Source organism: Gallinula chloropus, assembly GCF_964237585.1.
Source record: "Gallinula chloropus genome assembly, chromosome: Z".
NCBI classification, from domain to species: domain Eukaryota; kingdom Metazoa; phylum Chordata; class Aves; order Gruiformes; family Rallidae; genus Gallinula; species Gallinula chloropus.
In genome coordinates, this window is record NC_140089.1 from 26,198,306 (window position 1) to 26,270,394 (window position 72,089).

A 72,089-nucleotide genomic window follows, 5' to 3' on the forward strand; every position below is an offset into this window, starting at 1 on the left:
AGTATAAAAGCCAGATTCTACCCTGTGTGCTCAGTCTACCCTTGCAAGAAACACGCCAGAAGGATCGTTCAGCCCATGGGTTCTGCTGTTGGAAAAATACTTATACTTCAGCACCTTCTTCTCCAGAGGAGACGGCAGTAGAAGCATGAGAAGATAGCAGCATGGGAAGGCCTATTTTGTCTTTCCCACAGATCATTGGGTCCCTGGAAGTTCAAGGCTGCTCTTGGCTGATGTGGCCATTGGCCTACAGCTTTTCTTCTGTACCTGTTTCATGTATTTCATTTAATGTAATTAAGGCTGAATCAGAAATTGGCTCACAGGTAAGAATGCCATGCATTCCAGTTCTGGCATGCAACGTCTGTGGTGTTGCAGCACATCCTGGAAGCATGTTTGACACAGCCCTTGGCAGTCTGCAGACTACATACAGGCAGCTACAGCCTCTGTGTTATGTTGTATCGTATGCATAAGATAAAGCTCACCATGCAAATCCATAACATATTACAGCAACAGCTGTAACTAAATAATAAGCAAAAACTGGATTCTGCTTTCAATTACATTTGCACAGCACTTCCTCTCTTTCCCAGGATTTGTCAGGCTACAGCTGGAACAAAAATCTGACCGAGATCTGCACTGGGGGAGATTAGCAGGTCTGTGTTTTAGAGCAGACATAGATAATAATTCTGTTATTTCTTAGTTACAATCAAGCAACATCTACACCAAGTACTGGTTTACTATTTCAGCTGGCAAATGCATGACATTTGAAGTTTTTACAGCTTGCATGACCGAGTTTCCAAGTGAGAATTGTTTTTTCAAGATAAGCACAATAGAGGCATAAATGAGCAACTGTAAAAAGTTTCCAGAAATAAAATGTCAGTCTCTGAACACTACTTTAAATGCTTTGCACATATGCTCAAGATTGTCAGTAAAAACATACAGATGGACCAAATCTTTGTCCCACGAAGTAAAGTCCCTTATGCTAGTAAAATACATTGTTGCTCATCACTTTTATCAGGTTGACTTTATCATTTACCTGATAAAACCATACAGCAGAGAAATGTTCAAGGCATCTGGAACTCCCTTCTTTCTGCTAAGCCACTTAGCTTAGCTGCCGTTTTAGTAATTCTTCCTAGATAGGGTTTGGCAAGATGAAAGCAGTAGCAAGTGCTCCACGAAGAATAACAATAGCGAATGTACATCACTGTACTAGAAACTCTGCAAAGCCAAATAGGATGCTGTCTTTAAAATTTTGGCAAATATTGCAAAACTCAGTCCACTCAAATAAAGATCACGAGATGGAAATAATACTATGGAAATTAAAATGGTCAGCTTTTTAAAGACATAAGAGATAAAGCATGGTGTTTTGTGGTTTTGGGACTTGCTTTCTTTTAATGTTGCTTGGTAAATTGTGTAATTTTGAGGACATTGACTACTTTGGCAATTAGAACAGTGAATAAAGTAACAAGTTAATCAAGTGAAAATTTTTTACTTTGCTGTAGAACTTTGCAGCACGTTTGATTTCCATGATTTCCAATAAGAATTTTTTAATAGTTTGTTTGTTTTACCTGTTGCTGAATTACTTTACTGTTTGCATCTTTGCAGTATGTTTAATGTCCTTTAAAAAAACCTTTATATCATAGGAAACAGAAAGGTGTTTGTTAATCGCTATTTAATACAAATACTATCTAACACCCCTTTACTGGTCCAGTTCAGCATTACGTGCCCCTGATATTTCAAAGCACATAATTAAATCCAGCATGAATTCAGTACTTCCAGTGCATAGAAGTGTCAGAGTCAGAGCAGCTGAAGAATGATGCCTGTCATACATATGAATGCCCCATCACCCACAGGCAGATCTGCTGCATGTCTGTCAACCCCATGAGAGAAACTGCTGACAATAGGCCAAAAGTCACAGTTGTACGTTTGGACATCGTTTCTGGCTAGAAAAAAACCTACCCTGTACGCAGATGCCTAGCAACAGTACCCCGTATATGCTACTGCTCTCGTTAAGCTTATCATGGTCTCATTTGCAACCCCAAAGCAAAATAACATTGGGTTTCAGAGAATTCAAGCATTTTCAAGCAGCTACAGGCAATTAATTTGGCTGCATTAGATTTGTGCCTGGTAGGCACTCTTATTTTAAAGCTTTGGTAGAGCATTAAGTAGGTAAGAGATTTTCCTAACACCGAGCCATTATCAGATTTATTAATATTGAATGATAAACAGGTGGTCAATGGCCGGCCCACAGTGACACCTAGGCTGGCATAGTGCTGTTGCAGTGTAAAAATAATGGGGATCTTTTGGGTAAGAAAGGTCAGTATCATGTAATTATATACATCAGTAAATATCATGCCACGTTACACACCATGGTGAAGCAAATTCAAGTGTAAAGTACTTGTTTTTCAAGACAGTATATTTAGCAAGAGAGATTGTAGTGATACTCTTGAACTATGAAATGTAATGTGTAGGTGTTTTACTTACCATTTCCTCATATTTATGGAGTGAATGAATGCGTTACAAGAAGATCCCTTTTTGGAATGATCAAATGCTGGCACGTGAAAGATGCTGAACCAAGGGACAGGTACAGCATAACTCTGCGGATGTTAGGGTGTGATAGTGGCAAGCAATGAAGAAACACACAATATGATCTTGTGAGCATGAGTTTGGTATAGCTGCAAAAGGGGCAAATGTCTAAGTTGCAGCCAGATAGCTGGACACACGATCACCTAAAGATGTTTTTGTTCAAAAATGGCCCTTTCAGTCTTTGCTCTCAACCTACCCAATGTGTTTCAGGAAGTGAAGCTGCATTTCCTTGTTGTGCACAGACAGTAAATAACGACTCAGTGGTGGGAGCTAGTAGCTAGAGTTTGCTGCAGGCCAGTATTTTCTCACGGGTTCTGTAACAGTCTAACTAGACAAAGTCGCATTGGGAATATGCTAAATATGCTCCTCTACCAACCACCTTGACTGTCTTCTCTACAAACAGAGATGCTCACTTTTTGAATAGCTCTGGCAATGAGTCAGCCCCACAAGAGACAAGCAAAGTGCTGGCACTGCAGGTAGCTGCAACACCCATCTCTGGCTCTTCCCGTGGTGAGCCTGTTTGCCAGCAGGCATCAGCCCGGAATTGATTCTGGACACTTCTGAATTCCTATAGCACCCGTGCCAAGTGGAAGGTTGATGGCTGCCAACGTACACCGCAACGATTTTTCTCTCAGCGAAAAAAACCCAACAGAAACCTAAGTATTGGAGGCAGAGGGTTGTTTTTTTTTTTCTGCTGATACACTTATTAATTATGGCTACAATACAGGGTTTATATTTTGTACTGGTTTGTATGCACTTTTCTGCTGTCTTTAACTTACAATGAATTAAAAATTGTGGTGCTAAAAATATAAGAATAATTAAAAAATCCTTAGCTAATAGTGATTAAAAATCCAGGTGCCTCACAGACTTCTCTGCCTGGAATCTGCTTCATTTCACAGAGTTTATCCAAGGATGATGGATGCTAAGTGCTATATGGAGCTCCTAAGTGAAAGTGGTGCCTGGTGCCACAGACCTTTCATAATTTGGGTATTCATCACAGGAATGCATGCATGCTATTTATCTTGGCCAAATAGGAGTACACTGGCCATTGCCTTATCAGTAAGAGTAATTAGGTGCTGCTTAGTTCTGCAAAAATTAAGATTGGCCCCTCTGACTTCCTTTTTATCGCTCTTCTCTCCTGCCTTCTGACTGTTCTCGCCCCTTAGTTGTTTAGATTGGAAATAAGAGTTATGTTTTTCAGCCCTTGACAGAAAATACTAAATAGGAAGGAAGGGTTAGAGTTATGATGTTGCTTCCCACTTCCAGTAGTGGGAAAGCTACTTCAACTCTTGCCTCTGCCAGGGGTATTTAACCCACTGTCTTCCAGGAGAACATCTCAACATCCATTTATTATGGCTCAGGGAATATTTCCTTGTATTATGCATAGTGGGGACAGGAGAGGTAGAAGGATGCCTGCTTAGACTTCTGTTGCAGGGAGATTTAGACTAGTCAATGTCTGGATGTCAGCTGGACCTGCTCTACTCTCTGTTTACTTACTGAACTAAGGACAGTTCCAAAAAATACACACTGACAGTTTAGCATCCCCAAACATGCCATAGCATGCTGTTTGAGACACTTTCTGGGAGTGGGAAGACCAGAAAATCAAGCCTGTGTCTCCCATATCCTAACTCACCATCAGGCTGTGCTTCTTCTACTGTGAAGCCAATGCTGAAAATATGGGTCTCTGCTCATCAAAGTTTCAAGGTGACTGAAGTGCCGTATTTTGGCGAACAAACTCTGCTTACATGCACTGCACCCTGCTAAAGTCGAGCATCGCTGTTAATCTACACAGGCTCAGTTCCTCCACTGCCTGCAAGGAAACTTCCCTTCCAGAGGGGCCTCCTGCTGACAGGGAGATGGATAGAGCTGGGGCGCTTTATTTTGTTTTCCCCAAGATCCACCCAGCAGGATCTGCTGGCCTTGATCAGTACCAGACACATCACGCTTCCCCACAGAAGCTGTGAAGTGGACTTCTGCCCCTGACAGGAGCCCCTGCTCCTGGAGATGCCTGTAAAACAGTGGTGGCCCTTACTCATGTCAGTCAGAAATCAATCTGGCATTCTTCCACGTACATGTACAAATCCGTCTTTTCTGCGTGAGGAACACATTTTAACATTGCATCCCAGGAAAGGCCTTCAGAATTAAAAAGTCTCACATGAAGTGTGGTGACTTCTGAAGCGCTTTTACTCTTCTTTTATTCATGCCTTTCCCTTTCCCTCTCTTCCTTGCACCACACCTTCTGCACACCTGGCTGTTAAAACCAGACACGCTTAAGTGCAGATATGTTTAATGCTGTCTAGACAAGCACCTTATTAAGCTGGGCTGGGGCAGCAGTTGCCATAGTGATGAGCAAATAGCTGAGAAGGAGGTAGCGGGATATTCGTACTTGACTCTGCAGTGGCGATGTCTGCGTGATTTTACAGTATGAGAAATGGCAACTCTGTGTTAACCGTTAGCATGAGAGCTCTAAGTAGAAAGTGATGCCGCTGGTTAAGGAGTAGACCTTTCTATTTCACAACGAAGGTGAAAAATCTGAGTTTTGAAGTAACCGCTCAAAACTACTCCTGCATGCAAAGACAGCGACTAAGTTTGCAACTATTTCTGTTTCTGTTTGGTATAAAGCATAATCTTGTATCATATGCTGCTTTTACTTTAACATTTGAGGTTTATGCTGAAGTTTTAGTTTAGCAGGTGGTAGTTTTTCCACTGTGAGAGGGGCCCAGAAAGCCCTTTCCAGTTTTCTCACCAACTCTGACTGAAACGGCAGAACTGGAGAATCACTGGGGCAGGCTCCAAGGGAAACCACAAGACTAGTCTCACTGCAACAAAGATTCAAGTGAAAAAACTCTTTCTCCTTTCCACTATGTTGCATAATACAAAGACAAAACCACCTCTAATTTCTGATGGAAGAAACTAAGCCACAACAATCTGTTTGCAGGCTGCCGAGGGGAAAGGAAAGTGGCCTCAAAGCCACATACCATGCCAGCTTCTCGCTCCCTAGCTGCCCCTGCCGCGGCTGTGCCTGGGACATGGCAGCACTGCAGCCCCATCCACAGCTCCAAACCCCTCTTGCCCCATGCGTGGTGGCATGAGGCCCATTATAAACCCTTTTTGGTTGCAAAGGAAACCAAGCACGACATTTGCATGGCATGATTCCTATACAAATTGTTTTTATTTTCATATGAAATTCCTGAAATATGCTTCATTGAAGAGAAAAATATTACAACATAATTGTGCTTGGAGGTAATAAGGCAAGGAAGCAGCATTTCAGATGGTGCTATGGCATGCTTATGAGTTCCTTTTCTCTTTATCCCTTTTGCATAATTTTTATATCAGACTGTAGATATAGTTATGCTGTATATTTTAATGTATATGCTAATGTGCTCAACCCTGTGAGCTGTAAGACAAAGAGAAAAATATTTTCCTAGAAGAACAAGTTGAAACAAATTATCACATCTAGTGTTAGTCCCAAATTTTTCACCTTCAGAGTAGTACTCTTCTCTGTTTCAGACACTGGCAGATGTGGGCTCCAGATTTTAGGACCAAAGTACACACACACACACAAAAGCCCAACCAAACCCCAAAACCAAACCCCAAAAAACCCACAATGTAGACCAGTGTGTGCTTGACCCTTGCCCTCAGTAATTCTTTTTAACTTCAAAGGCAGGTGAATAAGTTGAACATTTATGGAAGTTTCACTTCAAAAGGGGATTCACAGGGGTTATAAATCACCTGAAAAGTTCAGGGAGCAGACTGAAAACTGAATAGATTGGGCTAGAATGCTGAGTTTTAATTATATTTACAAATATTTTAGAACTAAATTTTTAAAAGTTAGCAGAAGTCCTAGCAATTCTTACTAGTACACATGAATAAAATACAAAGGTTTTCCCAACCATAAATCTAGTTTTTGGTAATATTTGGTTGCTGATTGGGATGAAACACATGCTATTAGAAATGACTGTTTCCACCGATTTCTCACACTGACTTTTGGCCAAGTTCAAAAGTTTGCTATTTTTGGTGCACATTTGAAGAAGGCTTGCAGCTAGAGTGAGCTGAGTGGAAAGTACTACAACTGGTTATAGCAAAGGCAGTATTTTTGCCAGTACATGCTAAACCGGGTCCCTAAGGAGTACAACTTGTATCACTGAAAAAAAAGATTAATTTGCAAGAGGGTTACTGAATCTGTAAAATCCTTCTGTGTCTGCAGCACTGTTGATGAGGTCTGCACGCTTTCCTGGTTCCGTGCCAATGTGACATGGCTAAAACTAGCTGGTGTGGTCTGATCTGGATACGCACAGGGAGAGCTGAGGCTTGGTGCTCCTGAGGGGTTACGCTGCTACAGGGCCACGCAAACTTGGAAGTTAAGGACATCTTCCTCAGGAGTACGTTAAATAAATGATGGTCAGTGTTCCTAGTGAAGTGTAAACACCCATCTTAGTAACTTCATAATGCATGTGGGCATTTTGTCATTCTTGACAACATACCTACCTACGTGGCAAGAGTAAACACTGTAGTATATACCACTATTATCTTCAGTAAATGCCCCTGTTCAAGGATCAGCTCCAGTGCTACGAACAGTGAACACTGGGGGGCAGATTTCTGGACTGTATATTTACAGTATATATCATAGAATCATTCAGAACCTTATTTTCAAGGCCCCAGAGACTGTGATTTTTTGAAGCAGTCCAACAAGCTGGATTTGTGCAAAAAGAGAAGCAGTGTCTATGTAAAGGCCTTCAGTTTTGAACCATGCAAAGGATTTTCCAAAATCATAAACATTGCTAGGTCCTCTGCATGCCCCTGATTTCAGCATGTTGCTAAGTTTGAGCATTTTCTACACAGAAGTATTTTAGGTATACTTGGTTGGTAAAATACATTGATAGGTATTTTTCTTAGTGTAAGTGCATTTACCAGGGTACTTCTGGTACTTCTGGCTTACCTTTGCTAGAATCCATAGTCTTTTAAATGGACCTCCTCTGGTGTCTAAGTGTCAGCCTCTAATTTATCAGTAAGCTACCTAAATTGATTTGAATCTTTTCTCAGCAGAAGCAGAAATAGAAGTGATACATTTTGATTTTCTACGTAATTTCTACAATGTTCCTACAAAGTCTTTCTTCAAAAATACTGTGGATAAAGGAATCATTATTTTTCTCAGTTTACATTGTTCTCAGATAGGTTTTGCATCTGCTTGGATATCCTAGTTTGGAAATAAAAATTTTAGCTTGCAGTTCTGTAAGAGTAAAGAAGAGCTCTCTCAGGTACATAAAATGTAATGATTGCTAAAAGTCTCATCCCAAGTTATTGAAGTCAACAAGAATCTGGCCAGTTTAAGTGAGTTTTTGGATTAGGTCCAAGGTAGAAACGTAAATGATTCACTAACTGAAGAGGTCCAGTTTTTCTGGTTACCTTTCTGTGTACACCTAGGGAAGGTGCTGTAGTTCCAGTTCCATTCATACAGTACCAGCTGCTTCACCCCAACACCAATTCTACCTCCAGAAATGATATGCAATAAACTATTAAGTTTTTCTGGATCATTTCTTTTAGCATTGATTGGTTTTCAGAAGAGAGGAAAATAAACAGAAATCTACTTCAGGACAATACAAGTATAGCAAACACTTCCAAATACATAGGGTGTCTTCATGTAAATCATGTAAATCAGGCCTTGTAGGCTTCCTAAAAATCCATGTGCTTTGTTTTAATAGAATCTTTTCTATACCTTTTTATTTACTCTTCTGCAAAAAACTCTAGTCATTGAGGGATTTTTGTCCTCTACTCCAGAGCACAGCTGGAAATGTATTAATGTAGTCAACCTTCTGCTCATCACTACCTCTTGGCCATTTGAGTCCAATCTGTGAAGCTTACCTGTCCCTGTCCCTCTCTTTTTTGAGTTCTGGAAAGGACAGCCCAGAAAAGAGAGTAGTGAGAAGCCTGGTACATTGTGAAACCTTTTCTTTCAATTCTGGAAGAAAGTCAAAGTGGATGGCCATTTGCCATCCCAGAGAGTGCCCCAAGAAGACCACATCTGAGCAGCGCTTCTTTGCTGGAGTGACAACATTGTCCTTTGGTCCAAATGGCCTTCTGTCTCCCACTGTCTCTGTCCCTGCAACCTTCATCTTCAGTCTGGAGTTACTCTGAAGGTGAGCTGTCCCATTAGTAGCCACTCACACTTTGGAATGACAACAGTGAGCTTTTAAAAAAATGTACTTCATCTGTAGAAACAACTCTGAAAATCATCTTTTAGAGATGGCTACTGTTACATATTGTGGTCAAGAACGGTTCTAGTAACATATTTTTTTTAATTTTTTTTTTTTACGTAGGAAAGCTCCAAAAAGATCAGTTCTCTCTTCTGGCCTTAAAACTAGTTTCTGTCTCTTTTGCAGTTTGTTGTTGAACTCCACAGTCTTGGAACAACACAAAGAACTCAAAGCGTACAAGTTGACTGAAAATGCTTCAGAAGTTTACAGATCAAATAACCTTCAGGTATCATGAGTTAGTCTGAGCTCAGTAGTAAAATATATGGCATGCTCTAATATTGCTTGACAAAATATTTCTTCATTTATCAGCTGATAGAAGTGTGAGTTCTGCTTCTGTCACATCAGAATTACGTTTCTGCCACTGCTGGTTTCCTTGCCCACTGTAAAATATGTATGATGTCTTAGGGCTCAGCAAACAATCAAAGAAGAAGAAAGAGATGGATTTTTCCCAGCAGGAAGAAGAATAGAGACAATGGACATTAGTTGAAATCAGAGGTTCAGGCTGGATTTAAGGAAAAAACTTTTTCCCCATGAGGAAAAAGCAAAGCAGTAGCAGAGCTTGCCCAGAAAAGTTGAGTAGTGTATGTTCTTGGAGAGTTTTATGCCTCAGTGGGACAAGGCCCTGAGTGACCCTCTCTGACCTCAGACGCTGACTCTGCTTTGAGCAGGAGGATGATCTAGAGATCTCCTGAGGGCCCTTTTAGCCTGAATTATTTTGAAGCTATGCAATCCAAAATAAAAATAAGCACGGACATTGACAAAATTTCACAGCTATGAAATAATCTCCCACTACCAGCAGATTGTTTCTCTCTGTCAGGCTGGTAAAATGAGTGTTTAATTAGATGTGCCCCACACCATGTGCTGATGGACATATTACGAAGGTGCTATCTAGATATGAAGTGAAGCAGTTTGCATGGTACATCATTCTGTATGAGCACACACACAGTTTTCTAGGAGAAAAGACCAAACACAACTTGGTTATCACCTTACAGACAAAAAACATGTAAGTATGGAAAAGTTTTTGAAGGAATCAAAACTTATGGAAGTTCAGCTCTTGCAGAAATGCAGGCCTGTGAATTACAGCATGAAGGAGGGAATACAGGCCACTGACTCTAAGTAGAGAAATCCAGAAGTCCACTCCAGGCAAGAGGTGAGCTGTTGTCATAAACACTATCCGAAGCTTTCAGTTTTCAAAAAAACCCAATGAGCTTCAGGAATGCACCACAGTGACCATTTCTGGATATGGCCATCTCTTGGCTCATCAACACAGCGAAGCATTTAAAGTCACCATGGCTACCTTCAAATTCAAGATATAGTTATTATTCCAGTAAAATTCAGGGTCTGCAAACTTCTCTGAGATAAGAATAATGAGTCCTTCATTAGAGGGGCAGATACACACCACTCTGCCTATCAGGTTGCACGGCTTCCATTTAATACAGTGTAAATCTGAGTGGAGGAGCTCTTAGCTGTCATTCTCAGGCAGTTGGAAAGCAGAGTCCTCAACTTGTTTTGATGGAGATGAGTCTAAAGGCTTGACTAGAAGCCACACTGACTCCAGCTGGTGCTGAATCAAGTTAACAGGCAAAAGTAGTAATGAAAGCACTGGAGGCCAAACCACCCGGTACTTTTCCCCCAGCCATACATCTAAATCCAGATTAAATGAGAAATATGAGGGGTGCTTCTGTGACAAATCTGTCTGTAGTTAATCAGCACGAACTGTAATGTATTTTGGAAGAAAACATGTTCTTAGGAGGCGTTACCTTATATGGTTAGAACCTGCAGGAAGAAAAATCAGAAAAGCTAAGAGTTCAGCCAGTTTGTTGAAAAAAAGAGTATTATTTATGATATCTATATTATATAAAAACTATAATTTATAAAAATTATAATGTATTCTCAATTTTAATTTTGTTTCTATTATTTACTATTCGTCTTTTCATACTTTATTTTCTTAAATGCAGAATGTTTCAAATCAAAATACATGGGTTTTTTTTGCCAAGCAACATTGAAAAAATATTACCCAGATCCTCTGAGCGATCCTGGAAAGATCCTGACTCTCACGAAAATGTAACTATTCTGTTATGACTTTCAAGCTGATCCTAGAAAATAGACTTATTGCAACTCACATTTAACTTGGGATCTAAAGTAATTAAATGGTAACTTTTATATCATGATAGGTTGAATAACAGCTTGTGTCAGTACAGGCCAGGGGATGACCTGTTGGAGAAGAGCTCTGTGGAGAAGGACCTGGGGGTCCTGGTTGATGACAGGTTGGCCATGAGCCAGCAGTGTGCCCTGGTGGCTGAGAGAGCCAATGGGATCCTGGGGTGCATCAAAAGGAGTTTGGCCAGCAGGTCAAAGGAAGTGATCCTCCCCCTCTGCTCTGCCCTGGTCAGGCCCCACCTGGAGTATTGTGTCCAGTTCTGAGCTTCGTGGTACTAAAAAGTCAGGGATCTGTCTGTGAGATCATGTAGAGAGAAAGTCAGAAGGGCTAAAGCTGAACTGGAACTCAGACTGGCCAGTTCTGTAAAAGATAATAAAAAGTCCTTCTATAGGTACATAAACAGTAAGAGGAGGGTGAAGGAGAATCTCCAGCCCTTATTGGATGCTGAGGGAACATTAGTGACATGGGATCAGGACAAGGCTGAGGTCCTTAATTCCTTCTTTACCTTAGTCTATAATAGTAAAGATGGGTATTTCCTAAGTACTCATCCTCAGGATCTGGCTGACAGAGAGGGGAAGAATAGCAAAATCCCCATGGTTCAGGAGGAAATGATTAACGACCTACTTGGCCAGTTAGATACCCACAAGTCAATGGGGCCAGACGGGATTCACCCAAGGGTGCTCAGAGAACTGTCAGATGTGTTTGCCAAACCCCTTTCCATCATCCATCAGGAATCCTGGCAGACTGGGGAAGTTCCACTGGACTGGAGGCTGGCAGATGTTACCCCCGTATATAAGAAGGGCCAGAAGGAGGATCCGGGGAACTACAGGCCTGTCAGTCTGACCTCAGTCCCAGGGCAGATCATGGAGAGGGTCATCTTGGGAGCTGTCATGCAGCACATGCATGATGGCCAGGGGATCAGGCCTAGTCAACATGGGTTTACAAAAGATAGACCCTGTAAAACAAACCTGATCACCTTCTATGACAAGGTGACCTGCTTAACAGACAATAGGAAGGCTGTGGATGTGGCCTACCTGGACTTCAGTAAAGCCTTTGACACGGTTTCTCACAGCATTGTGACTGAGAAACTGGCTGTCACTGGCCTGGACAGGTGGACCCTCAGCTGGGTTAAAAACTGGCTGGATGGCCGGGCCCAAAGGGTGGTGGTGAATGGAACCAAATCCAGCTGGAGGCCGGTCACAAGCGGCGTCCCCCAGGGCTCAGTCCTGGGTCCAGTCTTGTTCAACATCTTTATCAATGACCTCAGTGAAGGGATTGAATGCTCCCTCAGCAAGTTTGCAGATGACACTAAACTAGGAGGAAGTGTTGATCTGCCTGAGGGCAGGGAGGCTCTTCAGAGAGATCTGAACAGACTGGACCGATGGGCTGAGAACAACGGGATGAAGTTTAACATGGCCAAGTGTAGAGTGCTGCACATGGGACATAACAACCCCATGCAGTGCTACAGGCCTGGGGGAGACTGGCTGGAGACCTGTCAGGAAGAGAAGGACCTGGGGGTGTTGGTTGACTGCAGGCTGAATATGAGCCAGCAGTGTGCCCAGGTGGGCAGGAAAGCCAATGTCATCTTGGCTTGTATCAAAAACAGTGTGGCCAGTAGATCTAGGGAGGTGATTGTGCCCCTGTACCCGGCACTGGTGAGGCCACACCTCGAGTACTGTGTGCAGTTCTGGGGTGCCCACCATAAAAAGGACATTGAAGTCCTTGTGAGAGTCCAGAGAAGGGCAACCAGGCTGGTGAAGGGGCTGGAGGGCAAATCCTATGAGGAACGGCTGAGGGAGCTGGGGCTGTTTAGCCTGGAGAAGAGGAGGCTGAGGGCAGACCTTATCACCACCTACAACTACCTGAAGGGAGGTTGTAGAGAGGTGGGCGTTGGTCTCTTCATCCAGGTGACAGGAGATAGAACAAGGGGAAATGGCATGAAGCTGTGCCAGGGCAGGTTTAGATTGGACATTAGAAAAAAAATTTTTACTGAAAGAGTTGTCAGGGCCTGGAACAGGCTGCCCAGGGAGGGGGTTGGGTCACTGTCCCTGGATGGGGCTTAAAAAAAAAGTGTTGATGAGGTACTTAGGGATATGGTTTAGCACATGATGGGAATGGTTGGACTTGATGATCTTCAAAGGTCTCTTGCAACCTTGTGATTCTGTGATTCTGTGTAATTCTGTGAGAGAGTCCAGTGGAGGGCCACAAAGATGATGAAGGGCCTGGAGCATCTCTCCTACAAGGAAAGGCTGAGTGAACTGGGGCTGTTCAGCCTTGAGAAAAGAAGACGGAGAGGGGATCTTATTAATGTTTATAAATGTCTTAAGTATGGGACACAGGGGGAATTGGCCAGCCCCTTTTCAGTGGTCTGTGGAGACAGGACAAGGGGATATGGCTGCAAGTTGGAGCACAGGAAGTTCCGCACCAACATGCGGAAGAACTTTTTCCCAGTGAGGGTGACAGAGCCCTGGGACAGGCTGCCCAGGCAGGTGGTGGAGTCTCCTTCTCTGTAGATATTCAAGACCCATCTGGATGCTTACCTGTGTGATCTGTCCTAAGGAACCTGCTTTGGCAGGGGGGTTGGACCCAATGATCTCTCAAGGTCCCTTCCAACACCCACAATTCTGTGATTCTGTGAAGTCTGAATGTTCAATCTGTGACTTAAAACACAGTAGTTTTCTTGATCATACAATAAATCTACATAATCTATCTTCTTTACCATTTTAAATTGCTGTTGCCTGGCATTACAAAGTCTGAACTTTGCCATTAGCCATTACCAGGGCAACGGAGTGTGATGATGTAAATTCAGGATTATGACTTCACCACAGGATCAAGCAGAGCAATCTGAATAGTGATGGCACTTATTAAATAACAAATACTAGTGGTAGAAGTGAGAGGAAAACCTTCAATAGTATGTAATCTCTGTTTAATTTAAGGTTTGGAAACAATACCTTTATTGTGATAATACAATGATACCCAGTGGGGTGAGAGAAGAGATACCTTTAATGATACCTAGTAGAGTGAGAGAAGGAACTGTCAGGTTCAATTATGAAAGACAACAGAAATACAAAAGGCACATGGTTACTTCTCCCTTCATACAGCTGATGGAGAGTCACAGCACTGTTCTGACTTTCTCAACTGGTCTGCATTGCTTTTCAGTCTCCTTACTGTGTCAGAAAATAAGAATTCCAGTTGCTTGCAATAATATTTCAAGGATTAAGTGATATAATATCAATTAGGAACTAAGATGATCCACCAAGACATTTTCTACTTCCAACAGGTGTTGGAAGAGTAGTAGATCTGTGTAACCCACATCTGTTGGTAGCTGAGCCCTCTGAGGTGAAGTCTCTTATATGAACCCACACAAATATTTAAAAAGAATCCCCTCCAGCTGCTTGGATGCCAGCATCTTCATTGAGACTGTCCTGACTATGGTTTGGGCAGAGCTGTGACTGTCATCAAAGTGGCTTAAACCTTTGCCTCTGTGTTAGACAGACAAAATATAATGGGGAATGCTGATGTGCACCACTGGAGACTCTGCTTTGCTGATGCATCCCCTGAATTACACACCATAGCAGCTCTTCTAGTTCTACATGCAAAATGTCTGATCTGTGTTAAGCAGTGAAAGGCCGAGAGCCACACTGCCTTGAAGTATTTGCTCATTTATTTGATTGCTAGCTGTAAGTTGGGGTTTCATCCAGGCCACAGAGATTTTGAATTCTCTCACTTTTTAATCAAAACATCATAAGTGCCAAGTCAAATGTCAAACAGAAGTTGTTGCATCAACTTTATTTGCTTTATCAGCCAAACTTGTGGTCTCAGTCAAACAACTATATCAAGTTACCATATGCAAGATAACAGTTTACCTCTCTGGCAGTGTAAATAGACCTTGAAGTGAGTGTCAGTCACATCTGCTTTACAAATGCATAAAGTGCTCAACTGTAAATCAGAATTGGGATCTTAAATCCTTTATCAGGCACAATGGTGTCGAGGTAAAACAGTTTTCAAAGACAGAAAAAAACCCCTTAGTTTTTGCTGAAGTGAAGAAGGATGGTATGTATTCATTGCATTTACAAATCAAGTCACTTTGTAGGTATATAATTTCAGACCATCCCATGGGGAAATGTCTCCACTGGTTTCTTTGCCTGCAAAAATTGCTTTCCAGTCTAAGCAGTTGTTCCCATGCTGGCCTCTTAGCAGAGGAGCTTGTCCTGCTCTACACAGTCCTTCAAGGAGAGGCTGGTGGCAGCTGTACCCATCGCTTCTGCAGTCCTCTGCTTCTTCAGGTCCCTGTGTGCTACCTGTGTCCCCTTTGGTGGCGGCGCAGGAACGAAGTGTGGGTCTTTGGGCATCACAAGAAAATCTACAACAATGAACTTACACTCTTAATTGCCAGCTTGCATCTCTATGGCTCTACATTTGGTTTTAAAAATATAAATTGTGATTAAAACTAACCATTCACAAAACAACAGAACTGAAGGGATGTACAGCTTCATGGAGTCCACAGCTGGACTGAAAATGCTGCAGTCAACCTCTTAGTGGAGATTACTAATTTTCATGAGAAGCCTGATGTTGACTACGCTACCTTTTAAAAACGCTCTTGTTTTTGCTTCGGACCCAAGATCCATTTCCCCAGGAAAGGATGGAAATTAATTTGACAAGATGTTTTTGAGATTTTAGGACTTTGAAAGGAAACGTGTTTTTCATTTCGGAGAAAGACTAACAGTTTTGAAGTTGTTTGTTTAAACGGCTTCTCGTTTTCAAATGTGTTTCTTATTAGTTCATCATAAAAATAACACACAGAATAACTCTGAATTTCTGGATCCCTTCACAACTGCTCCTGGAGAGGGTTCTGCTGTGAGACTATACTTCTTTGTAAATGATGCAAACCGTGTGATGTGATCATAGACAGTCCGCACAGACAGAACACTTGTCAGACATCCTCTGTATGAATGACCAAGTGGGGCCAAATGAGAACGTCTAACATGATTAACATCAAACATTTAACTTGAGTCTTTCTTAACACTTCTCAAATATTATTGAACTGTTCTGAGGCTCTTCTTTTGCATTTCCATCCTAAATGTTCTCATAAAGGTGGATGGAGTGTTTTATTTTTGTTGGGGTTTTTTTATTTCTTTGTGTGGTTTTGTGTGTTTGGGTGGGTTGTTTTTTTTTTTTTTTTAAAGGTGGAAATTCACCATAGCTGTGTAATATTTGATAGAAATAGTAAGCTTTGAGCACTCAGCAGACTTTAGAGCAGCAGAGTACACTTACTGAGTTAAAAAAAGCCAACACAAAACAGGACAATCATGAACAAAGCTCTTTTTAAGCACTGGCAGATACAAACCAAGAAAGCTTCCACTTGAAATGTATTATTAACTAACTGGTATCTAGGAACCATTGCCATCTGCAGAGGTGACTATGCTCTGGACTGGAACACGCAGCTGCCTAGGCGTACCTTCTCCTTCCACCTCCTGTACATGGTTTAAATACTTCAGTTGCAGCTGCTCAAGAGGAGGAATTGATAGTTTGGAGAAAGTAATCATGATCACCCTTGATAAAAGTATTATGCTGCTGAAAAATAAGAGAGTGGATTTAAAGATGCAGCCTATTGTATTCCTATGGCTGTAACGTAAGAATGAAATAAGTGTTTGCAGTCATTTTGTGTCAGATCAAAAGCCCATTTTAACACAGCACTGACAGTGGTAAAGCAGGTGTGTAGGGAAGACAACACATGTATAAAAAAGGCTGTATGATATTTTACATAGGATTTTTGGCAGATGCCAGGTGGAGTGCCTACTTCTCCAGGACCAGAATTGGATTTTCGTTGATCAGTGTGAAATATGGCATAACTGAACTCATCAAAATCTAGGAAGGATTTTGTCATTAGGAATTTGTTGTTGCGTGGTGTTGCTATTTTTTTAAAAAATCCATTATCTCTTTTCATGACATGCTGGGATTGCTGAATCCCAGGCTTCATCTAAGCACCAAAATAGACTGAGGTCTGAAAAAAAAGTGTGTGCATGCTCCAGCGCACACACACACAGACACCCAGACAGACACAGAGAGACAGACAGACACAGACAGACTGTTTTCAAGGAAGCAGCTCTGTTCACCAATTTAAAAGGGATCTTTTTTACTTTTTTTTCTGATTTACAATCTTTTACTGCCTGGTTCTTTGGTCACTGTTATGAGAAATACAAGGGAAAAACCAGAATTATTAGATGAAGGATAATGGACTTACTCTCTTCAAAATGAATGGGAGATGTGTTGTTGCTGAACTCTTTCCTGCAGAGTAAAACAATATGGCTTTAAGTGAAGTTCCAGATATACCCTGCAGGCATTTGAAAGAAGAAAGAAAGTAAACCATGATACAGTTTGTGATAGAAAGCACAGTGCAATGCTTTAGAAAAAAAAAAGGGAAAAAAAAAGAAAAAAGGAGCACTGTGAGGCAATTAAACTCTGACCATTTCTTTCTGTAGTGAAGAAGTTATAACTCATTATAGTTAAAGGGAAAATTTAATTTTTTGGTTTTAAGCCTATGAAGCCATCAAAAATAATTAATCCCACCCCTCATCACTTCCAAAGCTTCATGATTTCTTGATGCAACTCCTGAAACACTCTGAAGGAAACGTCATGGCCTATAACACAGGACTAAGTGGCCTCTGAGCCATAGCAATTTCACTTACTCCCTAGGTACAGCTGGGTACAATGGCTGAATTTTTCCCGTTATATACTCACCAAATACAAAGATTTATGTTTGTGTCTGACCCAAACTGTGTTCCCTTTTATAATTATTACTTCTACAGACCCTTCTTTCCAGGTCTGGGTGCAGAAATTTCAGGAACATTTAACTAGTTTCTAGTGTAATCACAACGCTGTCGTAATAAGGTCTGTCCAGGTCATTGAAACTGTCAGCATGACTGGAGGTGGTGAACCTGAGTATTTCTGTATTTAATCCAGAATAAAATTTCCTCAATTCAATCTATTTTTTCACATTATAGTGAGAAAGAAAATCAAACTCCAGAGATTCTAAAAATAAACCAACAAAACTTGATTCAGATCAAATGCATATATTCTAATCCAGAAATGGGTGAACTATGTACAATTAATCCTCTGTTCTTGCATTCCTATCGGATTCAATTTAAGCTTAAATTCAACTTTATAGCAAAAATAAAGTCAGGCTTAAACTCAGGAAGTGTTGACTAAGGTAATCTAGCAAGTTCTCACTAGATTCCTGAAAATAATTGAATACAAGAAAAAAAAAAGCATTTTTAATTAAATTAATTCTCATGAATTTAAATGAAACAGACTGTGTTTATTTAATTGACTTGAATAGAAAAGCTCATCTCTTGAACCATTACTTGGAACAGCATTTAGCACATTGTCTTCTGTGCAACCACCAGTGTAAATAAATGCTACTTCAGAAGTGGCTCATATCTCTTAATGCCAGTACGACAGCATTGCATGTATGTGTATCAGAATGATACTCACTGAGTGTCAATGGGAAGTGAGGAAAGGTCTCATGTTGGTTTGAGCACCCCACACACTGTTGAAATTGCTTTGGATGTGATTTGGTTGGCTATTTACCAACAAATCCCTGATCTGCATATTAACTCTCCTTCTGCAGTATAATAATGTCTAGGACCTTCTCTGCTGTCTTGGCCTCTGTCTCCAGGGAAGACATGCTAATTCTTTATCCTACTTGGAAAAACTAGCACTTCCCAGTCACTCTTAGTCAGAATCACACGTTCTGACTCTGGTTTTGACATAAAAAGCACCTGAGTTTGCAATGAGTCAAACCCAAGCTTCAAGTCCTTATCCAAGTTTCAAGTCATTTATCACGATTTCCTTGCAAGAAAACTAGGCAATCATGTGCATCATAACACGCTCCACAGAACTTTGGTTGTTAAACAAAATTGGTCTCTGTAACATTCAGACACCGGCACAGCAACCCCCCCTCTGTCGGACAACAAAGCAAGCCACGCGCACGAGAGTCACCACACATAAGGGTCTTCTTTTGAACTCAGGAGATACTCTGTTCCCTATGTGAAGATATTTGTTTGAATATTTTGGCAATCCATCTGTAAAACTGAAGAACTTTCTGAATTTATAGGAAAGCATAAGATAAAGGTCAATGTTACAAACATTTAGTCTTGCAGTTCTTGGTTAGTGTGCAAAGTTTCTGCAGAATTTAATCCCCTGGCCATGAATATGTCTTTTGATCCATTGGAGTTCAGTATTTTAGCATAAATATTTGCATGAATGGAGCTGGTAACAAATCTATCAATGTGTCTCAGAAGTAAAATGCATAACTCTGAAAAGATAAAGTAGACAGACCAACAGGTTCTAGGTTTCGTTACATGATTCACTAATTCACAAGACTGTCTATTCCTGCATTTTTGGTCTGACTCCACAAAGGAAACCCCAACTTCCTCTAAATCCTATGGGATTTGTGAATTGTGATCAGGTAATCACATTCACTCAAACTTAAAAATTAGGAGATAATCAATGGGCTTGTCAGAAGACAAAAAATGTAGCAGTTTTATTGCATACAGCACAAATAGCCACAATTTTTAAGGGTCGGTAGAAAAAATGCAATAGTTTAAATATGACTGGGGCTTGCTGGAGCTTATCTGGTCACAGCAGCAGCATATCTCAAGGGAGCACCCCTGAATTAAGATCCAGGAAGAAAATACACAGGGAAGACCACCAGGCAAGCAAATACTGTAACCCCTTTTTTCTGCCTCCTGTGCTGCAAGTGCAGAGCAGAACATGACCTGAACTCCTGGCTCCTGTATGGGCGCTCTGGCTACTGTTTCCCAAATACATGGCTGCAGATCTGGAAATCATGGATTGCTATTGACTGAAATTAAATGAACACAGTATCAATATCTTTTTGTTCCTTTCTGTAACAGTTGTGTTTACCATTTGCTGTTGCTTTTGGAGTTACACTTGCATTCCCATGTCTCAGGGATGAAATTTGCTCAGGTTTTAAATAGTTTTTTCTGTCTATAGTCAGAAATCATGATCAAATCATACTGTTTTTCCTCCTGCAACATTCTCAAATTATTTCCCTGTCTGGTCTAACAGAGCAAACATTTTATCCCAGTCCCTAATGAAATTCCCAAGAACTTCACTGGTTCCAGAATGTCACTTAGAGTTTGGTATGCTTAACCTCAGCAGTGTACTTAATTGTGTCATGTGGGTAGCTTCACCAAACTGAAGGGGACTAAGATAACAGTACAGGCCTTGCCATGACAATATTCTGTATAATTTACATCTTCCTGTCAAGTTTTCAGTGTCAGTCTTTATTACAGAGGAACTGTAATAGCTGAACCAGTGATATGTTCTGAAAGCATGAGGAACTTTAGTTTGCAAAAAGTAAATGCATTCATAAAGTAGCTGATGTTCTTCCATCCAATCTTTCCTCTGATGGAGTACCAGTATAAAATCCTTAGAATTGGGTTGTTTAATGACAAACTAATTTTAATTGGAAATCTTCCAGATATCTTGGAATAATGTCCATCAGTTATTTATGCACAGCTCATTTTGTTTGGTAATACATGAAAATTAAATTCTCGTAGATTTGGAGATAAGCAGGAATAAAATACTCTCTGAATCCAGCCCCCAGAAAAATAATTGGAAAAAAGAGCCCACGGTTTATGTCTTCTGAAAAGATCTGTTAATGGATAGTCTTCCTTTCTAGCTTCAATCTGTTTGCCATAAAACCACTACTCATAATTTCTGATAGCTAGTTTATACTCTACATTGCCCCCTTTATAGCTTTGAAAATCTTGAATATATTTTTCTGCAGCAATGCAATTACCCACTTCCTTTTTTGAATTAATTTACTAATTGCTAGAACTCAAGAGTAGGAACACTGCAAGAGGCAGAAGAATGTGCAAAGCATCTGATGCTGTCCTGCACAATATCCTAGTCTCTAAATTGGAGAGACATGGATTTGACGGATGGACTACTCGGTGGATAAGGAACTGGCTGGACGATCACACTGACAGGCGTAGTCAATGAATGGTTCAATGTCCAAATGGGGACCAGTGATGAGTGGCATTCCCCAGCGGACGGTACGAGGACTGGCACTGTTAAACACCTTTGTCAGAGACAGGCACAGTGGTATCGAGGGCACCCTCAGCAAGTCTGCCAACACCAAGCTGCGTGGTGCAGTTGACACACGCCGGAGGGAAGGGATGCCATCCAGACAGACCTTGCCAGGCTGGAGAGGTGGGTCCATGCAAACTCCATGAGGTTCAACAAGGACATGTGCAAGGTCTTGAAAAGAGATCAGGACCATCCCAAGCGCAAACCTAGAGAAAGACTTGGGCGTGCTGATTGATGAGAAGCTCAACATAAGCCAGGAGTGTGCGCTTGCAGCTCAGGAGCCCAACCCTTTCCTGGGCTGCATCAAAAGAAGTGTGAGCAGCAGCAGGTAAAGGGAGGTGATTCTGCCCCTCTAACCTGCTCTGGTAAGACCCCACCTGGAGTACTGCATCCAGCTCCAGGGTCCCCAGTACAAGAAATACATGGAGCTGTTGGAGCCATTCTATATCAGTCCAACCCATTTCCAGACCAGCGTCCTGTTACTTCCCTTGTGCAGAATGTTGAACTTGGATGGCTGAGGCTGGGGGTGAGAAGATAGGTAGGAACTGTGGTCTGTACTGTAGGATACAGCTTCTCTGCTCCATGTCAGAACCAGGAAGAACAACTTCTGAGTGACTATTTTTGTGCCTCTTCATTACCAGCTATGGAGTTACCCAGCTGCTGATTTGTTAACTGTAAATCTTTGTTCTGCTGCTTTTACCCTCAGCAGTAAGGGCCTGTTCCACTGCCTGCTTTGCAAGGCTATTTGTATAACCATAATGCTTTGTAGGTCAGGGCTTTATCAATTTTAGTCAGGCCAAAGGGAGAAAGAAATAGTGGAAATCAAAGGAAATGGTAACAGATGAAAGGTAGCAAAAGGAACAAACCTGTCCTCCCCACCTACATCTGACTGCAGAACAAAATCAGACTGGTTTAGGTAACCATGGGGTACAAAAATCAGATTTGGAGTTAAATCTATTTTCCTGAAAACAGGAGAGCAATTCACCTGAATGCCATATATGTAATAATGAAGTTTTATCTGAGTGGCTAGAGGCTAAAGGAGGAAAGGCTGGTGCTGGACTCACAGTCAGGCTGAAGGCCTCAGCTGCAGACGCAAAAAGATCTCCACTTCCTCACAACATAGCATTTTAGAAAGGGCAATCTTTGCTCCTAATAGGATGGTCACCTATTTTTCAGCATCTTTACCTCTTTAGCAAAGAAATTATGAAAATTATATTTCTTTTGATGCATTTCTTCACTAACAATTTCAGTATAGTGTTTTTCAAAGATATTTTTAGTTCAGTCTTAGCAGGCTTTTTTAAAATTGGTTCTTAACCTCTGTTTCCACCTCACTGTCTGAAGTCAACATCGTCTATATTGCACTTTTGCCTCCCAAACCTTGGATGTGTAATTACATTTCCAGAACCAGAAGCGGCAGACCCGCTCCTGTTCCACAGTGGGGCCAGACTTCCTCCTTCTGCTGCCTCCTTCTCTTTTCCCATGCTCAGAGGCTTTTGCTTTCTTCTTCCTGTTACCAGCTAAGTCTCTTTTTTTCCAAGTTTCCATCAGAACTGCTAATGGAAGCTGGCTAAATGAAAGGAAATTCCAGGCACTGTGACCCAGCTAGACAGTGCAGACTTTGTGCAGATCCCAGCAATGTAGCTTTTCACGGGCAACAAACAGCTAGAACTTCCACATACAGTCAAGTACAAAGAGCAGAGCACCTGCTTGCTTACATGGTGTAAGAAACCAAGTCACTGGGAAGAAAGTTAAGGCTTTAAGGGCTCAGATGGAGGTTTACACCTGTCCACAAACATTCCTGGTGGTTCTGGTATGAGACTTCAGCGTGGGGGTAGGTTCTCAAATGGGGTGTGGGGTAGGAAGGGGTACATATGGAAAAAGGACTACACAAGTTGGGCACACAGGGTTTTGAGGCAGAAGGAGAAGAAGAAGGGCACCATAGCTCTAGCTGTGAGCTCATATCTGATATATCATATCCTATCATATCTCATATCATATGTGAGCTAATCCCACATAATACTCATGATGGTTTGCACTAGCTTTGGCACGCTGAGTCCACCTCAGCATTTGTGACTGATAACCTCTGATCCCAACCCCTGGTAATGTGGTTGGCATAATGAATGCTACTTTGTAAGGCAATCTGCCATTCTCTATGGCCCACCAGGTCACATATCTCTATCCTTTCCCCCATTCTCAAGCCCTGAAGGTCCTGTGCCCCAAGCAGGCAAGCCAACAGATTTCTTCTTCCCCTCCCTTCTGGCTTCCAGGTTCCTGGTTGCCAGGCAATTACTCCCTCCCTTGCCAGCCTTGAAGTTCTCAGCATCTGGCTGACCCATTGGTGGTGATGACCCTATCACAGAGCAGGGAAGCATAACAGCACCCACAGCACTGTCCATAAAATCAACCTGTGACAAGTCCAAAGTGGGGAACTTGGACCAGAGGGGCTGCTGGGCAGTAAGACCTGTGACCTCCCTGTGATCAGGGCCATACCCACTGTCCTCTGCATCCTCTGGGGACTGAATGACTCATAGTGTTTTGTATGTTTTTCCGGTCTAGACTGTGGTTGTTATACTGATACAGCAAACCATTATTAAGATCTGACCTGCTCTGCAGAGGGTCCAGGTGATTAGAAGTTGTAAGTTAGAATCTAGGGAATTAAAAATTGTAAATTGTTTTATAAATTCCGTATCATGTTACTTATAGATCCTACTATGTTGATTCTGCTTGTAGAAATCTTGTGCCATTCTAGTAACAAATTCTGTGCTATACCGATCATAACGTCCTGCTAGGAATGCAAGCTTTAGTTGTATCTGCATTTAGAGCCATTGTCATTCTGTCATGGATCCCTAAAAGAACCTGTCAGTATATTGTCCCAAAAGTGGGGTCATTATCCAGTGTGTAGTAGGCCAATATACAAAGTAGAGATACTGGATTTATTCCATGTCTGCGCAGAGATGGGTGCTAGGTGGGAATTCTACGCAGCCAGCACATCGCACACAGAATCTACAACCTATTCATCTTGTTACAGGATTATTAAAACCCACCTAATTTAAACTAATTGGTAAGTAATTACCACATCATCTACTATATTGGTCAAGCATATTTAAGTTATCACCGTGTGCTCCTTGAAGGTGTTGGTGGGTAATTTGCATAGTCGTTGGGTGGATGATGGTCACAAACTCCCCCACCACCTTTCCCCCAGCTCATGCCTGTTCTTGTTGAGTCCAGGGCTCTCTGGCACCTGCTGCTGCAGGACAGTTCCTCTTCCTTGGGCTTTCAGAAGGTCAAGGATACCGTTTAGCAAAGCATGTTCTTCATCAGTCCTTCTGCTCTTCTTCAAACATAGAGTTGTTAGCAGAGCAAGGCAGTACAACATTTAATCCTGCACTAAACAGTATCTAAGCACAATCTCAAACACATTTCTGTCCCTGTGAAAGGGAAATTCTACTTTATAGATATCAAGTATCTTCAGGACTGGGTGACAGCACTGTTCACTTCAGGTTCTTAAGGGCTTCATTAACACAAGCATGGTTACAGTTTTGGAATCCAGTTTCATTCCTGTGAATGTGGTGACTCTCTGGCACTCCACCAGCTAGCACCATACTCCCCAGGTCAGTAGATGCACCTAAAACAAAGGGAACAACACATTGCTCTGGGCTGAGTGCGTGCTCTGAAGGGCTACCTGCACCAGGCATGGTTTTTATTCAGCAAAATATCCTTCACCACCTTGAGATGAAATTCAGATATACAACCTCTAATGTGCTTCAGTCCTAACAGCTGATCAACAACAAGTAGGCAGAACAGAGATGCAGCATGAACTATGTATTTCTGAGGTTAATGATCTGATTCTAATGCACTGAAGTTAGAATTGCTATCACAGTTTACCAGGGGTTTGATCTGAGGGTATAGAATCACGATTATATATATGTAGTGTAGTATAGGAATTGATCTGAGGGTATAGAATCACGATTATATGTGTAGTGTGTAGTATAATTATGGAGAGCAACTCTTGCTCAGCTAGATAATTATGCAGAACAGCTTGTGAAGAAGAAGGGGAGTCTTTTTGTTTTTCCTTTCCATAGCAAAGGGATTACTCCTGAAGGCCTTGTACTATCTTGAGGAGAAGATAAAAGAGCGAGAATAATGTCCATCCCGTTACCTCCTTATTAAAGAAAACAGGTGGCTAATAAAGGGCATGAATTGTGTTTGTAGGCCTCGTTACTGGTGGAAAACGGATAGTTAACAAGGCCATAAATTAGTTCAGACTGATAAGAACACTGCAAGCTTGCAAGATCAGCACATTCCAGATGAGAGGTGAAAAGTACATCATGAGGAGGACTCGGGGCCTTCCTCCCAAAGACCACCGAAGACCCTTGCCCACAATTTTTGGAAGAAACTGCACAGTCGCAAAGGACTGATAAACTAATTAGCATAAGAAGTGAGAGTAGGCGGGTTTAGGTAATGAATGTGTAGAGGTGTTAATTGAATATTCATTGTTTCCTTGTATAAATATGGGACGGTTTTGTTACTCGAGGTGTGGACGTCTGTGGTGGAGCGATCCCCCGTGCATCTGCGCACAATAAACATACCTACTTTATAACTTTCGAGTTACAAAGTCTATTTCCTTACATCAGGTTTCGATGTCAGGGGTGCTTATGTCCCACTTTTTTTCCCCTTTCAGCCAATGAATTCTGTTTAGGCTTACCAAGTATTCCCCAGGGATGTGGTAGCTGGTCAGGAAGGTGTACAGAGAGAGACATGCTAGCAAGCCAGTTCAAGCTGAAATCCCATGTGGACCACTGAAAACCACAGCTTTGCGGGGAGTTAACCAAGAGCACGTGTGAAAAGCAAGGCGAGTTGCTATAAACCTAGGCCTAACCAAGAAGGTTTCATCCTCTCCTAGCCTGCGGCAGGCTTAATTTCACACCACTTTAACCACCCTTGCCTTGGACATTTTAACCTTGAGGAAGGTAACTGTACATGCTGCAGGGTAACGAGAATCCCACTTGTTTCTCTGTTATCGTCATTTTTTTGCCCCGACATACCCCCGTCACGCATTTCAGGGAGAAGTGCTGGGCAGCCGCAACGCTGCCCGCCCCTCTTCGCCAACGAGGTACGTCTGCACCGCTCCCCTTCCCTCGGCGCCTCTGCAGCGGGATGCTCTGCGCGGTCCGTTGCGTCGCGGCGCCGCAGGTCACTCGGCTGCTTCCCGGCCCTCGCCCCGTGCCCCACCGCCCGCGATTACGTATGAACTTCCACTGCGCCCGCGGGGCCCGTGGGACCCCTCCCTAACGGGCCGCGCCCGTCCCACGGGCTGCCACCGCGCCGGGGCTCTGCCCCTCCCGCAGGTAGGCGCGGGCCATGGCGCCGACCCCTGCGGCACTTGTCTGTGTGTCCGCACTGCGGGACGAGTCCGTGCTCCGTCCCCGCAGTGTCACCGCCTCACGTCCCCACAAACCGGTGCCTGCGCCGGCTCCGCTGCGGGGCCCGGCTGCACCTGCGGGGCCGCGGTGACCCGTTGCTCCCCCCTCACCCGGTCCCGCTGGCGGCGGGCCGGCTGCGCTCTCTATCTCTCTCGGGAGGAACGCGCTTCCCCGGCCGGTGCGGCCGTCCGCCGACCCCCCCCCTCCCCAGCCGCGCACCGGCCCGGCAAGCGCACTCGGCCGCGAGGGAGAGCAACGTGCGGCCCCCGCCCGCCGGTGTCACGGCGCGGCGCCCCCTCCTCCCCGCCCACCATTTTCTTCCCTCCCAGACAGGCGCAGGCGAGGCGAAGCGGCGGGCGGGCGGCTGCCTCCGTCTCCCTTCCCTTCTCCTCAGATGCCCTTTGCTGCCGCTGCAGGGTTATTATTACAGTATGTGGCTGCGCCCTTCCCCCGCCCGGCCCCAACACCCCCTCCCGCCCAGCGCCCCCTTCCCCCCGCTCCGCGCCGCTGGCCGGGCGCCGCTGCTGTGCAGCGCCTTGGCCCCGCTCCGCGCCTGGCCGCCGCCCAGGCCCGCGCCGCGCCGCGCCGCTGAGAGGGGGGCGCCGGGACCCGCGCGCGCGCGGCGGCGCGCGCGGCGACACCAACGGCCGCGAGCCAACGGTCAACGGCTAACGGCTCCTCCGCCCGACCCGCCGCTCCCCTCAGCGCCGCGGGAGGCGGCGACAGCCCCGCGCCTCGGGGGACGCCGCCGCCGCCACCGTCCCCGTCCCGTCCCCCCCCCCCCACCCCTCTCCACCTCCCGCCCCCGGAGCTGCCCGGCGGAGCGCGGCCGTCGGCGGGGCGGTCGGTGCCCTGGCTCCCAGACAGCGGGGGGACGTGGGGCTGCGGATTATTGCAGACTAAGCAGTCTGGCGCTGCAGCAGCGGGCGGGGGGGAGGCGGGCGGGAGCGGGCGGGCAGGCAGGGGGAGTATGTATGTGTAAGGAGGGGACGGGAGGGGAGGGGGGAGAGCTGGCAGCCAGCCAGCTACCATCAGAATTAGCTCATTGTTCAATATAACCAGCACTGGCAACGAAAACCCAGCCTGAGAGAGAGGGAGAGAGAGAGAGAGACTTTCCCCCAGCCACCCCCACCCCTTTTTCTTTTTTCTCCAAGGCTGCACTTTGGAAGAGGTGCAGTCATTCTTCCCCACACCCCCTACCCGCTCTCCACTCCCCCAACTATAAATTCCCTCTGTAGCATGCTGCCCTTTTTTAATCCACATTTGTGTTTCAGATCATGTAGAAAGGACAGAAAGTGAGCAGGGAGCGGGGGCTTTTGTCTGTAAGTATATGCAATTCCAATCCACAGAATTTATCTTTTTTTTTTTTTTAAATTAATCCTCTTTCTCTCTCTCTCTCTCTCCCTCTCTCTCTCCCTCTCTTTGTTTCTTTTCATTTCCTTTTGTCCTTAGCTGGACTTTGCTGCAGCTTGCCTTTCCCCCTCTCGGTGCACATTTCCAAACAGCCTTTCTTAAAGAAGATGAGAAAACGTGCAGTATATGTATTTAACTCTTTGTCTTTATGCTTTAAGACTGCATTTCTAGGCTGTGGATTTTTCTGCACACATACAAGGGGAGATGAGAGGTGGATTTCTAAAACTGTTTCCTTTTTTTTTTTTTTTCGCTTTTGCACTCTGCAGACACCAAAATGCATTTTTGAACCTAATGCACTTAGCTTTTTTAGCATGCATGCAAGGCTCTAGAATTGTTTTTTCATCTCTTTTCTTCTTTGTAAAACGAATCTCCCTCTTCTCCGCCCTGACACTGGATTCCTCTCAGGCTGCTGGGGTTTATTTTTAGAAAGCAGTCATTCTTGCAACAGCTTTCTGCATTTTTGCATGTGCAGCAGTTAAATTTTGGGTGGTTCTTTTGAGGAAAAAACCCCCCACAAACTCAAACATATTTTGTGGACATTTAGTGGTGTGCTTTCTTTCAAACGTTTGTGTGTACATTTATAGATATATGAGTTTGCAGTTTTAAATCCAGTATGTGTGTGTGTTTTTGTGTAAACATATGACTCATACTTAATTACATTTCATATATACTCACTATAGGTAAGAAATATATAATAAATAAGAGAGAACTTTAATTTTTTCCACTATATGAAAACGGTAAGGGAAGTATGCTACAATTCCAGTCAATTAAGACAGTGGTAATTTAAGGTACTGTTTAAATGAGGTAGGACCTACTCCCTTTTTTTTTCTTTTTTTTTTTTTTTTCTCCCTCTCCCTATTTAAAATAGGGGAGGTGTGTGGAATAGAGAGAGAGAAAAAACTGGAGGTTATGTAATGCAGTGCCATTTCCAAAAATACCTACTCTCCGGGCCATTACATTGTGAAAGACTGACACTTATAGTTGTTTCTTGATTGCAAAAACCCACACTTTGTAGTGTGCCTGGGAACAATGGACCCACCTTTACAGTAAGCATAGGGTGACGGTTTTTTGTCCTCTTAACTGATTTTTTAGGTGTGTTAACCATTAGGTATAGTGCTCCTCAGAGGTGTACCAAGCGCTAAGAATAGCGTAGGGTTCTGCAAATCCAGGTACCAGGGATTCCTTTGTCCTATATTTAAGCCTACAGACCACTGAAGTGCAGAGAGGCATACATGTGGTGGGAATAATCTGCATGACTTTAAGCTTAACCACTGAAGCGTATAGTGGGTTCAGCCGCTGTTAATGCTGGCGATAAAAGGCTATTAGATATTGCCACGGTTCGAATGACTTTTTTCATTTTTAATTTTTGTAATTGTTTTCAGATTGTTCTCCTTGTGCCACTTGAGAGAAACTGCAATCCCAAGACTTATCAGAATCTAAAAATGGTAAGAATTAGTTGCTTTAGCAAAGAATCAGTCATTTTTTTGCATAAATAGAAACCTTTTTTTTCCCAACACTCATTTATAAGTGCAGCCTTTATAAGGTATACTTTTCGAGGCTATGGGGATTTACCATGCAATGATTGATGTACTCTGACAACCTCCATATGTTGGATCTTTGATTTTGTTGCATTTTTTTGAATAAAAATCTGAAATCCTTCTTTGTGCAGTAAGGCTTATTTAATTGAAACCAGCAGTGTTTAGGTTACTATGAAAAATACACATCGTAACACATGTAGAAATACATGCAGACAAAACCAATATCCAGTCATTTCAGTACCGCTACCTTCCCCCCAGAAAGAAGAAATAGGTCATTGCACTTAGTAAGTGAAGCAGATTTAATATTAGTCTGTCAGGGAAGTACATAAGATGGAAAGTGTATTTTCATATTACTTGGTCATTTTTTCAGAAGGTTAGCCTTTCTTTGTGATATATATCTTCTAGAAAAAATGACTAGGCCACAGCTTGACTGAACTTACAGGCACTTAGTTGGAATGTATTGAACAATATTCAACAGCAAGACATTTCCTTCAGTTCTAGTTGTGTTTATATTTTTACTGATTAAAGCCCATTTGCTGTATTCTGAGATACTACTGCTGACAAATACCTAATTTTAAGGATGAAACACTATGCTTCTAAACATTCTCTAAATATGATACTCTCTGAGAAGGACTGAGCGTCTCAGAATCAGCTGGACAAAGAATATTTTTTTTTTACAGAAAAAGTAGATAAAGTAGACAGAATTAGCTTAGAGTCTGTGTAGCACCCTTGATTGAAGACACAGCTATCACTGAAGCATGTCTGAATACATATATTGACATAAATGTGATATATTTTGGGTACTACATGGACAAAAATCTGCTAATTTGTATGAGATAATAGCTTGTCTGAAGTACCACTGCACAGAGTGCACATTAGCACAGACTGTTTTCCAAAGTGTCATGCTCTCAAGGACATATTCTTACTAAGATCGGGTTAAATTAATTACATTAACTATATTCTGTATAATTCATTAACTATATTCTGGTTCTTTGGGGTTGTTTTGATTTGGGGTAGGAGGGACAATCGAAGGATGCTTAAAATAAGAAAATATGTAATCTATTATAAACGCTTTCCCCTCTCCCCCCCTTTTTGGCTCCTTGTTTTATATCATTCCTATCTGCAAAAATAAACTTGCAAATTCTGGAGTTTTAGTCTATTCTGGAACCTACTTTCATCAAAGTGCTTTGCTCATCTGTATATAAATGAATAGTTGGGGGTGGGGAATTAAAAGGGAAATGATTCACTTAAACCGTGAATAGAAATCATGTTAAAATACATTTTGTTCACACAACTGTGGAATATTGGGTAAGGCAACTGTTTTCCTACCAACACCAAGGTGACAATCAGCCCACATTTTGAGATGGCATGCAGGCTGTTATGTGCAATATATGCCTATCTATGGAACAAAAGATTATTTTAAGTTTTGTTAGGCATAAAATAGCCACTGATTTTTACCAGCAGATGGTTCTGTGAATCTAGCAAGGTTCGTGTAGTAGTCAATGAAATCAGTTTTATAAAGTCAGTCTCCAGGCCAGAACATAAAATGCAACTTAAAACTACCCAACTGCAGAAAATAAATGAAGTTAGTCCCCTGTCTAGTCCTATTGTCTCTTTTGCAGTGTAACATTAATAAAAATCTGATTTGGCACTTGAAGAGTTTTTTATTTGCTTAAAAAATGCCTAATTCCACTTTTTTGTGACTGTTGATCAGAACTTCAATGTAAGAAAGAGTAGGTTTTGCCCCAACTTGCAGGGTTGCTTAAGGTGTCATACTTGGCACGATCTTTACCACCATCCTTTTCCCCCCTTTCTTTCATTTTTGGCACAGTTACAACAAATGTAATTTGAAGTCAGACCACTGACATACCTTCCTTTCTTGATGTAGTGGATGCACTTGTCTTTGACATATTTCTTGTTATTTATGCCAACTGACTCCTTAGCTGTTCTGTTTTGCAAGAAAAAAATCTCCTTTACATATGAACACATTCTGGACTGACATACATGACTGTAGAAGTGCTTACTTTGGTTTTGAGTTAATAGTATATGCAAAGGCTCTATTCTGCTTTCACTGCCCAGTGAAAATAATGCTGTTGCATTTCACCAGGCTGAACTAAACCTTCAAAAGCAGGCAAAAATGTCCTGTTTATTCCTTTGTTAAACTGCAAGTTTATTACTACTTAGTTAAGCTTACGGTAAAATTAAGAGTGACCAGGATAAACTTGTTGAGTGAGAACAAATGAGTTCTTGGTTTAACTTCACCGTCTTCTCAATTTCTTAATATTCTTATTCTGTAAAATGTTTCTGAAACCGCTTACAAATAAAAGCAAACAACTTAGCATGTTAGTTTTCAATGCTACTTCTTTTCCTAAACTTAATTCTATAATTTCCTCATACCTGGTTAATTAATCTTTCTTGGAGCTGTATAATAATAACATGATCAATAATTTAAAGAGAAGTAGAAAAGTGGTCGAGTGTACTTTCTATTCTTTTAATTGCAACTCATGGACATTTTGAGCCATCTTACACAAGAAGACCTGCCATTTAAGGACCTGTTCTTACTTGTGTATAATATATTTTCTTAAGTGACCCTCCCAAATGAAGAAAGAACCTTTTTTATTTATTTGCAATGTATGGAATCCTGAAGTGATGTTGATATTTTTATTTGAAATGCCAGAATTTCTGTATACCACTTTCATGGAAAGTGTTTTATGTTGTAACATACAAATTTAAATTTTAGTGCCAATTGATTTTTTAAAAAGGGTTCAAAGTAAAAAAAAAAAAAAAAAGGTTTTAAAATTTAAAAATGTATTTGGCCTGTGTAGTCCAGTCACTGAAATAAAGGATCTTGTCAGAAGCATGAGAGTAAGGAAGTCTTAACTCCAGTTTTCTGTGACCTCAAAGAAGACTTTTAGCAAAAACAGGAAAAGGTTTTTTTTTAATGGTAAATGTTTGTTTACAATAAAAGGAATCAAACAGACATTTTAGACACTTGTGAAAGTTGTCTGTTTGTTTCTAAAGCTCTCAGGTGTGTCCTTTTCCCCTGCTGGTTCATTTCTGGACTTCAGTTCAGAGAGTTTGCAGTGAAGGCACTAAGGAGTTCAATAACACTAATGAAAGCATATATCAGTAAACGGATACCCCCTTAGTAATTTAATTTTTACCTACCTGAAAGTAAACCAAATATATACTAGAGCAACTCATTAGTTTACCTATGACTTACCAAGATTAGATGGCTTTTTTCTGAATTAGTAGTGGTGTAGCATCTCTAGACCAGGTGTTGTACCGTGTAGCTGCGTCATCTCAAAGCAAAAAGGCCCCAGAAGGTCGACACCTGGGCCAAACATTTCCTGTAGTGTATCCTTGCCTGAAATGGATTAGTTTTGAGGTTATTCTAATCATTTGCATCCTCTGCATTTTGTAGTCTTACTTGGGGAAAAAAAGAGAAAAATAGGATGATGGCCTTTTGGAGAGAAAAAATGTTGGGGAATTAGCTTTTCTTCAGTAAATCAGAGAGGAAGAAGTGACAACCTGCTTTTAGTTGACGAGAAAAATACACCATCCCATTTTTTTTTAATGCAGGTCATAGGGAAATGTGTAACACTATTTGTTAGGTGAAGAAATATGAGGCAAAGCTTGTACTGAAGATTTCAGCCCAGTTTAGCCATTGCAAACATTTTTCCAGTGAGTTACACGCAGATATCTTTACATATTCTATAATTTTCTGTGTCTATAAAATGCCTTCAAAGAACCATTCTGTGATTCCATGGCTTCACTTTACTTGGAGCAACTGCTCATAACTCTGGGTTTATCTCTAAAGAATGCAGTCTGGGATTAGTCTGGCAGGGGCTGGCATTATTTTCTACATTTTATATGCTCTGAGGTATAAGAAGGATGAGCTCCCAGGATGATACATTATGTCCAACCTAATATTAGAGTCATACTGGAGAAGTGCAGTTCCTGGTGTGGCATGGTACAAAACTCATACTCCTTTTTCAGTGGTTACTGAATCGAGGCCTGGAACCGGAATCTGCTTTGTGTTTGTTCAGAGCTGCAAAGGAGCTGTAGGACTATATCAGATTCTCTTCTGTTCATGTGTTGCCGTGGGCAGAATTTGGTCAGGAGAAGTGGTGGAGAGGGATCATTTGAAAGTGTATATTTTGCTTTGTTAATTGTGCTTATGTACTCTGCATGAAGAACACATTGGGTGTAGCTTGTACAGTGCTACTTATTACTGAAAATATAGAGAGAATTGAAGCCTCTCTGGCATACAAAATACATAGGCAGAAATACAAACTCACTTTTTGCAATAGTTTTGCCAAGTCAGCTGTTCAACTGTGCAGATAAAAACACCTTTATTTGATCATGGCTGAAAAAAATTTAAGTGGGGTTTAAAGCAAAGCAATTTTTTTTTCCCCAAAGCCTTAAGTCCTGTGGACATTTCTGTGGTACAGTTCATATGCACATTAAACCAACAAACGCTCTGTGTGTATGTCTTTCTAGCCAGTCACAAACATACACACTCTGGGTGCTGGAGTTTTGCAACTGCACCGGCACACTCTCTGAACAGAACTGTGTTGACAGGTGGAATTGAAGGTTTATGTAATATGTTGTCCAGGACAAATCTTCACTGAACTTTTTTCACAAGGGCTGAAATCTTGGGAAATCAGAAATAAGAATCAATATATACCTTGTAATACTGCAGTCATTATATTGACTTTTAAGTCAATAAGCCTTCATGAACAATCTTTTGTCTGTTTCTGCATTGGAATACTGCTGCCCCTCACCTGAGCTCTGATCCTTGTTTGTATGGCCAAATAGAAGGGAGAGGGACTACACTTAGTAGCCCTAGACCAACTTCATAAAAATAATTCAGCTAGTGTCATTGACTGGGACAGGGTATTTTAATAAAAATATTTCCAAATATTCGTATTTTGTTTTTATTTCAAATATTTATTCACCTCATTAAACCATATTGGTTGAGGCTGCAATCTGGAAAGGTGCAAAAATGTTCTTTTCAAATGTTTAGTGTAGAATAATACTATGAATCACTGTTTGAGTGTTACATGAAATTCAGTTTAGAATGCTGGTCTGGCAAATTCATGGTAGCACTAGTGAATGATTCCCTATGTAGCTGTTCCTGGGAGGGTTCCTGGTGTTTCCTTCTGTAAACACTGCATGTAAAAAAACCTAACCTCGGAACAGGTAGTGTTTTCTCATCTGGCAAGAGGAGTGTTTCTGGATTAATTTTGTTAACACTAACCTTATTGTCTACTAGTGTAGTATACATGTGTAGGAAAAAGTTGAAAAAAGTTGAAAGAAATGTATGTGTTCTCACTGAAGGTGGGAAAAGCTTTGGCTTAATATGTGCATGATCAGAAAGAACCCATGAATTATTGCAGCACCGATGTTCAGAGGGCATGCATCAGCATCATAGACCTGCTCAGAGAGAAGCAGAACTGCCTTCTTTGTTTCAACATGACCATACATGTATTAAATCCCCATCATGAAGGAGTGTGAGTTTAAATACCTCTGTTCCTGGTGGCAGAAGAAGATCTCATGGAAATGTTGGTAAATGTGCTTACTCTTTATTTCCTGCCTAAGCAATTATGTAAGGCAACCCCAGCAAACCTCGGAACAATACTTGGCAGAAGTTCTTTTCCTGTGTGTCTCCTGATGTGTGCCAGAACCCACAGATATTTTGTTACGTTCATCCCATCCCAAACCACATACATGATATGTTTGTGGTTTTGTAATATGGAGTAGCAGTTATGTTACATTAAATGACACTGGATGCTGGTAATGGGTGGCTGCAGGTAAAGGTACCATAATGCTTTGAAGGACCTGTTACAGTATCACCGGCTGGGGTCATTACATCTCTTAGAGAGGTAAGTACTGGCTGTGCAATGTGGTTCTGTGTCCCAAGAGTACTGGTGGGGCTTTTAATACTTACCTGAAATAGTCTTGTTGGGCAGGAGGGTGGTGCCACATGAGGTGAAAGGCTTTTGAGGCTGGGCTCTGCAGGGAGGCCACCGGCAGAGCCAGGGAACTCACCACCCCTTGGAGAACAGCGGCCCATGTTGGATTTCTGGTCGTCTTGCTGGTATGTGTGAGAAATTTAAACAAAAATAATCCAGCAAACAAAAGAGTTTTAGTCCAAAACAGTTTATTAAATTACAGTGTTCAGACCATTAGTTTAGAAAGTCTATAGGCAATTAAAAAATGAAGCATGCTTTGTGATTCAGGTTGGTGTGTGCATTTTGTATACCCCAAAAATGGCAGGAGGGAACTGGGAGAGCACACAGGAGAAGCATTATTCTGGGCTGTCTCTGTTCTTACTCTCCCTCAGGACTTCCCTGCTGGCTACTGTTCTTGATGGTCTTTCCCTTAAGATCAAAACTCCACAGAGCGAGGAGACAGGGCTAAATGGACTTTTTGGTCAGCATGTGACCATGCTGTTTTTCTTCCTCCTCTGCTGCGCCAGCAATTGCTCTGCCTTGGGTATGAAATTGCTGCCAATCTTAACTGTGCAGCCTTTGGTCCTGAATTTTGCTGCCATGCTGTGTGTTCACCTGACTTTCTAACATGAGACTTCCTTCCGTCTCTTGTTCTGCCGTTGCTGTTAGGCTAGATACAAATGGTTACTAATTAAACTTTTAATTTCCCTGTTACAGTTGAAGAGCAAATTTGAAACTGGGATGTAACTGACTGAAAGCTCACATGCCATTTTAATTCTCAAGCATGTTACTGATGTTTTTCTATGTGTGCATGTTAAGCATGGTAACACAGAAGCAGCCATTGCAGTGCAGAGGCAAACAAAACCAAGTGGAGAAGGTTGCTGGGTTGCACAGCAGATTGAGTTGGGTCTTCTGGAGGGTTTATTTGGTTATTTCAGTAGTGTTTTACATCGTCAGAGTCTGTGCAAGGAGATTTTCTGGTGGAATAAAGTAGTTTGCAGCCATTTTATTGGATAATGGAACTTTACATATCATACACATTTGTTCCTTATTATTGTTCTGAAATAATTACATTTCCTTTCAAGGAGAATGATACTCTGGTAATGAGTATCTTTGTTCATTTCATGAATTCAGTCAGAAGTTGGGTGATCATTTATGACAGTGTTCCCAATGTACCTCTCCGTTTCTTTTCCTCTGACTCCTCGCATACATGGTAAATATTAACAATGCTTTGCCATGGTTTTTGCATATTAATGAAGAAGAAAAGCCACATGAGAGCACTTGTAGCACAAAAGCTAGATTCACCCTGACTTGTGCAGAAAAGTGCAAATTTATGTCTCTGCCTTAAAAATTGCATTACACTGAGGTGGTGTGGGGAGGATTCCTCTCCAGGGACAGTTAGTTCTGTAACCTCATTCGATCATGTATGGCTGAAGACAGCTAAAGTTTCTGTTGAGGGTTCTTAGCAGCTAAAGAATTTGGCAGGAGTGTGCTGACTACATTCTCAAGCTAGATTAGCTTGTGTTTTGGAGGCCAGTGGTCACTTAAAAGACCACTTGGAAGGATGTGCCTGCTCTATATGCTTTGTATCTACACGCATTCTTTCCTGAGCAAGGGGCTTTGCAGTGGTACAACCCACTAGTCTTAAAAAGCATCTTATAGTAAATTTTGCACAGCCACTCAGATATGTGTCATGGGATGCCATAAGTACATATGTAAAAGATGCAACCTATGTAGTATGGATGGGGATGGGAGTGCATTCTTAGGAGAACATAGATGGGCCAAGGTAGGAGACTGCGTAGAAGCGGACACATCAGTGTAACCTGTAGAATAGAAGCTTTAAGAACAGTGAAACAATGGATGAAGGTGAGTTTATATGAGAAACTTTTGTAGTTGAAACCTAGAAAAATTACTTCCAAGGTCACTTCCTTATGTTGTGTATGGAAGGAGCAGATGACATCCTATTCTGTGAAACTGACAGAAATATAAGAAGTGATGAACAAGGACTGTTAAAAACCCTTAATGAATAAACTTGCTAATTCATGTGCGGCATGGAGAGGGGGATGCAAGGAAAAGCGTACTTGTCTCATTTAGTCTTTTTCTTCTCTATGTGGTTGCGAGCTTGAGTCATCAGATGGGGAGGAATAAAAAGCAGCAGTAATATCTTCTCCATGAAAAGGCACAGCCAGCAAATGATGCTGATGCACAGAAGCCAAAGGCAAGTTCAGGTGTGCAGTTGTTCTGCCATGTTTTGCTGATGTACTGCCATGTATGAATTCTTGCTGTAGTGGCAGGTAAGCTCTCACCGAAAGGTGGGCCACTTGGGGCAATCCCAGCCAGGAGGAGAATGATGGTATAATTCTTCATCAGTTCTGTCGAGTCGGTTATCTACCTTTGTGTGTGGAATTAATCAAGTGAAATGACTGTAAATTATTTTTTTCACCCCACTGATTTTTGAATGTTTGTGTCACTGATGTGGAAAGCAGGACTGATTGAAAAACCTGCTGCCCTGACAGAGAGCGGGTTACTGGGGAAAACTGTTGCTGTGCCTCAGCCAGAGGCTCAGACTTGTGATGCAGAGCCATGCAAAAGAAGCAACCAAGTTCACAAAATAGACAGGTCTCACACCTGCTAAACCACATGTTCACAGTGTTTTAAAGTAATTAAGATAATGAAGTTGTATGTTAACCTGGGCCAGTTGTGATATCTGATGTTTCAATGAGAAAAGTTTCCTCACTGAGCTGTTTCAGAATCAGCCTACCGCAGCACCAGCCACCCATCTGATTGTGAGTACAGCTTCTTAAACTTAACAAGTTCATCAAAACTTCAGTGACTCTTTGAAATAGGGAGCAATGATGACCACTCCTAATCTTGCCCTCTCATTCCACACTCCAGAAGATTAAAAAAAACCAGGAGGTGGTTGAGAGCAGACTTCCACCCAACTAAACTCTTGAGAAGCAGGAACCACTCAGCTGACAGCTGCTGTATGTATTATATCCTGAGCGCTAGGTTTGGAACATGGTGGACATTAATATCATATGCTTTCATGACGTTCCCCTCACACTGTTAAAAATAAACTACTGCAGATGGGAGCATTAGTTTACCACTTGCACTGAAGTAAATGCGTTGATCCTAGCACAAGCTTTCCTTCCCATTTTGTTTAGGATTAATTGGGCTGGGTTTGTGGGGTTTATTAACAGAGTGATTTATGTGGTGTTCAGGCAGTGGTGAGGTAAGATTTTCAGTGGAAGGGCTGTTTATGCATCTGGCTTGTGGTGGTGGGTTCCTGGTTATAAAGGGAACTTTTTACGGCAGTGGGAAGCACTTGAGGGATTGTGCAGTGCAGGATGGAATGTGCTGTGGAAAGACATTACAGCTCAAACCAGCTGGTAACTGAGAAACTTCAGTAACTGCAAAGTTATAACTGTTTCAACTTAGCAGGCAATTTTTTTTCTTTTTTCTTTTTTTTTTTTTTCCCCAAGAGAAAATGTATCAGGGCTCAATTTGGAAAGAAAATCTGCCAGACACTTGGTGATACAGTGAAGCCACTAGGAAGGGAAATAATCTACAACTCTTTCTCTAAAGACTTAATACCATTGATTTGTGTTATTGTTACACAATAAGGGTGATAAAAGTCCCCAGGCTAGAAAAATAGGAGGTACAGAAATGAGGAGCAGTGTTCCTTTTTTGACTACACACCCCATCCCCATGCATGGCATAGTAGGAGGATGGCTGCTCTCCATTCTGGATTGGGACAGACACACAGGTCCCTTAGTCCTCACAACTGCACAAGTTTTAGTGCTGCAAGGGGGAAGAGCATGCCCCTTTCTTCAACACATACGTCTACCATATTACTCCCCAGTTCCTCAGCACTTGGCCATCTGTGCCTGCTATTAGACAGCTAGTACATACATTCAATCTTGGTTTCCCCCCCCCTCCCCCCCCCCTGCCACCCTTTTCCTCTCCTAGGTAGGCTACTGCAGAATTACTGGAGATGGTCACCCTTTATTTGGGATTAGAAAATTCTAGACTACTTGTCAGTCATCACTTGCTTTTTATTTTCCTCCCCCTTCCCTCAGAACAAGTTTTGATGATAAAGAAGTTGTCTGAAACTTTGCAAAAGCTGGTTGCTGGTGGACTCAGAGAAGTTGTTCTTCTTCATTAAGATTGTAAATTGGAAATCCAGTTGATTTCAACTCCTGTAAGCATTGAGTGAGGCTTGAGTAATGGAAATTCAGTTGTGATCTACATGAGAAGAAAAAAAAGTAACTCTGGGTGCTTTCTTGTTTGTTTCTTAACTATAAAAACAGGAGTGTGCTCATTTTACTAAGTTTAGTGTGTCTTAAATCTGTTTGTTTTTGGGTTTTTTTTCTTTTGATGGATGTACCTGATTGTTTGAAGGATGCTCTTAGTGTGTAGGAGTGAAGAGTGGGTAGGAAGAAATTAATTTTAGCACCTTGATGTGACTGATACAGTAGATTTAGTCCAGCTCCACTAAAATTATTTTTTTGTATTTGTTTTAAAGTTGCAGAAAACTTTGTGCTCTTAAAGAGAACATGTCTTAAAGGGGGAGAATAGGCATTAAGAGTTTTGAAATGCTGGTTAAACATTGCCTTTGCAATAGCAAAAAAAAAAATAAAATTCTTCTCAGTTGGTTGGGGAAAAGAGTCTACTCTAGAAATCCTCCAGATTTTGGGGGGGAAAAAAGCAGTAAGAAGTTTTGGAGTATGGAGGCTGTTCGAGCCAGTAAATAGGCTGAGCGGTTTTTTCCTCCACTTTCTCTGATTTTTAATCTTATTATTTTATTATTTGTATATTTTTAAGAGAATTGAGACTAAGGAATTGAAACCATATTCCTCATAGCTTATAACTGAATCTTTGAAGCTGGCCTTGATGTTTGAGGCAGGAGTGCTTGTTGTTGCGGAACATCGTCTCAGACGGCACTTCCCAGATCAGTGGGTTTCTTTCCCCCGACTTCTCCAAGTGGGAGTGAAAGGTTTTGTGTGTCACAAGTTCTGCCAGAAAGGCAGGCTTCCAAGGGTAATAATGCTGTTAGTCAGATGGGTAGTGGTGATCCACTCTGATAATCTATGGATGAAGCTTTTCCCTAGCGATTGTCAAACGTGGGTACTGACCGATTTGACTCCGCGTATGGCTCTTACACACCTCGTACGTGCGGTAAAGTTCAGTAACTCTGTTCTGAATCCTGCTACTTTGGTTATTGAAGCCAAGCTTATACTTGCATAATAGTCACACAGGAAGTACCAAGAAATGAAAATATGGTGTGTATCAATGGAAGCATTTATTTAGCAGTGTTTGCTTCATGCTAACAGCTGGATTGCTGTAAGCCTTACATCCTACTCTGTAATGGAACACTGCCTTGCACTTTCCCTCTCTATATAGCACATCTTGCAACATCAATATCAGTTGTTTTGAGCTGATGTAATTGACTGCAAGTTCTTGCTGTGTTTTTCTAGCGTTCTAGTTATCAGTACATTTGAGCATATAAGTAGTTCCTGCATTTCATAAAGAATCTAGTGCAGAAAGACATAGTTATGTTTTTTTCTTTTCTTTCTTTCCCACCCCCACATCCTCCACCCCCACCCCCCCACCCCCCCACCCCCCCCCCCGGTGGATTGCAGTTAAGTCCCGAGTAGACTTTTTACACTGGCACGATTTTTTCCATTCCAGAAACTTCCTTCACTTAGCCAGGATCCCAAATCGTGATTTCCTGACCTTTCAGCACTGCTCACAGGGCAGATACTTGAAAGTCTTTGGGCTGCCCATTCAGGCAAACCAGTAGTTGTTTTTGAAGACATATTAAGAAAACAGGACATTACTGATTTTTTTTCCCCTCCATGGAAAATTACTGTGAAAGATAGCTGGGGGTTCGCATAGGTGTTTTTTGTGGTGGTGGGGGTTGTTGGTGTTGTTTGTTTGTTTGGGTTTTAGCCCTGCAGCATAGTTGTGAGTATATCTTATCATTTATATGCTTTTCCTCCTGCCCCATTCCCCAAATCCACCCTCAAACTGCAGTCCCTCCAAACTGTAGGTGTTTATTTTATTCTTAGTAAAGTATTACTAGGGATGACAGGGCTTATGGGCTAACCTGAATACAACCCAGACTCTGGAGAATACAGAAGCTCATATTTATCATGATGAGTAATACTGTATTCTGATCCTTATTCCTTCCTTCTATAGGAAAATACACATTTTTTGTATAGCTTTATATACACGCGTCCTGTGGTAGAGCTGAACTGTTATCGCTGTTTCCCACCATGAGTTTCCATACAAAGAATGTGACTACACAATAAAATCAAGGCATAGTTGCCAAATGGGTAATCAGTGATTATAAACAGCAGCAGGAATGCTCAGGGGTAACCTGGTATCTTTCACTCAAGTGCCTCAAAAATGCGAGCATTAACTGGTGAATTCACAGAGTGCGCTGTGCTATTAGTTATTCCATGTCAGCCATAGCCAGTGAGATGATCTGGCTTGTCTGAGATCATGTAGTAATCTAAAATATGAAATAAAATCTGATGCATTAATCATTGTACCAGGGAAAGTCGTAGGAGAGCATTATCAGCACTGGCACGGCCTTGAGCTCTCTTTCCTACGATGTAGAGGAGTTCAGGGTTTTCTTGTGGAGAGATCATTCTGATAATTTCTCCAAGCTACACCTAGTTTGATTGCGAAAACAAATAGTCAACATGCAATTCCAAGAAATGAAAGCATTCCTCAGGTTTCTACATCAAAACAATAATGTGCAGTTCACCAGGAATTAAAGATTTAAGGCAAGTTTTGATTCCCAAATTGCGAGCATGTTTGAATGATGTCATTTGTAATGTTCAGCTCAAAACACTGATGTTTTGACACTCAGGCATTATGCAGGAAGAGTTCAGTTCACAAAACCCCAAAGACCTAGGAAGCAGACCCAGCAGGAAAATAAATTTAAGATCTTTGGCAGCATGTGCAACTTGTACCTGACCACTCCTGTGATTATCCTTCATTGTGAAGCTGAGGAGCCAAAGAACAGGACATTACCAGCTCAGATTCTCAGTAACTGAGGTGTATGAGCCGGGCATTTATTCCCTGTAGCTTCCTGCTGTAGTCAGTGGCTGGCTTTGGATCGCACATAGGAATTTTGTTTTGTGGATTGTACATATGGAAAATTTTCATAGGAAATTTTTCTCATAGTAGTCATAGGCCAGCATCTTAACCATTAAATCTCTCTGCCAGCTAATTTACTGTACGCCTTTTATAATGTGTTGGAATTCCTTTAATGTCTAAAATACAGGGTGCTAACACAGAGTTATAGCAGTGTCAATGATCTTAGAAAGTAATGAGTTCTAGTTCACAGGTTCGCTGTAAAAGGATAATCAAAGGTGTGTTGCCCTTGAAACCCACAGTCATCAGCAAAAGTAATAATATTCATTAAATAGTCTTTTGCCAGTGGCTTCTGGCAGAAGAAAACGGGCATGTGGTCTCACCATCTCCTCAGTAAGTTTATTAGTACAGACATCCTGTTGTACAGAGTTTCTTGAATTTCTTTTTTTAAAAAAAAATCGTCCATCCTATGTTCTGTTTGAAAAGCCTGTTAAATGCAGATTGCCATAAACAATATAGTTGAAATACTCTAGGGACAGCTCTTGTTGTCATGGGTACTCAAAAATATGTACTGAGCATAAAACACAGCTATGTCTCTGGGCCAAGCTCAACCGACATTAGACTCCTAGTTTTAGTAATGTGGTCTGTCACATGAACAACATTTGATTGCATTTAATGAATCTCTCTTTGTTAGTAAGAAATTGTATATATTTATGTCACTGCAGGTTTATCAACCGAGGTTAACGATTTGGGTAAGCCAGAAAATCTTTCCAACCAGCCGAGGGGATGGGGGATTTCCAAAGGTAAAGTTATTTATATGATTTCTTTCATCTAATAAACAGTTTACTAACAGGAAAGTTTCCTCAAAAAACCAAAAAGCAACAACCCAACATTGAAAGTTCAATGGATTTTATTTTATGACTGCTTCAAGAGAGTAGCCAGCTCTCATGATTTCATCACGAGTCTCATGGTATTCTGTTTTTCTTAACGCCTTGGCTCCTTGAGCCGAGCAGTTAAGTGAGGATTTCAGCTTTCATTTTAAAATTATGTTTTTAGCCTTCAGGCTTGCAGAAAACATGGACTCCTGCTGGCTACATACCAGAAAGAAAACATAGTAATTTTCAAGAGCTCGCATTTCTCAAGCCTGTCTCATGATTTTACCAGCTTGACACATGAGTTTTGAATGCTTGATTTTGGCAGTTCTCTCTTAGCAATACAGATTGAGAAGTCAATGATAGTGCAGGGGAAAGAAGGGGGTGGTGATGTTTTTGTTTCCTGCTTGTGCTTTACCTGGCTTGAGTAACAGGTATACAAAGTGTGGCAGTTTTCATTTGAGTTTGACAGTAAGTACCCCAACATAAATGCAGATGAGGTGGCTTGTCAGGCAAGATTCATAAGGTTTTGTTCTGTTACTGTTGCTGGGGTCATAAATGTGGAACTAGATATGAAATTTGAGCAGGAAAATAAAACAGTTGCTCAGAATCACAAAATGTTCATGTTTTATTTTCATATTCCCTTTCATTACTGACTATAGATTTTTCAGTAAAGGGCAGGTACGTAAAGGGGAGAGCACATGGAAAAGTGCTTTGATTGAGTTTCGATTATTCTGTAGACTCCAGCTCCCTATTCACAAAATTCTGCTATTCCATCTGGATAACATTATATTTTCCACACTTTTTCTTTATAAAGGAACTTCTAAAATTTATAGCAGGGCTATTTGCAGTCCACTGTTGGCAGGCTCATGTGCCAGCATGCCAATCTTTGAATTAACATATATGGCAGTACTGCCATTTGTAGCATTCAAAGCAATTCAAAAGTTCAGCTGACTATGCTGATGCCAATGCCAAATTACGATGAATGTGCTATGTATGTAGTTATAGTAAATGAATTTCCTGATTTTGTGAATCAGCTGTTTGTTAACTGGACGGTTTTTATCCAAGATTTTAAGTTAAAAGTGTTTAGTAAGTTGTTATTCATCATTAAACAAAGTTACTCCTGAAACACAGGGATAAGGCTGTGAACTGTGTGCAGCACACTTAGTAACAAATGCTGCATTACACTGGGTTTACTAATAGTTTTGTTTTTTATGCTGTACATAGCTTAAAAGATATTATCAAAAGGGCTCAAAGAGTCAAAAAAATTTCCTTTTTTTCCTTTTAAATTATTGGATTCCTGCTTTTTAAAATATAATGCATTCCTTTATGTAACTCCTCAAAAGATATTTGGCATACGCTTACAAGGACCAGTTTTTAGAACTAGCTCCAAATTTTATTTCACAATTGCTCTTCAAAAGCAACTTGAACATTAGCTGCACAGAATCCAACTTCCAGAAGAGTATTAGACTTAACAGAAAGTGGGTTTCTTTGCAATCCAATTTTTTCCACCCGTCTCATAAAATAAACTGGGGTAAATTGGTGAAGATGACTGCAGAAAGTGCTCAGTCCTTCAGCTCAACAGTTGTACTCCATGCTAAGCAGCCCAAACTACTGAAAGAATAAAGGAAAATAAATAGATGTTTTTAAAAACTCTTAGTTCAGATAAAAGTGTGTTTTTGTTTTCATGCAATCAACAAATATAAAAGGATACACCTCTTAAAGACAATTTATTTCTAGACCTAAAAGGGTCATATGGGACTTTTTATCTGAGGACTGTGTGGCAGAATTTCAGGACTGAGATTGTTTTCACAGCTGAAAAGGAACTGCCCAGCACAATGCTTTTGGAAATTTGCCCAGACCTTTGGTCTGTGTGGTGTGCCTGTTTGCATATGTAAGTTTCTAGTTTTCTTCTCATATCCTGTAATGATACACAAGTAGCAAATTTAGTCAACAAAAACCCCAAAAATATTATCATGAGAATGGAATTTGCTAGAGTCCTGTGAGGAAACATGTTTGTGCAGTCACCAATATTTAAATGTCAATTTTTTTTTTCATTCTGAAGTTGTTTCTTGCAAAATCCCCAGATTGGCTCTAGCAAAGGCAAGGTGTGTTTCTAGTCCTGCTTCTTCCCCAGGCTTGCAGACCCTTTCTGCGTGCGTGCTGATCGAAGTCCACTTAGTTTCTCTATTTCTGATGCCCCGAAGTGAGAGGGCACCGTTTTCCCTTAGGAAAGGATTTTACTCTGTGTTCAGCCTGAGACTGCTGCTGGCTGTGTGTGGCGCAGAGCCTCAGGGGACCTCATCTACCCAAAAGCAGAATTTATCCTGTGATAAAGCTAGTGGGAAAGCCATGGGGTGGCTTTATTCCCAGGACAGGTAAATGTATCAAATACGGGCATGGCAGTGAAAATTACGGCTCTAAAGAGCCAGGAAAGGAAAATTGCTGAAAATTGCACTTTCTTGGTAGTTGTGAGACTGCTGTGTGTTTAATTCCTAATTCAGATATTCACAACTCCACATCAGAAAAATTGAATTTGGAGAAGCTAACTCCAATTTTTAAACAAACTAAAAGCAATCTGCTTATACAACAAACATCCTAAGAAATAAAAGCAATAAACCACCTTTGCAATTCTGACTTCTTTAACACAAAACCCACAGATTTTTTTTTTTCCCATAACTGGCAAAAATTACTGGCTAAAATTCTTTTTGCTTAAGATCCCATAGTGGCAGAGCGTCAGCAAAGTACTTTGAGCACGTGCTCAGCCTTTAAGCTTCCTGCTGAGGATTAAACTGAAACGTGTGTTTAAAATGCCTTGTTGAATAGGCCTAGACTTCAGGCAGTGAATGGTTAAGTACAGTTAACAAAAACCTCTCTGAGGCGGCTGGCTGACATAGCACACCATCTCTGCTCTTGTCCAGCTACAAGTAATGAGCTGCACCCTACGGTGCGTTTGGAGTGCTCTTTCCATTGAAGTGCTGTAGGAAGTAGCTTACACTAGCTGCTTAAGCCGTAAGGTGTTTATGAGAGGTCTAAGCTGTAAAAGGTCCTCTGAACAATGAGGTGATCTTTCATAACTAACAAGCTGTTTTATGTTGGAGGCCAAGTGGAACCATACAACGGAGCCTGGGATTCATGGAAAAAATGAGCAAACAGTTAATTTATTGGTAGATAATACCATAACATTAGTTTCTTGGTTACCCGAGTCGGCACCAAGTAGTTGCATTTTCAAAGGGGCGGCAATGCCATCTGTCTATTTGTGCCCTTGAGTTTTGCATCCATGATGCTGAGGCTCTGTGCCTCCTGTGTGCAAAACAGGTAACTGTTCCTTTTCGGCCATACATGTCTGCCAGCACTACTGTGCACGCAGCACCTGCAGGCACAGTCTGAGGCCTGAGCCCTCCCAGCTGTCATCAAGGGTACAGAAATCCCCTGGCCTGGTCAGAGAGAGGAAAATAATGTTGAGAAGTGTAAGGACGTACAGCTGGCAGTGAGCTGCAGAAAGGGTTGTCACTCCATAGCTTCATGACCTGTAACTTTGCTGGGGTGGCTGGAGGTCTCCCCGGCTTCAACAAACACCCAAATTCCTTAGCACAGCAGTGAAGGACAGTCATTGGCTCACATCTTTTTGCATTTGGTTGCTGGGGCATGCTCATTCATCCCCAAGAGGAGTTTTCCTCAGGTGCCGTAAGGTTCACCTGGTGTTTAAGCAAACCCCCGCTTTCTGTAGTGTTAGTATTTACAGTTGACGAAGCCATGGTTAGTAGAAGTTTACTTCTGATCTAAAGTAAGGGAACTATGGACAGGAGATGGGAGGATCCCCCCTCCCAAACAGGCTTTACTGAAGCTAATACTGTTTTTTCCTCCCTGCAGGGAAATCTCCCCATCTCAAAGGAAGTAAATCGCAAGAAGAAAAATGAGGTGGAGGGGGCATGCCCAGCTCCAGTGAATGGCTATGGACACCATTTCACCAAAATCAATTACCTCTACCCTTTTTAGTCATGATTTCTCCATTTGTATTGCATATGGTGTATGGGTTTGATGCGGTCATGGTGTCATATATCGGGAATTGTTTCTGTGTAAATCATCAAGTGTAAGAAGAAACTATGGGACTCTGAGCCTTGCTTTAGAGAATAACAGTGGACAAACGTGTACCATAAAAAATAGTTTTTAACATTCTGACTCAAGCGAAAGCTCTCAGAATTTCACACTGTGAATCCATGTTTACAAACATTACAGGTGGGCCCTCAGGCCTGGTTCTACCACAGCAATGTCTTCCACTACTCAAACTCCACTGCTCACATGCAACCGGTAAAATGCTCTCTCCATTTCCACCATCCCAAACTGCTTCTTGCAGAGGCTGAGAGTCCCCCTTTTTTTTCATTTAGATGTAACAAGCCTAGTAGTTTATTTTCATCGATTGTCTGTATATCTCTATATTTTATCCATGTACTCTTTTGATGTATAGAAGTAGTATGAAACTCATGGTTTCCTTGTGGTAAGTGATTGTGATGCTGCCACGGGATTTGAGACACTGATGAATGGTGCTATTTTGGACTTTAAATATGCTCCTTGGCAAGGTAGCTCTGATGGAGTTATTTTTTATTTCCATGTTCTGAGAAGGTGTTGGTACTTTGTTTTTCTGAATGTTGTTCTTTAGACTGGACTGACTTGTTTACTTGTGTCTTCAGTGTGGCTTTCTTATTCAGTGCCGTAGGTGAGTAACTACTTATAGTGTACAAGTGAGGAACCGATTCCCTACCAGGGTCCACTCACAAACATGCAGTTATAGTGGGAGCAATCACAAAACTGTAATTTACGTAAAATCTCCTTTTTGACTCCTATCCACCTGACAAAGAAAGACGAGCAATAATTTCCCACCAACCTCTCAAATCTCTTTTGATTGTTTTATTTTTAATGCCTTTTTTTTTTTTTTAAGAAGGGACAGCTTTTCATGTCCTCTTTGAATCCATAAAATAGGGGATATATTAAGAAAAACACAGCAAATTTCTGGGAGGAGAAGTCCTAAAGGGGAAAGAGTACATTTCCACTGTACCGTCAACATGTGGACTTTACATTTTTGTTCTTGCTCCCAGACTACTCTCAATACAAAGCAACAGAAAACACAAAACTAAACAGTATCATCTACCATGGAGTGTTGTTGTGTTAGACACAGTCTGAAAGCCCACCTTAATTTTTTATATAACTCTGTCTTTTAGCTCTTCCTTTTACAGGGCAGGCCTTGTTCTGAACTGTTTTAGCTTCTGACTGTTAAATACCAATGCATGCACTGCACTTCCTAGATTTCTTTCCTTTCCCCCACCTTCTGTATCCCTTTTCTTGTACATTTTATTTTCCAATAGATTAGATACGTCTACTGTGCTGTATATAGAGCAAGAAGTAATATTCAGCAGTTGTGGCATTTATGTATAGTTGCAGTTGTGTACTGCTGAAAACGCAGGCTTTTGTAACAATGTGATCTTTAATAATGCACTACAAGTACCCAATGTATTTTAGCTATTTTAGTAGGATTTGTTCAATAAATATGCAAGCTCTAAGGGTAGCCATCATGTCTCTGTTTCCTTATTACAATAAGGGTTGGGCTCCTTTTCAGTTTGTCTGCACCTGTTCTTTATGTGACTTCTGAGGGTCTTGAGTTTTTTCTTCAGGAATGTCTGAAGTAAAAGGTGATTGATTCCTTTTGTTATCTGCTAAACAATAGTTATGAGATTAACCTAAATACCAGACCTGAACCTGGGAAATCATAGCTGCCAGACAATGGCAGTCGTGTACTTCCCTCACAAGACTGCTGGAGTGGCTGGGACAGATGTGACACTTGATGCCATTTTTAGTAATCCCAGGAGGAGACGGTGGGGCCGTGCGTGGCGAGCGCAACATACTCCATTTTCCACCTCTGATAAACTGGATGAAAAGGGCATTTTCCTAGCATGTGTAATTTAGTCTAAAATAGTGATCACACAGTCCTCTCTCTAAAAACACTTTTATTTATAAAAAAGTAAGAAAAGTAACAGCCACATTGGTAAGACACAGAACATATATTGGTTCCATTTCAGCACAGAAAACAGATAGAGCATTGTATTTTTAAAAACACAGGCAATGACCTACCAATTAACACCAGATGTAAGCCTGCCCCTGAAGTTTTCCAGTCATGAGACAAAATGAGACCAATTCCATATACCCTGACTGTCTATCCCACAGTGAATTTACACAGGCACCGAGTTGGTTTTGAGGAATTCAGCCAGTCATTATAAATACACGCCTCTGTACATATATAGAAACTTTGAGAAACAGTTATTAGAATTAGAGCAATGATTAATTGCTTTTATTCTTTTAACCTGTGGTACACTGGCTTTAGGAAGTAAGTGAACTGTTTCTAAAAGAGATATGAAAGGCGATTAAAAGGCCTTTAAATCCTAATCCTGTTGTTAGTAATGTTTACAGTCACTACAGAAGAAAAGCTTCTAAAGCTAAAAAATTTAAAAGGGTTCCACAACCATTTGCAACTTGGATCTGCTGAAATAATTGCTTGACCTTGGCACTGGTTTTTAGTCTTTGCAGCAACATGCCACATTTTTAACAAAGACATCAGGGTCTATGGATTGGGGTCTGTGATCAAACTGCAGCAACTGAAATGTTATTCTTGAATACAACGAATGACAGGTCCTTTTCTTCAGAATAAACATGAAGGAGTCCTTACCATGTAAAACAACTTCTTACATATCAACATTCTAGAGACTGACATTTGCCACAGATGGCTTCATACATGGTATGATTCACACAGGCTTCCCAAGCAGGCTGAGGTGACCTACACCTTTACATCAGGAACAGTGGCTGTAGTAGCACTGTGTAGCATCAGCTTCCTAAGACTAAACAAACAGAAAAAAGTTACAGAGTGACCATACCTAAAAAAAGCAATGGTCTGGTAATTCTAAGGAATGTCCCTGGGATTTCATACGTCTTTCCTGTAATCTCCATGAACCACAGTTATTGGACATGTTACGGAAAAACTACATAGTTTGACTGTCTGAGACATTAGCTACATACATCATGAGGTTGCTCCTGTCTGGTGTACATGTAATACTCCCTTGTGCATACCAGGGGGTGGGGTGAGCAGTGCTGCCATGGTTTAACCCCAGCTGGCAGCTCACTCCCCTTTGGTGGAGTGAAAGTGGGTTGAAATAAAAACAGTCTCACAGGTTAAAAAAGAGCCACACACCCAAGCAAAGCAAGACAAGGAATTTATTCCCCACTTCCCATGGGCAGGCAGGTGTTCAGCCATCTCCAGGAGAGCAGGGCTCCATAATACGTAACAGTGATGTAGAAAGAGAAATGCCATTGTCCTTCCTCTTCCCCTAGATCCTTATAAACTGAGCCTAACATCATATGGTATGGACTATCCCCGTGGTCACTTGGGGTCAGCTGTCATGGCTGTATCCCCTTCCAACTCCTTGTGTACTCCCAGCTTCCTCACTGTGGTGAGGAAAAGGCCTTGGCTCTGCATAAGCACTGCTCAGCAGCGATGCAAACGCCTCTGTATACCAGGCTTTACATTGACAGGCTGAGTTGGGCTTGTTCAGCCTGGAGAAGAGAAGGCTCAGGCCTTCCAGTACCCGAAGGGGCCTACCGGAGAGCTGGGGAAGGACTGTTTGTAAGGACATGTAGCAATAGGACTAGGGGTAATGGTTTTAAACTAGAACAGGGTAGGGTTAGATTAGACATTAGGAAGTTCTTCGCTATGAGGGTGGTGAGGCACTGGACGAGATTGCCCAGAGGTGTGGTGGAGACACCACCTGGGAAGACATTCAAGGTCAGGCTTGATGAGGCTTTGAGCAACCTGATCTAGTTAAAGGTGTCCCTTTGAAGGCCCCTTCCCACCTAACGTATTCAATGACTCTATGACAAAAACATCTCTATATTGCCATTACAGTTTCCAGCATAAATCCAAAACACAGCCCCAGACCAGCTTCTATGAAGAAAATCAGTTCTTCCTCAGCTGAAACCAGGGCAAGTGCCTTTTGCACCTCTACATGAGGACTAGGGGTTGGGGAGCTGAGGAGGAGTCTGGCAACCTCTCAGCTGTAGTCTCAACACCACGGCACAACTGAGCTTTGCTACATCGAGAGTGAGAGTGAAAGAACTTAAACAGATCTCATCCTTGGGATGGCAACGTTTAATTTTGCCTATGGCACAAAGAGACCTTGAGGGGGATCTGAGCCTCAATAGTGTCAAATCTGACCGGAGAAGTAGCAGTAGTGCAAGGGTGGGGAATGGAGCAGGTTGCTGCTTCTCAAGTTGTCAGGGATGCCTCCTGTACCTGGAAAATTGATTAAAACAACTGAAATACATACCCTACTGAATGTGCCTCACAGTCAGTTGGTGCAGTACACCATGCTAAGCTTCCTTTTTAACTCCCTTGTCAAATAATTATTTGTGCAATAGAAAGCGGATAGTGAGGGTAAATTCAAAGCATTATGGTCAAGTAGGTTAATTCAGGAAATGTTGGCTCTGACTCACAAGCCTTTTAAGAATGTATTGCAGAAAATCTGGGGAATCAATCTTTGTCCCTCAGCAACTCAAACAAGAAAAAAACAGAGATAAATTCTGCAAATTACTACTAATAATATGTATTATCTCTTTTTCACAAAGCTTTGTAAGCTATGCAGGGAAAATCGCTAATTAGGAAAAAGCTATTGTTACCACCAAGCATCACATTTTAGATGAAAAGTAGGGCAGAATGGCATGTGCTACCCATTAAATTCCAGTACTAAAAAGCCCTGCATTGTTAATTACCAAATGAAGATAACATGAACCCTTATACCTTGGCATTTATGCCACTAACAACACCTGAGGAGGTAGGTTAAAAAAACCTGATTCATATTCATAAGTTTATTCAGTGGAATTCAGCTAAATTCTGTCTGCATACATATAAAAATCTATGCAAAAGAACAGTGATGGTTAAAAATCAACATTACTTTAACACCAGACTCCAATTAAATAGACTTCAATTGAATTTCCACTATGAAAGCTGTACTACTACATTACAAAGAAAATTTAAAAATCAATATTCTAAATAAGAGTTCAAACTCAAAAAAGGAAATTTAAATTGCATGAAAATGAGCCCAGATCTGTCTCAACAGCATCATGTTCCTGTGAAGGAAAAAAAAAGGCAAACATGATACTAGAATAGCCTGGAGTAGATCCAGCAAGCCAAGTGAGGTAATAATTTAGCACCACTCAGCACTGGCAAGCCTACAGCTGGAATAAGACATCCTATTTGAGCACCTCAAATCAGAGAAGATGGGTGCCCCGTAGTGAGTGTCCAGGAGAATGCAGCAAGCATGACATGAAGAACATGTGTGACAGGGAGTGCCTGAAAGGAACGGCTTGGTTTGGTCCCAAGTGAAGATAATGAACTGCTCTTCATGGAAGTACAACAGTTTTCAGTGCTAGAAAAGAGGTTAAGGTAGTATGTAGACATTTGGGACAGACTTTGAAAGGATGGAAGTTCAGGAATGTGCGTGAGTGGGGTGTCAAACAAGAGGCTGTAGGATGTTCTTCTTATGAGACCTTTCAGAACAGGTTGGCAAATTTCTGTTTTTACTTGTATTACTGGTTACTCAAAGCCAGATTCTCTCATCATGAACTAAAGATAGACTAGAATCAGGAATTTCTGCCTTTTTATGGCTTCCTAAATCTTCTCTGGCAAACACAAGGTGGCCCCATACATTTCTAAGACCATCCACACAAGATGTGCATTCTCCACTCTCCTTTTACTCATTCTGCAGGCTGGATCCGAGGGGGGTATATGAGCTGCATGATAAACCATGAGACACCCTGTCCCCAGCCTCGTGGTCCCTCACATCCCTGTTTTCTGAGATTCATTTGAGATCTGAAGTAAAAGAAATACATACAGGAACTTGCATGGGCTTTGCTGCTGCAGCCCTGAAAACATGGGTAACTTCCACTCCAGTTGAGAGAAAGGAAAGATCAGGGGAAAAAAAATATTGCAGAGAATGTAGCAGGCAATCCAGGGGAAATAGGAAAGTCAGAAGAACTGGTGCCTGTCTGAGATCAAGAGGTATAAAGTTTGCAGAGACAAAACATAAGTGTTACACTCAAGTTTGCAATGTATGTTCTCCTTTTCAGATGCAGAGCCCTGAAATACCTTGTTGTAAACACACAGGAAGCAAACTTTAATTCAGAGGACAGTCACTGATTCCTCCCCAACCTTGCCTTCATTTTGTGAGTGGAGAGCTGCAGAAGAGCAGGCAGGCTGGCAGCCCCACCAGTAAAAGATGTAGCAGTAGATGGGACTCTTGGCTAGCTACATGGAGGAGCAGGGGCATGCCTTGATACCTCAGCTGCACCTGCCTAGCTCAGCTTGGACCTCAAGACCCTGGCTTTGGCTACCCATGGATGTGCCAGGCAACATTCACACAATGGCCACCACAGTCAGACCTTGTGTCTGTAGCCCCAGGTTAGGTGGGGGAACATGGTCAAACAGAGCAGACATACTGCAGCTTGAATCCTCCTGGAGAAAGACTCCAATATGTGGGTACTCAAATACTGCCTACCCATGCTGCAGAACGAAGAGGAAAATACATCCTGCTTTTATATTTTAACTGCTATGTAAACATAACCTAAAATCCTCAGGTGACCTACTAGCATACTGACAATCCTGACTGCCTACACCTATTCATCTGAACTGTTTTGTAAGCACATACAGAGCTCTGAGCTACCATCTGTCTGTCAGGGTACGGCCAGAGCTCAAAGTGCTGTGTAGGCTGGTGTAAATTATCTCAGGAAGCAACGTGCCTGCAAAATCAGCACTGCTTAAAAAAAAAAAACAACACAACACAACCAAAGCCAAAATCAGAATTATGCTCATGCTCTTTGTGCATTCCTTTCTACCTTGCCCTTTCTGATACTGCCTGGGTGTGTTGGCAAACTGTCTTGATCCCATTTGTCAATTTGTAACATAAATTACCTTTCAGGGAAGCTTAACTCTATTCCTGCTCTGAAGACTCCAATTTGGTGTTTTAAGTTGTGGGTTTAAAGACTTCACCTTGTATGTCACTTGGTGCGTGCTGCTTTTCAAAGCTTTCAACTTCTTGTGACTCATCTAATATTTTCCAGCTGCTGATTCCAGAGGAAGAGATGTGGCCCAACAGCTGATGTTTTATACAAAGAAAGAGTATCCTGTTTGCACAGCACTGTTTCAGATTTGTATTGCACGTGTGCGAAGTAAAACCTGTGAATCTGTCCAGGCAGATAATTGCATTATTAGGAAATTTACTTTATGTAACTTAGAACAGAACCTGCAAGTTTCAAGAAGCCATAGCAGTACTTTCTTCTGCAACACATCTCCAAGATGAAAGTGCAGAGCAGGTTTCTCATGCATTTTTTCATGAATTCTCAGGTGCTTTTGCAGTCTCAAGTCTTCAGTTAATCTCAACAGATTCCCATTAACAAATACAGGAACCACAAGGCTCTTTGTGCCATGATTTCTCCTTTCAGCACCTCGTCTTCCCCAAAACTGCATTTCTTAGCTGGGAAGTTTCAGGGTGTTTTAATGTCCTATTAATATTCACTGTACCCAGCCTCTCAGGACTTTCCATTGACCATCTAACCTATCACAGCAAAACTACTGGGCAGCAAGTCCCACAGGCTGCTAAGTTTAGGACTAGGCTGCCGCAGGTTTACGGCTATATCTGGATTTACTTTCCCACCAGTTATGCAACCAGTCGCATCGCTGACTGCGCTGACAGCTGCACGACTGTTGCTAGAGTTAGATGCGTTAGCAGGCTGCCAAAGCAGCCTTGTCTCTGGAGGTTTCATTTCCCTGTGACTCATTTTGGCTTGGTCACTTTTTCCTCACTACCGTTTGCTTGGAGGTGAGTTTCTGCCCGTGAGTCACTAGTGCGATTGTGGAGCCCTGTCTGGTGAAGTCCCCTGGGAGGCTCAGGAGCCGTAATGTTTCCGACACAGACTTCAGTCAGCCATTCAAAACCACCTGTAGCCTCTCAGAAATTTGCAATCCATTTGCTTTCTTTCCAAGCCCAGCAAATTCCTCTTGTTTCCTCAGTAGCCCACTTGAGCTGGCAGTGTGTTCATGGGAAGGTTGTGTGAGGACAGGGCTGTATGGGGCAAAAACCACCCTCCAAAAAAAGGAAAGGGGAGGGGGGAGGCAAGGTATAAAACAGATGCCTGAACATTGTGTTTGTAAATAAAAGCAGTAAGTTATCACTAAGTTTACTGTAGCAGCAGGAAACATTTATGTCAGATTCTGGAGAGCTAACCCATGGCAGGAAATGGTTACATAAAGTGCAAAATTTCTACTATTTAAAAGAAAGCTTTGATCAACTAAGTGAGAAAATATGTATTTCGTGTATTTTCATTTTGACATAGAGAAATGCAAGCAATTTAAGAAATATCTTTTCGGTGGTGAGCCCCAAGTTAGCGGACTGGCAATGTGCTCACAGCATTGCCAGATCACACATGAAAGCAGAAGAAAAACAGAGCCCTTCCCCATGAGTTTCATTTGCTGTTTATCATTTTACTAAAGGATCTGAACATCTAAAGCCAGAAGGGATGAGTTGGGCACTGGCAGAGGGCTGCACAGCTGTGCCCTCATCTCCCACCTTTCCAAAGCCCAATGCCTCAGATCTCTGCTTCTCCAGTTTTCTCTGCCCAAGGGGTCACAGAGAAACATGTTTTAGAAACAGGAGCCCATGTCTAGCAGCTGTGTGAGTCAAATAACTCACTCACATCCCCCAAGTGTATTTGATAATCCATGATGCTATAGCACAAAATGTCCTGAGGCTGGTCAGGAGCTTTCTGAAGGGAAATGAGAGAAGTGGGGTCACTCCAGTCCCTGAAAGCAAGATGGCGAAAGATCTCAAAGGGAGGGAATAACTCCCTGTGGTAGAAAAAAGTGCTGTAATCAAATCACACAGGATGGGTTCCTTTTCTATGCTATCTATCTTAATTTCCAAGAAATTAGGTGGAAGGAGAATCCAAGAACACTCTGTGTCTCAATTGCATGCCAAGACACCATGGATGTTGAAACAGTAAGCCACCCATCTGATCTCATACAACTGTAAACCCTGAGCTATTCCACTACAGTCACTATGCTGAATAAACAAGATCAAAACCAGGTTCACAGCACTGACCCAAATCTTTTGATGAACTTATGAAGCAGATATTTTGGTTGAGTGATTCAAACCATGGAGTTCACCTCTCATAGCCTGGACATTGTTCCTGACTTTGTTTCACCAACACACAGGATTTGAGCAGAGGAGCAGGTGAGATTTGCCAGGGTGGGCCCTGCCTGCTCACACCACCCCTGCCCTTACCCCTCCTTTGGGCTGCTGAATGGAAAACCTAAGGTTTTCCTTCCTTTCTGGCATTCTTGGCTGCTACTGACCAGACATTAAAGCTCTTCATGTATTTTAAATGAGACCTCTACTCTGACTGTTAATGGGTTTCCTTTATTGTCAAAGTAAGTGAGCTGTGACATTCCTTTGTCAGAGACTGCTCTCCTCTGGTGCAGACAACACAGACCACAGGTCATCTTGTGCTGGGACACTCTGAGAACTGTTCCTACTTATAGAATCACAGAGTCACAGAATGATTTGGGTTGGAAGGGACCTCAAAGACCACCTCGTTCCAACTCTCAGGTGGCCCAAAGCCCCATCCAACCTGGCCTGGAACACTGCCAGGGAGGGGTGAACACAGATTCTCTGGGCAACCTGTGCCAGCGACTCATCACCTTCACAGCAAAGAATTTCTTCCTATCTGATCTAAATCTATCCTCTTTTAGTTTAAATTCATTACCCCTTGTCCTGTCACTCCATGCTTGTACAAACACTCCCTCTCCAGATTTCCTGTAGGCCCCTTCAGATACTAGAAGGCTGCTGCAAGGTCTCCGCAGAGCTTTTCTTCTCCAGGCTGAACTACCCCAGTTTTCTCAGCCCCTCTTCATTATCCCCAAGTAAAACAACCCTAAACTATAGTTAATCAGTTGTCAGGCAATTTTTAGACAGGGAATAAAGTTTTGAACTGATTTAGGTGTTATGGCCCAGGGCAAGGGGTCGTACATGACACAGGTTCCCTAAAAACTCATATTTCCCCAACAGTTTTAATGAGCTTTGCACTACTCTAATGTATTTGAGAGGCAAAGACAACCTGGGATTGGTGTGAAGAACAATTCTTTGTTCTCCTGGGCCAAAAGGCATAACGATGGGCACAACTCTCCTCTCTTGTAGTAATTCCTGCCTTGGTTCTGTTGAAAAATCAGTACCCTTTTATTTTACACCTCTACCTACTAGTTAGTAAACACTAACTACCTATTAGTTAGTAAACACTAATCTCAGTAATGTGAACAGCTATTGAAGTGATGTATCGTGATCAAAACAGATAAAATCTTGCTTGCTGATAGTGCAGCAACATTATCTCCAGCAGCATGCAAGGTGTGTTCCTACTTCATGCAACATTTTTATTTCAGACTGGTATGTGTGAATCCATTTCAGAAAGCTGGGCTTCCTTTTATCTTCCTGAATCACGAGTAAGGCACTGAACCTGCTGCTGCACAGCCCATGACCAGACTATCCTGACGAGCATAAACTCTCTCTTGGCACCTTTAGGTAACTGGACTTTCAGTGAATGGTGGAATGTTTACCTGTTTCCTGGTTTGATTTTTGTTTTCCTTTTGGAGAATAATGTTCTGTTTTCTAGTTGGCCTTAAAGGCTTAAACCCCAGAAAACACTAAGAAATTAACTAGCTTAGGAATACCATGCAAAAACAAGAAAATCATTTCTCCAGGGGCCTCATAGCAATAAAAAATCTGTTGGGGATAGGCTTAGACATTCATATCAGAACAAATAGTTTCACTACTCTAACTCATATAATAATAGTGTTCAATCATTTTTGACTCTACAATGAACATAGCTATCTACACTTGGGGTGGTAGGTACATCTGAGGCAAAATAAGCCTTTAAAAATAGAGCATGTTGCTACACTGAAGCACGCAGCTTTAGCACTAATATTCTCAAAGCAAGTTACCACAAGCAGGATGGTGAAGATCACACTCTCCTGCACTTTGGGAAACCCCCTCTGGGGTGATGCAGACAGCAGGCCAGTTTTGCTGGATTATAAATAACCAGATTTGGCCTGGCTCTCTCATGGATTATGCAAGTTCAGTGTGGAAGAGGAAAGCGGATTAAGGGTCTCATGTTGCCTATTTCTGAGCCAGCAGTTTGCTTCCACAATACAGGTACGAGGCAAAGGGTGGGACAGGAATGACAGCTGTCCCTCTGGAACTGGCCTGAAAACTGAGCAGCACTAGGCATCTCCCTGTTGCCTATGCACTGTAAGCAATTCCTTTGCTACAGAACACTTCCTTCATGATAATTTGGGATTTTAGAGGGCACAAGCTAGCATGCTGTACCCTCAGTATGCTAATAAATCAATGCAGCTCAAGGCCACAACAGGGGCCTTTTATTTGTGCCTGAGAGAGCAGTGACTTGTGAAGTGGTTCTGGGTAGCAATCAGCTTCCTACTGACAATGGTTTGGAGGTGTGTGTTTGTGCCTAATTGGGACTGTACTACTCATTTCTGATCTGTCAGGCTTCAACTTGTATGACCCCAAAGTATGCCACTTCCACTCCAAGCCTGTGCCACAATCTGTTTTTCTGATTTCATTCATATTTCCAGAATGGTATGTGGATGTAACTGAAAGGAAAGCAAAAAAGAAAAAAAGGAAGGAGTCAGATAAACTACTTTACCCAATGCATTCAAAACTCCCTTATCTTCCACCAGATGCTAAAACTATTATCTATGTATATATTTTGGTACGATACAAAATTACACATCACTATCTCTTGGACCATGGCATTTGCAGGAGTATGCACCCCACATTCACAATCTGAACAGTCATGTATGTCCAGCACCGCTATTTTCTTGATTTATTTCTGTACTTCCCAACACTCATATGAAGAAGTAAAGACAAAACCTGACAGTGAATGAGCCACACATCCCAGCTTGATACCTGACCAGCTCTCTCTGAGCATTCACAAAACTTATTGACTCTAATAAAAGCAAGCAGTGTAAAACCAGAGTTAAAATCCCTGAGGGAAAAACTTTCTGGCTGCACCAGAAAAGCCTATTTCCAGGCACCTGCATGCCCATGCTGCTTGCTGCAGGACATCCAGGAGAATGCATGGTGGCTGCTGCTGCACTGAGCTGAGGGACAGAAGGCCGCACGGCTAGTAACAGTTACAGATGCTGTGAGGTGGGTATCGTAAAGTCCTTCAAAGTCATAGTTTCTAGGGAGGAAAAGCTGGAAAGGGACATTTTACAAGGACATGAAGTGACAGGAAAAGGAGTAATGGCTTTAAGAAGAAAGACTGTAGATTTAGATTAGATATTGGGAAGAAATTCTTCCTTGTGTGGGTGGTGAGTCCCTGGCACAGGTTGCCCAGAGAAGCCCTGACAGAGTTCAAGCCCAGGTTGGACGAGACTTTGGATGACCTGGTCTAGTGGACGGTGTCCCTGCCCCAGGCAGGGGGTTGGAAAGAGGTGGTCTTTGAGGTCTCTTCCAACCCAAACCCTTCTGTGATTCTGTGATTCCTGATACACCAGCAGAAAATGTCACTTTTGAAAATTCAGCTTTAACTTTCCTGTGCCTCCTTTTTACAGATTGAAGTGGAGATAATATAGATTATTAGGTTTTATAATCTGAGAGGCTGCAGAGTTGTTTGGGGACAAGTTAAAATGTGCATTAAAGAGAGCTTGCCTGAAGACCAGAGCACAGCACTAAAAAAATGTGGGAAACTGGTCGAGTTCACTGATTACTAATGCAAACTAAGGCAAAGGATTCTGACAGACGTATAAGAAAAATAATAAGAAAAAAAGAAATATTACAGAAATCCTACAGGTTCCATGTTGGAACATACTGTTTTGGCACTCCAAATGTGTAACCCCATCTCACCCTGCTTCACCTCACTTCATGACCTTTTTTTTCTCTACAAGTCCTTCATAAAACACTACCTTTATCTTTCACAGCAGTGTTGCAGGGACATCTTCGTGACTGAAACACTAACAGGTGGTGATATGGTCCATGCAAGTATGGAAGATGTATACAGCCATTGCTGTTATTCCTGTCTATGCACTATTACTGCAGTGATTCAAAAGACTGATTATGGATGCTTCCGATCTCTACAATGATGAAATAGCTGCTATAGCTAACAGTACTTGCCTCAGCCCACAGTATTTCCACAAATTACATCCCTTCCTTCTAATGGTAACATTTTTTAGGATCATCATTAGTTCTTCCTCATTCCTGCATGCTCAGCCCTGACTTATTTATGAGGAACATCTACACATTGTTGTACCTGTTTTTGTTGCTTTTTGAGCCTACTTTTAGTTTGTGTTGTTTCCTGACTGCTCAAGGAGTTTAAATTACTCACGGCTTTTGAAGGCATCATTGCAAAATTGTTATTCTGCCTGGGTGAGTTGCTTGCTAAGAGCTAAGAGTCTGTTCTTATTGCTGGCCCCTTGAGGTATGGGATTTGGCTTTGTATTTTTTTAATTCATGTTATGTCTAGTAGCCTGTTCCTTAAAATCAGTTGGACAGGCTGATCCTCCCCTACAGTCAGCAACGCCTTGCAACAGAAGTATCTCTATCCAGCTCTACACTACAGGGTATTGAGCAGAGGCCCGTAAGTCTCCATGTGCAAGCTATGAGGAGTTTGCCTTAGCCAATTCAATTAACTGATACACAAAAGCTTCAAGAAGAAGTACCAAAAGTTCAAAACTAGAGGATCTACTGATATTATACAAGCAATTTTTTAACAGTCAGCAAGGATTCATCGAGGACAAAATCACATCCAGCCAATCTCATTTCCTCTACAATAAGGTAAAAGGCTTGTGAGTGAACAACAGAAGCTATAAATCTTGCCTTTCATTATGTTTTTGACATTGGCTGATGTGCTCTTTATATAAGCAAAATAGGGAAACCAGGTCAGGATAAAATACTGTTGAGTGGAAGTGAAATTGGAGAACCACAGCACAAAAGTTTTCAGCCTTTTACTACAAAAACACAGGCATAGATTAAGTCCTATCATGGGGTTTGTGCAAATAAAAATTTTCAGTAACTAGAACACTGATCTAGCAAGTAACCCTGTTGAATTTCAGGCACTGAGCTACAGGTACAGGTGGTAGCACTCATGAACACCATGAACACTTAAAATCACCTTTACAAATCCATCTTTTTTCTTTTTAAGCAGGAGGTGTTCCATAAGAAGCGGCACACAGACAATGTCACCGAAGGCTTAGACAAGCACCCACATTTTTGGGTAGCACTTCCATACAAAAGGATCTGAGGGTCATAGTGCATCTGAAGCTAGCAAGAGTTAATCTGCTGCTACGGCTAGAAAAGCAAACACTGTACTGGAATACATAAACAGAGGCATAACATGGGGCTCAAACAGCACTCCTTCCACTCCAGTCAGCATTTGCAAAACCTCAGCCGAGCCGCTGCATTCAGTTTTGGGCAAGGCACTTCCTGCAAGATGGGGAGGAGCTAGAGGGAGTCCAGAAGAGAGCAGTGAGAATAGCCAGAGGTCTCGAAAATGCTCTTAGAAAGGAAAGACTGCAAGAAGTAGGACTGCTTAATTTAATGTGAGGGGAACATGACAACACTCCTGAAGTATACAGAAGGCAGCTGCAAAGGGGGAGGGGAAAAATCCTGGTTCCTGGTCTGTGAGAGTTAGGGCAGGAAATAAAGACCCTAGGTCCTGGTGGAGTCTCCAGTTTTAATGGCAGGAGGTACTTGCTAACAGCTCAACCATTGCTGCAGGACATCTTGAAAAATCTCAGATACACCCAAGAAAAACAGCACAAATTTCTCTCATGAGTATCACGGCCATGCAGGCAGTTCATCCTGCTGCAGAGGGCTGAACCTCTTGGGAGACCTTTCCAGTCTAGTAATTACCAACAACCACATTCATCTCACATATAGTAAACAAAAGAAAAGAAAACAGATGAAATACAGGTGCAAGATTTTAGACTCTACTGGTAGAGTACCCAGTGGTAAGGGGAGGGATAAGGTGGTTGAGGACTCCAGCCCACTTCACAGTAATTTAAAAGATACTTAGTAAGAAATACAGAACGCATGAAGAATTAACGAGACGAAGCTTTTGATTTTACTATACTCTGGTACCAGTTGCTCTGTGTCCTGGGATATTCATGTCTACCCCAACACCACTGCAACTTCCTGGTCTCAGTGGCCAGAAAAGGAGGGCATTGGTCAGCTTGGTTAAACTCAGGACACTACCCAGAAAGGGAAGCATGGGCTGCATGTCTTTCTTCCACATGCACTTTTGCATCCTTCTCTTGGGCAGCCCAATCCTGATGGGGTCAGACTATTAGGAACCAGCTAGCACCAGTCAGCAAGCCACATCTTCCATGCTTGCTCTGGGCAGAAGATATATTGCAGCTCAGGCTCAGCAGGAGAGCAGTAAATGCCTGCCCTGCTGCAGCAGCTCCATGCCTGATGCGAGCCGGTAAATGACTGCCTGAGGTGCTTGTCAGGGAGAGCATCAGGCTGGCCACAACATTAATATAGGTAAGAAGGAGATCTGCCAAGATGCTCTGGAAGTGGCGGTGATGCTCATCTGGACCCAGGTAGCAATAACTTGCTCCCCACAAAGGTGCCCTCTCTGAGCCCCACTCCCCTTGCCTCAGACTCTTTTTCAGCTAAAACCAGTGTTTTTTTCAGACTGGCTGGTTACTGTGGCAGGAGCTATAAGCAGAACCATGGGCATTCACAGAGAGTGATGAGACTCATGAGATGGTGTGCCAGGTTGGATTACTCTAGCATAAAATTCACCTGTGTGTTGGAAATCGGTAAAGAAGCTGTGGGTCTTGCTGTCCACTCTTATGTATGTGTACTTCACTGTTGCTGACCAGGCACACACACAAGATCTGTATGAATAGATGCACAACACATCTCAACAGTTTTCACTTCAAATGGGAAATATTAGTTATTTCTATTAATGTCTAAACTTTAGATCTTTTTATTAATATCTAAAAGAACAAAATTTCATAGGGTTTTTTTTCCTCTTATAGCAATCTCTGTTTAAGTAAATGGAAAATAAGTGATGGCAATGCCATACCATGTTAATGAACCAAAGGCTCTGATTCTTTATACTTCAAATATGGTCATCCTTTTTTTCTTGTTTTGTACCTTTTTTGAAAAATCTAATATATTTGTAAGTGCACTGGCTTCCATGAGTATAAACAGACCAGTACATGAAGCTCTGAACCATGACTGCTTGCTTATCACACTGTGCTGGGGCTGTGCCATAACTATTAGTTTCATGGCTGCATGTAACCTAATTACAGCATCAGAAGAAGCAGTCAGAGCCTGCAGGCTCTGGCCCACTGACCCTACGGTTTTAGTGAAGGTAAAATGCACTAACTAGCAAATCTGAGGAGGAAGACAAACAGTGGGTGAAACAGAACTGACATGAACAAACTTGCTACATCCAGTTTCCATTAATTCCACAACCTACAGTATTTATGTTGCTTCAACAATGATTTTAATTTCTCACTTCAGCTGACTGACTAAAGAAAACAGTTAATCAAAAATAAGGGGTTTATTTTCAGACACCTACTCAGATAAGAAGCCAGTTCTCCCCCTCAAAGCATCTGACTGGTGTGCTGCCAGGAAGCACAGGCAGTTCCCCACGTTCACCCTTCAGCCTGGATCAGCTTCTGTTTCCTCCATGTGCAAGACAGACAAGCGTGGACCTGACCGCAGCTCACAGGGCTGGGATGAGCATGGCCCCATCTGCCATGAAGGGTTACCTGCTCCAGGTGCCTTCTGCTCTGCCCCACCAGCCACCACTACTCCCAGGGCTGTAGAGAGGTGCCCAGCAAAAGCCACATTTGGGCTTCACACACTCCAGATGGAGCTGGAGATTTTACCTACTTGACATTTACAAACATTCTTCACCTTTCCAAACTATTGGGCCTGTGTGGACACAAACCACCTGAATATGTACAGGGGTTCAGCACAATCCCAAGCACAACTCTAGGCTGGGTAGAGAAGGGACTGAGAGCAGCCCTCAGGAGAAAGACTTGGAGGTGCTGACCAATGACAAGCTCAACATGACCCAGCAATGTGCACTTGCAGCTCAGAAAGCCAGCCAAGTCCTGGGCTGCATCAAGAACAGCATGGCCAGCAGGCCAAGGGAGGTGATTCTGCCCCTGTGCTCTGGTGATACCCCACCTGGAGTAGTGTGTCCAGCTATGGAAGCCCCACTACAGGAAAGACACGGAGCTGTTGTAGTGAGTCCAGATGAGGGCCATGAAGATGATTGAGGGCTGGAGCACCTCTCCTGTGATGATAGGCTGCGAGAGTTGGCTTTGTTCATCCTGGAGAAAAGAAGATTCGAGGAAGACATAATGGTGGCCTACCGATACTTAAAGGAGTCCTACAGGAAGGTGGGACACCACTGCTCACCACAAAGTGTAGTGACAGTACATGGGGTAATGTCTTCAAGCTGAAAGAGGCTAAGTTTAGATTGGGCGTTAGGAAGAAATTCTTCACTATGACGGTGGTGAGGCACAGGCTGCCCAGGAGATGTTGTGAAAGCCCTCTCCCTGGCAGTGTTAAAGGCCAGGTTGGATGGGGCTTTGGGCAATCTGGTCTAGCGAAGGTGTTGTGCATGGCAGTGGGGTTGGAACGAGGTGGTCTTTGAGATCCTTTCCAACCCAAAGCATTCTATGATTCTATGACATGCTGGCTATAGTTGTGTTCCCTTTGAAGAAAAGACATGGGAGCAGATCTGTATCTGGATGTTTGCTTCTAAGTCCTGCCAAGTGATGCTGAACAGGCTGAAGACACTTTCTCTGGGATCAGTTGGTAACATTCAAGATACCTGTTTTTGTTTTTCATGGCAAGGTTTTGCTAGTGGGGGGCAGGATGTCAAGGCTTTGTCAAGGTACATGGAAACCATCAGGATATTTATCTGTTCAAAAGTAAATGTTACTTTCATAGTAGCATTCAGATCACCCATCATTCTGCATTCTACTCATTGAGTCTGGCACATCAGCTGCTTAATACAATCTTATCATAGATTCTGTTAGATTAATACACATGTATTAAAAAGACAATAACTCAACATGCATTTCACTGAATATAGATGTGCAATTCTGTTTCTGGGAACCATTATTACCTAATCCTGAAGACCCGTCTCCTATTATGTCTAGGTGTTCAGTCAGTACTAAATGATGGATAGATATAAAATTATACATTCAGTCCTGAAATTAAGTAAAATATTTCTTTATTTTAGTGATTTTTTTCCCAGATTTTCCACAAGGGTAATTTAACATAAAGAATTATTTGTGTTTTCTGTATTATATGAGAGTTTATGCCAATTATGTAGCTTTTCCTTGTTTTGTCAATTTAAAAGTGCTTAGAGTAGTTTGTGTGGTTTTCCTCATTTTCGAGCCAACACAGCTATTTCTAAATTTCATTAAAGAAAGCTTTGTAAGCATTCTTACTCAGAGATGAAGCCAAGAATTTAGGCAGGTTTACAGAGCTGACTTCCATGCAGATAAGATGACCACCGTCAAATAGTGCCTCTTTAAATTTTAACTTCACTCGATGGGTTCAGTTACTTTTACTATTGGAGATAAAAGGGAAGACCTAATGTGGTGGAAAAAAGCTTCTTCCTACCAGCCTGCTTTTTGCACAATTATCAAATGCATCTGAATCTAGTCACTCTAGGAGACTGCACTCAACTAATCAGGCCTCAGATCTCATTTAGTACAACACTTCCTATGTACTAACATCAAAATAAACTTAACAGATTCTATTGCAATGTGAATTAATTGCTTAAAAACAATTTATAATTATCAAGGGAATTCTATAGATTCTCATACAGTTCATCTTTATGAAATGCTCCAATACTGCTAGGGTATTTATCAGAATAGTCTGAAATATAAAATAAGGTTGTAACAGAAACTTTCCATCCAGTATTTCCTTTGCAATATATGTTAGTCACTGTATTGGTTTTTAGTACAGTTCTTTGAGTTAAATCTGAACTGATGAGACACGAACAATGTCTGACTGGTTTCCTCCACCTGAAGCTTTGATCACTTTATACAATGACATAGGCAATGGCAAATGCTACCGGCTGCTTAGAATCCCTGAACTCCATGTTTTCCCAGCAATTATAGCCAGATTACAGCAAAAGGGAAAAAAAAAGGGTTTTATTTTCACTTTTACAATCAAGAGGTTATGTGCCCTCCTTTTGCTTGATGCCAGTCTTGTTACAGAGAACAGTGTAAAGATTAAAAGAGTCTGCAACAGAAAAATTTGAGGGAGAAAATGAGCAAGGTATGGAGGAAGCAGACCTGTCTTGAATTTCTAACAGGCTTTTCTTTAACTTTGGCATGCTGCTCTTCACAGGAATATAATTAGCCTGGTGTTTCTAGGTATTTCAGATCAAATACGTAATTATGCAGCTGGATGTCAAAGGCAAAAAGTTCAATTATAATTAATGTTATTCGCTGCAGATTGGTTCTTCCTCCCTAGTTACATTTGTGGGAGTAGAAGTCATTGTTTCTCTGGAAATCCTTTATGAAATCATACTGGTTTCAGAGCCACATTGGTGGCAGCTGGGCAAGTGAGAACAGGAGATGAAAGAGAAGTAACTTCTGCTCTGGGATATCATATAAAACTATTCTTTGAAGATATTGTTCAAATGGAATATTTATACTGCTAAAAATAACTAATAATTAGCAGTCAGCACTACGGACGTGGAGACTAAGCACAATTTTTGAAAGGGGTAATACTGCTGATCTAGCTTCACAGGAGCATTGCTGTCGTTTATGTTTATCTCACACAAAGAAAATCCCAGATTGTAAAGGTCACCAAACGCACAGGGACCCTCCGTGGCCTCTCAGGTTTTGAAAGGGCGTATTTTCAATATTGGTCTGGCATAGAGATGCTGAGAGCAAAGCTGGGACATTTCAAATGAAATAAAAGCCTTAAAACTGGTGACTTCAGCTCACTCAGAGGGCTTTTTCTCTTTGGTGTTCAGCCAGGAAACCATTTATATTTCACTCAAAGAGTCTCTCTCCATTTTTTATCAGTTGACCCTTTTTAGAACATTTGCAGTTAACATTTGTGAATTTATAAGCAAATGCATCATTTCTAACGAAAATGTTAATGCCATTTAAAAACACAAATTGAAACTTCTGGTAAAAAAGCCATTAATTCTGAGATATATGTAAATGAACCTCACCGACATCTATGCTTCCCAGCAATGTTTTTTCGTTTGGGCTTTCTTGTTTGTTTCTGGGTTTTTGATCTAAAGCCACTGCCAAATTGGACCTTCTCCTGCAAATCACTTTGGGCCTGCTGAGAGCTGAGGGGAAATAGGAAAGAGGGAAATTTGTCCACTACTGCAGTGATCTGTTTCTCAAAACTTGCCTCTGGGGAGCTTCTGAAACAAGGCCATAACATATGGCATGTGACAATTTATCAGAATTTGTCATTTACAGGGCCTGGTTTGCATACTTCACAAAACAGTCATTTTCCCAGAAGTTGGTCTGCACAAGAGTTTGGTTTGGTTTTTTTTGTTTGTTTGTTTTTTAATTATTCTTTTAAATTTTCTTTTTAACTGAATATCTGTGCTACACATTGCCTTCATATTCCTGCTCGTTCATATGTTTTTTGCAATACTGTTAACAACGGCAATTTTAAGAGGATGGTGGAAGATGACTTCCAGTTGAGTGAGTGGCATGTATGTGGTGATACTTTTCTAATAGATTGGAGATACAGGTTTATAGTCAGCTAATGACATGATTTGGAGTTAAGGTAGCAACCTGGACTTTCATCCACAAACTTTAGGCTGTTTACTGACTTCCTCTCCAGATTCAATTCAGAGAAAGGTAAAGGCTACCTTGGATTTCTACCATGGGTAATCATAATGTGAAATTCTTGGGACAACCTGAGAACTGCAGCACTGTAATCAGCTGCACTGTGATCGTGTAGGAGAGCAGTTAATGTGCAAGCACGTAGTACCTTTTAGAAGGCAGAAAATGAACCATATCAAAAAAAGTTAATTTTTGCCTGAATGCCCCAAAGTGCAAGTCAGTACTTTCCTGATTAGTATCTTTCAGATTTCAAACCAAATCATAGCACTCCTTAAGCTAAAATTTAAATTAATTTTTAGACATTTTGCCGAAGCCCAAGAATACCACAGTATCCACACATAATTGTATGGACCATTTCTCCTCCTCCCACAAGTGTTCTAATTCTATCCTGAACGAAAATAGAGCATTAGACAAACCCTAACCTTAAAATACAAAATAAACCAGAAATACTGTACATATCCTAGTACTTCTCTGCTTTATTTTATTGGTTCCTTTTCTCTACAGTAGCACCACCAGTCTCTGAATCAGATACTTCTCCTACTGTTACATTAATTCTAATTTAATGGACTGAAGCTGCACTCTTCTGTGACATGTACAAATATGTGGAAGTAGCGAGCAAGGAATAAACCCAAAGATCAGATAAGACAAGAATAAAGGTGCAGGGAAAGGGAGATATTTGTCTTCCATCAGAAGGGCTATTGGGAGGGTAAGTGGCACCCTGTTCCCTTGACTTTTCTGGGACTGTATCATGTTTTGACGGGCTGAGATTTTCAAGAGTAGACCAAAGAAACTGGGGGAGGGAGTGGAGGTTTGAAATTCTCATATTCATATTCATTCAAGTTGTTGCATCTGAGTTTATTCTGACTCAGTGGTGCAGGATCAATCACTTCATTGTGTGGGCAGGTTGGAGTGGAAAACACACACACACTCACTTACACTGCTCTGTGAAGTCCAAATTTACTTTCCCCAGTAACACAGTAAAGATGCTTTACACATACAAAATGCGCTGAATAGTAGGCCAAAAAGCAGCCCTCCTAATCTACCCAAGCTGAGAGGAACCTGCTGTGACCATGGAGCAGTAGTAACAATTTTCTTTCTTCTCTTCCTTAGCTCCTGTCCTTCTATGAGAAGGTCTTTGACAACCTCTCTGTTATCTTCTGCCTTTTTACCATGTAGGGGATTTTTACAGCTGGAATACCTATTCCTTGTCCCTCATCAGGCCCTGCTGCCAGTTTCCCCAGATCCCCACTCCTTTAGTAACCAGTAACTGATCATTTGTGATTTGTGCTTCCATTCCCAGCCTCCTGTTACCCGCCCCCTTGTGCCTGTATCCTCAGGATTTCCACTGCTATCCGCTGTCGCGTTTCCCTTGTGCTCTTGAGGGCTCCTGCTACTGAGTAGGATGATCCCAAAGCTACTTTATCAAGAGCTTCATATCAAGTCCTTGAAAAATTCCTGCACTTTGGATATACTGGAGGGATTTTAATGGCCATTCTATAGTACCTCTTTCCCAAATGTATATACAGATGCATACCAGGTGTAGGGACCTGTATACATTGCAGCTTTTCACCATCTCCAGTGGGGTTTCTTTTCTGTCAGGAAGCATGCCTCCATCACATCGGTAGTCTTTAGCCAGACCTCCGTCAGAAGCAGTGCACAACCTTCTTATGCAATAATGAATACTGTAAACCCCAGAACAAACTCTGCCTGACCTTCAACCGCTTTCCAAGAAATAGTTTAAGTATTTTCCAAAAAGGCAACAGTTATGGCGGAAGTTGTCCAGCTTGGCAAGTACATGAGAAAGAGATGCCAGAAAGTCCAACCCCATTTGTTAGCCTTAAGTGTATATAGTATCTACCTGGAAGTTTCCATTCAGTAAATCAGAAATAAGCATTAGCCACTTTTCACATCAAAACAAGAGAGCATCTACATAAATACATAATAAATAACAATCCTCTCTAGTTCATCGTATTTATTTTGGTGGCAATGCTAAACCATCTGAACATCTTGCTAAAGCACAGACATTTTGTTCTGACTTGCAACCGTCTTTCAAATGGTGAAAATTCCTCTACCAGCACCCATTAATATAACCTGAAATGAAAGCTAAAAAGAAGTCAGAGGTTTAGAATAATGGCACTGGAAGAACTGCTCCAGACTTTGTCAGGCATCTAACAATTTTTTCTAGCCACAGTGAGGAAGAGAAGGGTTTTGACCTATATTACTTTTCTAAACCTGCTGGGAAATGAAAAGTAGATGACTGCAAAAATGAGTATTTTGAGGGCTATCAACAACATTTGGTCTCTTGATCCTCCAAAACAAGCATGCATGACTAATTCCAAGTTTATTTATTTTCAGGTCTTTCTACCTGCAGAGTCATGCAATCTGATTTAGAGGCAGCTGCATTCCACCCTGCAAGCAGAGGACCCCAGTGCTTCAGGGTATCCTGGTTGATAATATTTTTCCAATGCCAAAATACCACAGATGGTTATGTAATCACATATACTTTGTCTAAAAATAGGAGAGCAAGTTTCAGAAAGAAAGAGATTCCCCCCTCCCCAAGTCTAAAAACAAACTGATCACAGTATGTTTAAGATGACTACAAGTGGTCTAAAGAACATGAAACTTATTTGTTTAAAATGTTAATTTGAAAATTAGACCTGTTTCCACAAGAAGTTCTTAATCAGCCCTTGAAAAAATTCCCCAGAATATGTCAGACAGTTATTGGTTGCTTCTTATGGAACAGTGCAATTGCACTGCACACTGGAGGCACGACTGGCACATTTCAAATTTGACAAAATACCAAGCCAAACAGACGAAGGGCTAAGTTCTGAAATGCTCCAAGTGTCCTGGCTGTAGTCCAGAGAAACACTTACTCACATCCTCCATTTAAAATAACCAGTTCCACTGCAGATTGTTCACTTGCAGAAAGTCAGGTAGTACAGATGTGCTGTGTTTGCAAGGGAAAGGTCCCATGTGTGGGGAAAAAAGGTTGCTTGAGGTAGGTTTTCATGTAAATAGACCTTAGGTCAAGGGGAAAATATTTCAAAAGGGAGAAAAGTAATGCTGCTGCTTTAAGTGTGGTTACCCACCTAAGCAAGCAGTAAACAAAAAAGTGTATCTGCATCTACCACACTTTGAATGTCTTTGCAGGTTTGATTTTTCTTGCTTGGAAGCCATGTCTGGGAGCAATAGTGGTTTTTGGTGTCCTGAATGGGAGGTCAGCCTGCCTGGCTGGAGCATAATCTGCAGATGACCAGGAAACCTGGGCGAATACCTTGCATGCACAAGCTGAACACACACAGCATGTCAGAAACCACCGTGCTGGTACTGAATGGACGCAGCCCAGCAGGCCACAGAGACAAGCTGCGTCCCAGCAAACCCACCATGACTGGAGCTTCTGAATCGCAAGAGCACACAGACTTCTGCTGAGAAAACAGGGAGCTACAGCAGCCCTGAGTGTGTAGATGGAGTATGGTGCTGCCTGGCTTTTAATTAGGTAGTTTCTATTCACAGATGCAGAACTGAGTATTCTCTGTTCCTAGCACACAAAGTGCAATGGGGAAGTAGTAAACGAGGGGAAGGCACTAGAACTACAAAGTAACCACAGAAAAACATTTCTGAAGATACAATGATTTTCTGAAGAGTGCTTACTGCTGCAACTTGGTTTGTCTGCTGATGCTCCAACAGCA

The 72,089-nt window shown here is 41.9% G+C and overlaps 1 protein-coding gene across 1 annotated transcript; it reads left to right on the forward strand.

The window, feature by feature from the left end:
* Positions 1-27,664: 27,664 nt before the first annotated feature.
* NREP (neuronal regeneration related protein) lies at positions 27,665-48,966 on the forward strand. The gene is made up of 5 exons (XM_084278928.1): positions 27,665-27,708; positions 27,812-27,859; positions 29,333-29,395; positions 43,278-43,355; positions 47,298-48,966. The coding sequence occupies exons 3-5, from the start codon at positions 29,393-29,395 to the stop codon at positions 47,421-47,423; spliced, it is 207 nt and encodes a 68-aa protein (XP_084135054.1). The 5' UTR covers positions 27,665-27,708; positions 27,812-27,859; positions 29,333-29,392; the 3' UTR covers positions 47,424-48,966.
* Positions 48,967-72,089: the final 23,123 nt, after the last annotated feature.

Excerpts from the sequence above, each read along its gene's own strand:
- NREP (XM_084278928.1), top strand. Across the intron at positions 43,356-47,297 it reads GGGATGGGGGATTTCCAAAG|GGAAATCTCCCCATCTCAAA; the intron begins GTAAAGTTATTT and ends TCCTCCCTGCAG.